This window comes from Lepeophtheirus salmonis, chromosome 1, assembly GCF_016086655.4.
Source record: "Lepeophtheirus salmonis chromosome 1, UVic_Lsal_1.4, whole genome shotgun sequence".
Classification (NCBI taxonomy): Eukaryota; Metazoa; Arthropoda; class Copepoda; order Siphonostomatoida; family Caligidae; genus Lepeophtheirus; species Lepeophtheirus salmonis.
In genome coordinates, this window is record NC_052131.2 from 53,262,140 (window position 1) to 53,334,228 (window position 72,089).

Below are 72,089 nucleotides of genomic sequence, written 5' to 3' on the forward strand. Positions count from 1 at the left end.
TGATTTATTTAATCTCATAAAATATAACTATATTTTGGCACAGAGTTAAGATTGAGATGAAATTATAATGATATATATTCCCTGTAATTTCGAATTAAATACTTATCATCTTTTCGTTATTCAATCGCTTGCTTTATGTACAGAGTCCTTCAAGTCCCTACAATATACACATTTTTAAAATATTAAACGTGTAAAGTACTCCCGAACATCTCATTTATGTTTGTGAGAAAATATATATATCTAGTGAAATGGAAGTACTTTATGAAAAAATTAATCAACAATTAGATTATAGATATTAAAAAATGATGGACCTAAGATAATGTATTATAAATAAACGATTAGACGTATAAAAATCCCTAATTATAATTATTTTGGCACTATTTTCTCAACATGTTGTATTAAATAGTCCGGATTTATCTAATCGATTGTATTTATTTCATACACAAAATGAATTGAAGATGCACACCTATGTGTCTTTTTAACAAGGTTGCCCACAGAGTTATATTATTATTTTTTTTTTTTTGGGGGCGTGGGGGGGGAGTGATTTTTTTTATAATAATATCAAAAAGTTAAAAATTTTTGCTAAAAATTTCCAAAATTAAATTTTAAATGTTTTTTTTGTAATTTTTTGAAAAAAAAAATCCACAGCCATTCACAAAAAATTCAATTTTTTGAATTTTTTTTTCTAAAATTCGTAGCTATTCCCAAATATTAAAAATTTAATTTAAAATATTACATTTTGAAAAAAAAATCCACAATTCCTCACAAAAAATAAAGTTTTAAGATAAAAAATTTAATTTTCATATATAATATTTAAAAGAAAAACTCAAATATTTTAATTTTTGGGAGAAAAATTTTAAAAATTCACAGAAAATTATTTTTTTTTACAAAAAAATCAGAAAAATATAATTAAATAAAATCAAATTTCAAATATTTGATTTTTATTTCAAATCAAATCCTTGCAGACGCATTGTCAAGGATAAGGCAAATGAAGATCTGATGAATCATTTATTCAAACACATATCATGTGTACATAATATTTTATTTAAACTAGAAAGAAGAAATAATTATTTAATATATTAATTGTTCATATTTTATGTGGTTGAATTATGCTATTAAAGGTTTTTCATATTGTTCAACTTGATATCTTTATAAATTCTACAAGATTGTATTTATGTATTAGGTAAGTCTAAGGACAAGACTTTTTTATTTTTGGGTCAATTACTCCAAGCTAATGCTTCTACCAGATAATTGAGAATGAAACTTTGGAAAGTTCCTTGACTAACTAAATAATTTATAATTTTTTTCCGCAATATAACCGTTAGAGCAATATATATAAGAAATTCTTATGAAACAAATTTATTCATTAGACCAAGGACAACTGAGGTGGAGGCCAATATAAATCGTGTATCAGCACTCCTTGACGCAGGAATAAGCCATGAAAAGATCTTTTGCATCGTCCCCTGCTCCAAGGGTCTCATAACTAAGATAAACAAGTTAAAGAACGTCAACAAAAGCCTTGAGATAAAGACCACATGGTAAAAAAACTCAAAAGTGTTGTGAAAACGATATAGCGAATTGTTGGCTCTGGTCAATGCAATCTCCGTCCTCACTCGACTACAAATATCTCAACTATGGTATCTGGGGTGCTATCAAGAGGAGAGACTTTTGCCACATCACATGTGAATGGGGATGGCCTTAAGGGTGCCATGATGAAGAAATGGTCTGACATGTTGGAGGAAACGTGAAGAAGACTTTCAAGGCTTAGGATCTAGGCCATAGTGGAGGCCACTTTGATATTTAATTGCATGAACAATTAGTTACAAGACAAGAACAAACCTGAGCTCTCTTGGCTTACGTACAAGTAGATAAAATGACACTTGAACGTCATCAATGAATTTCCATTCGTGCACTCAAAGCAGTTGGCGTCTCCTGGACCACTATTTACACCGTTTGCAAGTTCGAAACTTTAGAGAGGAAGAAAGGCTCTGTCAAAAAGGCCAAACTGGACCCAGATGAGTGAAAGAAAACATCCCAGACCAATTCTCACAAACCCATGAGGGCCCATGCAAGAGATCTCGGGATTTCACACGAGACTATCCAGAGAACTATTAAAAAGTAGGTAGAAAGAGCCTTGTGAGGGGGGAGAGGCCATTTTGGACACCAGCAATGAAAGAAACTGCTACGGATTTAGGCCTCGCATTGAGGCAATTATCAGAGCTGAGGACACAAATGTTGTTTAAAAGTTTTCCCAGCACTATTTTCACATGGTTTTGTTCAATAATTGTCCTCAAAAAACCTCTCGTTTAAATTTTACCCTTGAAATATTGAAAGTAATAAAATCCATGTATATTTTTATATGAGTCAATTAGTTGTATTACTCTAATGAATCAAATTGGTAAATGATAAAAAAACATTAATTTCCTTTGTTTTTATCACGCCATTATTTTTATTGTGGCACGCAACCTTTCTTCTAAAAAGAAACGGGGGGGAGGTGCAATATCAGTTGGTATTAGCTACCCAATTTCTCCCAACTTTGAAACTATTATTCAGTAATTAATGGGAATCGCTCCCATTTTATCAGCAACAGCTAATTATACAGGGTGACCCATAAATATTGGAACATTTTCAACAGCCCAGAAAGTACAGAAGTATTTCTTTCTCGTATTTTTACACTATTGTAATCAACGTAAAATTTCCTTCAGAATTAGTACCAGTTCATTCCGCATGGCCACCTTTGCAGAAACTACAGCTCTTGGACGCATTGGAACTACTTTACACGCTATACAAATGGTATCCTCCTATGTAGCCACCATAGTAGCCTTCAAGTTGACGACACTGCGGTAAAAGTCACACTAACTTCTCTCTCTAGAATGTACTATATATCGAAAAATCCAATACGTTGAGATCTCGGGAAAAGGGAGGCCACTTGTCCTTGTTCCAGTGTGGTTTAGTACAACTCTTCTACATACTTTAATGTATGTGTAGGTGCTCCGTCCTCCTAGAAGTAGTAAGACTCTTCCCAGTATTTTTTCTGGATTCAGGGAAGTTCTCAGTACTGTACTTGTCCATATAGACACCTTGATTTACCTTCGCACTATTGGGAATGAAGATCAAGGATGTGTTTATCCTGCAGGAGGTGATGCCCGTCCAGAATATCACCTAGGCCGTATTTTGGCCACTTATCAGCTCCTCTTGTTCAGAGGAACGTCCTCTATGCTCCAACCCGGCACTGGGGTGTAGTAGCTAGTTTAAGATTGCTCCACGGTGAAGATCTTCTCGTCAGTCCAAATGATTGAAACGTGCATTCAAGAGTTGATGAATTTCGGAAGCACCTTTGCTCGGGTCCGCCCATTGCGGCCTTGCTGAGAAGTTTTTAGGCGATACGGCTTCATCCTCAGATCCTCCCTGACTACCCTACGCATGATTTCTCGAGTGACACCATCTTTCTCATGGATCACTTCTTTTTGCGGTTGATCTTCGACCTCCTTGCGTTATCGAAATGAGTATCCTCATGGACCTCGGGTGACCACTCCTGGGTTTGCCATCAACATTCCCTGTCTCCTTGTACCGCTTAACCGTATAGTGGGCCGATGATTGGGACACATTGAGGCCTTTTATACCCTTGGTAATGGCACTACAGCTCTTTTCTTCCAAATGTAGCGAAATGAGGGTCCACTTCGGGTTCATTATGTCGATGTTAGATGCTCAAGAACAGGTTTAAAAAAAAGTTTATTTAACAACAAACAATGATGGAGGTCACTTGAATCATATGCAATAAACAGAAGTAAATAAAACTGTCTAGGAGAAATGTTACGTTGATGTTGCTGTCCTAAAACTTATGGGTCTCCCCGTAATTCAACCAATTAACGTTGAGCATACTGATATGGGGTAAAGAAGGAGATACATTGACATCTTACTACAAAATACACTCTTGTTTTATTGAGGTAACGTCGTGATAGAGAGAAAGAAATAAATGTATACAAATTTGTAGAGTGAGCACATCTGTCATTTTTGCAAGTACAATTGAAAGTTATTTCTTTAAAAAAAAAACATAAGACATCCCTTCAAGATCCAAGTATAAAATATGAAATTTTATCTGTAGTGTAACCGAACCGAACTGATATTATGTCCTTGGGAAAATTACATATTTATATTCATATATTCCAAAGCGTAAATTAATGGACATTTTTATTATTATAATTTGATTGTATGTGGCCATTAATCTATAGCCTTGCCAAGAGCATGGTCAACCATTGGTACAACTCAGCTAATGGGAAACAGCGTCGAGAAGGACATTCGATCAATGCCTTTGATATATATATATTTATGACCAATTTCTAATTTAATAATACATGAAGGCTTTAAGAAGTTACAATTCACATAGCAATCATCTTCATTAAAAAGAATAAGAAAAAAAGGACCAAGAACATTTTCCACTGCTGTTAGAGTATTATCTATTTAAAATGTGGGGATACTTAAAGCTTAAAATTTTTTGAAGATCGCGCACTTTTTGTAAATACTAAATTACTTTATTATTAATATACCAAAGTTTGGGGTGTTACATTTTATTGGAAAATTTTTATTAATGCATACTAAGACAAACTCGCTAATCCTCTTCATAATTCCCTTTCTTAATTTGCCATATGCACGCCCTTTTTGGTTTTTAAATTATTTTGGTGCTTTTTATAAACTACAACCCATACCTTCAAAAAACATTGAGGCACAAGGAATTGATATAATCAACTTCGCAGCAAAAAAACAAACTTGAACTCCAGAGCCCAGAGATCTCGTCTGATCAGAATGAAACATGTCCTTAAGTACGTAACTCAGAATTATGAACATTTTTTATTTTATATCTAAAGTCTATATCTGCCTCCATTTGTGAAATAAATATCATCTATTTTTTTAGGTTGGGGCAGCTTGGGGGTACATTCCAGTGGAGATACTGTAATCACGGATCCATAGTGATGAAAATCGTGTCTATTTTGGGTATGTTAGAATAAAATAAATCGAGAATCAAGATGGTAACCCTGACAATTTGAAGAATATTTTAGTGGAGAGCAGCTTAGCTGTTATGATCAGCTGTGATAAGGGAGATAAATGAATAAACAATGTCATAGGCAAGATTTATTCCGATATCGATTGATCCCCAATTCACCCTGAGTTTAAAAAGGATCTACAATCCGTTTGAGTATATTATTAAATTGAATAATACAAATATAACTACGCAATAAATTCAATCCCGTTTCGTATGTATCAATGATATGTTGCATGTAGTAAAAAAGAAAGTTCACTCTTCAGATTACCAATTACAAAAAATGGGGGAGGTAAACAATACACCCGATTCTCGTCACAACTGATCCATATTAAATAAAAGAGTCCTGGGCAAACCAATATGATATGGAGATGGTTGATTCTTAAATAATTTTCTTAATATTAGTTAGTCATCCATTTATGAACAAAATATGCTTTCCGTACATCTACCTACTTGGATCCAAGAAGTTATCATTGAAATATATCTATATAATATAATTATTCTCATAGTAACAGCTGTTGTAAAAATTTATAATTTGTAGGTGCTTAGTATATATAATATGTACGTTATTTAAAACTCCCTGATGTATTTTACACCTGGCTAGGAATTGAAAGAGTAATTACATGAAATCCAATTATTCTAAAATAACAGTTGACAACAGAGCAGAGTATACTTCCACAGAAGTCGGAATCGAGTCATACTTAATCTATATATTAAATGTGAATGTCTGGCTCTATGTGGATGTATGTTTGTTTCTCTTTCAATCACAGCCAAACAAATGGATAAATCTTCCTGAAATTTTTGAATATTGTGAATTGTCAATCACTTGTAATTTAGGATTAGTCGATCCAGTTACACTAATTTTGATGCCAAAGGTGCCAATCGTCATGTGAGCACTGTTTTTATCGCAAAGGAGAGGAATATTAATGGGGGAAATCCATTAAAAGTCATTAATGTCTCTTTCAAGCCCCTTATATTACTTCAAAATCGACAGCACGCTCGGGAGAAGTAATTTTCTTGAATTCAATATATGTACGTTCACCCCTAGGTGATTCTCAGAGAAAGAAATATACTCTATCTATATGGATTTCACCAACTTAATCAGTGCAACTCCATCTAACCAATAAAGGAACATTAAAAAATTGAAATTAAAGAAATTCTTTTTTTTTTTTGTTAAAAATACGAAAAAAAAAAAAAATGATATTTTATTCCTAATTTCAAAATACTTTCTAAGCCAAAGGTCCTCTTTTCGGGAAATCAAACTATGGTCTACACCAAGGTTAATAGAAATAGAAATACAAGGTTAGACAAATATGTAATCGGGTTTGCTAGAATTTTCAATCTGTTGTATTGTACAGACTGCTGGGCAAGACAGGCAGATTTTGACACAACACGCAACCACTCATAGTCTATGACGTCACTATTGTTGGAATTTGCAATTTACTGTATAGCAAGAAAAACAGATTTTAACTAAACACACAACCACACATATACTATGACGTTAATTTAATGTATCTTACCGACTTTTGGGCAGGAAAAAACAGATTTTGACAAGCACGCAACCACTCATCTACTATGACGTCAATATTAATTGCGTGGTAGAAGTCAAACTTCAGTCGTACATGCGTTATAGTATAACCTTGTATTTCTATTAAACTTTGTCTACAGACAGAATATTCTTGAGTCTAGATCAAAAACCCCAACTGAACCTCCTTAATGCATTGTAAGGGCTCAGCAAAGTTATCTAGAAGTACTTTTTCAAAAAATAACTCAACAATAATTCCCAAGAAAAGGTAATAAAAAAGTCTTAAGCAAAAAATTATAGACTCAAGTATTTGGCTAAAATTAGACGTTGTCTAAAAATACCACATAGGGCATTGCAGGTATGAAAAGGTTGGGAACTCCTGCCCTAGACAGACAATTAATACGAAGTTAATTACACCTCGAGTTTCATTAACCTTCATACTCAATTCAGAGTAATCAAATTGAAAAGTAACTTGACTTGACATGGGCTCGAATTGAAGATACGAAACATGTCTCAAACTCGTAAAAAATGTATCGTATTTTCATTGAGTGGGGCCTGGGGGGAAAGATAAACGTGAGGGATCTTTTTTTATTGAATTTGGGTTGTTTTTTTGAGAAAATAATATTGTCAATGATGTTTTTCATTTGTATATTTTATTTGTCATATAAAGTTGTACTGATTCAGTATAAATAAACATTATAGTATAAAAGTTACTTCATTTTACCTAGGAACCGTCTTTGGAGTTCCTTCTCTAGAAATGACTCCATGTGCGTTGTATATGGATTTTCTTTGTTCCATTGATGACATTTGTTAGGAAACTTAAGATCTTCTTTTATAATATAAATATTTCCCCCTTGTACCCTTCTTTTGTAATCAAGCACGAAGCCAGGGCAAAGAGCTTTTCGAATTATTTTATTAAATCATTACTATAATTGTTTTTTGACAAGTTGTATACCAAATGATATCGATATATATTAAAAAAGAAAACATCAAAAATTCCTTGAGGACTCTTCACGCTCTGAGGTAACTTTTTCAATCAAATTCTACAACATGTTACGAAGAAAATATAAAAATCCATAAAGGGCATTAAAAGGAATAATTATATTCTAAATTATTATTATTTTTTTGGAATTAAATTATTGCCTTTAAAAGCCAATGTGACATTGATCCATATGTATCATGCTGTGTGTAAGAAATTCAATGTTACTTTACATACATTCAGAAATATCATTTAATTGAGGCTATTATGATACCGGGTGGAAACTTGAATTTTACATACTCAAATGATTCAAAATTCTCTAGATTTTAATTTATTTAAAAATATTATATACTTTATTTGTTTTTTAATAGTAATTAAGGATTATAATAATGAGTTATAAGAGATGTAAAACTTCGCAGTTGTCATCAATATTTAATTCCTGAGTAGTCAACAACATCCTTTCATAAATAGATTCAATTCTATTAAATACTCTGGCGTGATGATAAAAGACGGAGCGTAATCCTGAGGATTTATTGCTGAGTTGTAATTGTAAGTCCCTCTTGGATTCAGAGGAGAATTGAAGATCGGCATGGGATTAATTCTTCCAAATGTCCTCGTTTATTACCTTCTCCCCTCATCCCTTGTGACAGCTGTTTTTAGCTGATATCCTCCAAGACATTCCTCAACTTGTCAGGCTTACCTTTTTGATTTTCGGTTTCTTTTTTTATTTCATGCGCCTTACACACAGGATTTTCATCACTGATCTCACCACGAAATAAATATATCTTCATCAGTCATAGGACTTTGTGGCATCAAATGGGATTGTGGAATCTAAATGACTACATTGAAGTCCTTCAAGATTAATGGTTTCCTTGGGTAGGCTACAAAATTCCCTGGAGGTAATATAGTCTTTCAGCAGGCTGGAGCACTTCCAAAGACAGACAAAATTACGTAATCATTCTGGGGTTAAAAAAATCAATTTCTTGGAGAAAACAAAGTGGCCATCAGATGCAAACCCTCTTGAATATTCATTCTGTACGCATGTTGACACAAAGGCATGTGTGAAGCGAGATGAGAGTGTGGTGCCCATGAAGACAGCTCTAAATATGGAATGGATTGTAATGAATCCCGACTACAGACAAAAATATATACCAGGAATCCTTTGGAATAATTTGTTAGTAAATATTTTTTGAAAATTCATAGTAAACTCTGTCAATTTCGAGTTTTCACCTAGTATACTACGTTTAAATATCATATGACATGAAGGTATAATATTTTAATTGTACATTAAATATATATCGATTGAAATTCTGTCAAGGGAACATAATTTTAATGATAGAGGAGGAAAATCCCTGAGGCTTTTTCATCTCCTTTCTCTTTTGAATACTACCAATGTTGGAAGAGGATTACTTCCTCCCTATATCGGTTCCTAAAATTGTACTTAATTCACTTATAATTCCGATTTCCAATCTGATCCAATACCTTAAAGAACATTAGGTACCGACTACCGATGCTAGTTCATTACTGAGTCTTGGGAATAGTCAATGTCATCAGAGTAAAGAGTAACCTTCCAGTGAGAGGTTGTGTGTATTGTTGTTCCTCGGTTACGAGTGCATAAATTATGTGCAGAAACTTATGAACTACCTATTAGCAATAGATAGATTTATATCCAATTCATTAGGTGTTCATCTTGTTCAATATCTTACATTCCAAATGTACGATATACTTGGCACAATTTTTTACTACATATAACTAATAACTATCTATAGCTATGAATTAAATCTATATTTATAGTCTTTAGACTCGAATGACTCAATAGAACTTATATAGGGTATAAAATATATTATTAATTTTTTGTGTGTTGAAGTGGGAGTCGGTGATATTCAACATACAAGAGTCAGCGTTGAGAATTTTATTAACCGACTATATAGCCCTGTATAAAAGTCAAAAATCAGCTTTAATAGTCAAAAATCAACTAGACCTAGTCGGAGTACAGCTAGCCTGGCATTATTGCAAGTGGAGACAAATTTACTCAAATAAATTTTTTTTGAGTTATCAATTTATCAATTAGATACCGGGTTGTTAATGTTAGCAAGATAATCGTTTAAAAAAACGATGGATTTTTATGGAAAACAAACTTGACAAACCTTGGTAATGAATAAATCTTATCTTGGATTTTTATCTACTGTAACGGCCAGGGAGGTAAACTTTATATGGCACTCTCTTTTAAAGAAGTACGAATATCGTTTGAAAAGTTCGTGAAAAGTCCGAGATATGGCACTACTGGTACGTATCGAAGTTATTTTTAGTTAGTAGCATCTCTTGGAAGAATGCACACCAACTTTCAGCCAGATCAGTCTATTTTTTTGTTTGGCATTTGTTTGAATTGAGGAATCAGCCGGAAATATTATGGGGTCTGTCTTTTGGATTTACAAGGAATAATTCTCATCGACTATCTGGAAAAAGGGTAGACCTATTACAAGTGCAAATGATTCATCATTATTGGACCGTTGGAAAATCGAGCTGCAAGAAAAATGGCGACGATTGGCTCACAAAAAAGTAGTTTTCCATTAATACAATGCACCAGCTTACATCTCAGCAGCTGTGGTCGCAAAATTAAAGGAAATAGGGCTCCTACTCGAGTTGCCCACAGGACTATCAATCTCACGCACCTTCACTGTTCTGTCATCCATCACCATATAATGGATTTTATCAATGATTTCTGAAGTAGTAATCTCAACAGGGCATCCAGAACGTTTAGCCATTTGTGCCTACATGGCCACTCCGAAAATGGTGAAACCCCTTATAAACGGTTCAAATCGAAGGTGCAGAGTCCCCATAATGTTTATCAAGCTATTTTTAGTATCCTGATACCTTCTGTCTTTCATAAAGTAATGTTTAATCAAGATACAAAGTTATTTTGTCCATTTATGGAAAATCACTCCACTTCCTCATTTCAAACGAATGCCAGACTCATCTGGCTGAAAGTTGGTGTGCATTCTTCCAAGAGGTGATACTAACTAAACATTACCTCAATACGTGATTATTATACGTGTAATTATCATTCCCATTCATGTGTCTCCTATTTTAAAAGATAAACTATTTAATTATTTGCACGAACTGTAATATTTAACTATTCATTAATTCATAATTGATTCATTTCGTTATAAGGATACTTCAAAAGTTGGCTCCAACTGCTTTTGTAAGCTTGATTTTATCTAGTGGTACACATGGTATTATTTGCAATTTTTCAAGAGTAAAATTTAAACGAGAGGCTTTTGTGGGTACATTTATTTAATAAAATCATCGGAAAAAAGTGCTTGGCACAACTTCTATTCAATATTTGAGCAATCAGCTCAAATAATTGCCTCAATACAAGGCCCAAATCCCTTCCAGGCCTGGACTATGTAATCAGACTTTACCTTGGTACACTCCTTCATGATGGAAGCCTCAACAGACAGGCCACACCCCTGAGGAATAGAACACACCATCTTCTACAAACACGCTTAGAAAGAGTAGTCCAATGTGTTCGCGTCTGGAGAGGAGGGAGGCCCCATGTCGAGGTTCTAAAAGTCTGGAAAGTTGTCTCTCAGGAAGTCCTGGGTCTAAGTAGTGTGATGTTCCGTCTTGAGTGAAACATAGTTGTTCCCCAACTTTGATCTGGCCCAATGTAGCACTTTATTAACCATGTAAGCATTTGCATGAAGCTCTCCACAAAAATGGGATGACAGACTTCGTCTGTGCTATTAACTGGATTTTTTGTTCTAAAGACATATCCCACTGAAGCTGAGACATTATCTGGTTTTTCAGTTGTGATCTCGCGGCTGTTTCGCTTATTTACTGTGTTATTCATTACTTCCAATCCAGAATGACATTTTTTCATCAGGAAAGAGCAAAACTTTGTCCAAATTTTTGTTAGCCTAGAAAACTTTCTTTGCTCTTTCCACCTATCCCAGCTTGCTTTCTTGATAGATAAGAGGTCATTTTGTGCTCCTCCGTGAGATGCACCAATGCCATTTCGGATTGAAAATAATAAAATAATGTGTACCACTAGAAAAGATCCACCCTGTATATTAATAAAGCAAAGTTTCTTTTTTTTAATGTTCCTTTAATTGGTTAGATGGAGTTGATCTGATTAAGTATAATTAAACATTATAGTATTACAATTACTCCATCTAACCTAGTAATCCTTTTGTGAAATCCATATACATATATAAAGTATTATGTATTTCTTTCTCTATGAATCACCTGGGATCGAACACACATTGAGTTCAAGAGAATAATATCGCCCGAGTGCGTTGTCAGTGAGCTGTGACAATTCGATAAAGCAAAGTTTGTCTGTATTTTAGTATGTAGGAATGCTCTTTTCTGATGGTAAACAAATTCACCGTTGATGCCACTGTGAATAAGCAAAACAGCCGCTACATCACAACCGAACATTCAGACAATGCCTCAGCCTTATTGAGACATGTGTTCAGAACAAATAATCCAGTGTCCAGCATAGGCAAAGTCTGTCCTCCCATTTTTGTGGAGAGGAAGGAGCGGTTTAATATTAAGATGTTTACATCGAACTTCCGCATAACAAAGTGCTATCTTGGCCGGAGAAAAGTTCGAGGACAACTTTGTTGGACTAATCGTCGGCTGAAAGACAAAATTTTGCGTTAATAATAAAGAACACATAAACGTATAAAAACAGATGGTTGTGTAGATTCAGAGTTCAGTATATTGTAAATTATAATCAGAGTTATAAAAACAGTAACTCTATGGATAAAATAATAATATAAATATCAGCTGACAATTTGCTTGTTCCAATGCAATGTATTTAATATATATATCCAATATATCTCCATGACAAAATTATTTAATCCTTTAAAAAATAATTAGTGCTGTAGTTGAAGCCCTTAAAAAATCTTGTTAGCTGATTCTCGGAAATAATCCAATTAAGCCATACCAAGCCCTTACATGTTATATAAGATCCTTTAAAGTTTTCTCCAAGTATGACAACACTTTTAATTCTTAATATGAAAACGACTTTGTGACAGCCGATTGTCTACAGCCGGCTATTGCATTTAAATATATCATTCCTTCATACAAAGACGACACTCTTTGAATATTTTAAAATCTCTTAATGATTTAATATTGTTTATCTCATTTCTTCGTATGTTAATCATTAATTAAACTTAATTTATTTTACATATTACGTAGATATTAATGGGATGCAATGGAGACAAACTCTTGGAGAGTATTGTTGGACCCTTAAAACGGGCAAGTTCAGATGTCATTTATATTATAATATTACCCGGCATTGCCTTGAGTTTTTTTAGGTGTCGACAAACATACAAATTTTGGTTTAATACACCCCAAGAAATCTTTAATGTTACTTTCCATAATCTCCATAATGAAGATCAAAGAGATATACTAAGATTATCTTGCTAATCCTTCCTTAATTTAACTAATTCTTTTTTTTCATTCGTATCTAATGTACGTTTTTCCTTTTTCCGTTAGTACAATTATAGTTGATAATATTGTAGAGAAAAACGCGTGCGAGGAGGAGGGGGGAAAAAGACATATGGTATCATTGTTTAAAATACTGATGTGATTATCATCTGCCTGCTTTATTATGATTTTTGAGGGTATAACTAATATATTTATTAGCAAAATGTTTAATGAAGATATACTACGTATAATTGACTTCGACGTTTTTTATCCGTTACAGTAGATTTGAAAACGTCACACTCCATGAAATTGTAATTCATTATGAACCTTATTCTCAGAATAATAGCTAATGAAACGACAAAGTAGAGTATTTGAAATATATTTGAAGCTCAAAGTTTAAAAAAATCAAGGCTTTAATTAAATATAATCTACATACTAAAAAATAAACCATTAAACATTTAAGTTAAATATACAAAATTAAACAATTAAAATCATATAACTATTAATAATAATAAATTATAAATACAGAATATTGAAATAATAGATTGATCCAAATAATATTTTCTTGTTCTGACATCGGAATTCAGTTAAATATGTCATAACTTTAGGTTGCAATACACAAGCGAGACGTGGAGTTTAATCAAAAGATAATCACCCCTCTTCTTCATGTGGAAGTTGCTATATACAATTGTGCACAGGATAGATATATCTCTACCGATGTGATCTAACTAATTATTAATAATAAAGTAAATGTCAAAATCATAAAATTAGACAATAAATATACTAATAAAAAATTTTTATAAATAAATTCATCGTAAAGATTTAGAGCAAAAGCTAATTATGTAGTAATGTCCGGCGATATTACTCCCTATTAAGAGCATCAAAAAGATTTCCCCCGTTATTTAGGTATGCTTATATAACAACATACTATTATCATGATGGATATACACAATTGTTAATTATAATGCAACACCCAATGTAACTACCCTCGTTGTTGTGACCATTTAAACAGTTGTTTATGCCTTTTATGAGTTTTCTGAACACCATTTCTTGGAGCCCATCAACCATAGCTAAGCCTTTAGTGATAAAAAAGTAATATTTATTGACTATGTAATATTGGAAAACCTAATTATCATACCCAAGTCTTAAAGCGAAGTAAGTAGTCTCAGACAAACTAGTTGCAAACCATCCAAAGCTACTACCCCCGTTGTTGTGACCATTTAAGCAGTTGTTTTTGCCCTTTACTGAGTTGTGTATCATAATTCTTGATATGTTTAGCTAAAATAGAATCATATTTTATGGTTAGATTTAAAAAAAAAAATTGAATACTTACTGTGAGATAGTACAAAATTCAGAGTTCCATTTCGATATTCGTAAATACTTTTACTGTTAACTTGATCATCATTTGGTGTGGATGACTCAAAACATTTTTATATGTATTTCTATATATGACATCAGTACCAACATCCTCCATTAATTTAATGATGGTTCCTCGGGAAGGGATAGGTTTACCCGTGTATTTCTCCATAAATTTTTTGAACGTAGATGATTAGCAATGGATAAGATTATATTACATGCAATAAGCATCGTTGTGAGATCAGAGTTAAAGTCTGACTTGATGTATTCATCGTCAAATTGATTTTATAGATGAATATCCATACTCTTGTTATGAGATGAGGATAATGAGTGGCGTGTAATTCTAGACAGGGGACTAAAGGCACATTTATATCGACAAATCCGACAAATCATCGGTTTCTCATCCGGTAAGTATTTTCCAAATTCCTGGGCCTCCATTTTCATAAATCCAGACAGAAGGCGACGTCATTTTGGGGATTTTATTCAGTTCTCTATCGACTATCACCATTTCATATTATATTAATATTGAATAATAAAGGCAGGAATGATAACGTTCATGATTGATAGAAGAAGATGTATATCATTTAATCAATGATGCCATAAGTAATTCTTCTTTTCTCCTCGCACGCTTTTCTATTCTTACCAAAATTATCACCCTTAAGTACAATATTTCGTTTATTGGATTTTTTTGTGTGCATTTTCGAATCGAAGACGCATACCTTAAAAAAACTTTGAGACACGGGGAATCGATTTTGTTTTGTGAAAAAAATCAACTTATTTGCAAAAAAAAAAAAAAAAAAAAAAAAAAAAAATACTAATGTCTCATGTCAGTAACATGTTTTAGAAAACGTAAGCGGCTTTTTCTAGTTGTTTTTTCGTGTGCTCATGAAAGGCAGAGTAACAATGAGGGTTTGCTACTATTAGTGTTGGGTTCCGGTCTAGAAATCCAAGACCGGTCTGAGACCGTTATATTTTTTGTTTGACCGAATTAGTTCGGTCCAACAAAAAGCTCGATCTGTACACGTCTCATATAAAAATTCGGTCTATTTCGGTCCCAAAAAATCGGTCTATACCGATTTTACAGATAAATTGTTTATAATATGAGTTTAAAGAGAGATAGCTCGGATTAATTTTGATCCCGCCGTCTCTTGTATGTATACAGTATTTGTTCTAGAACTTATCGTGTACTTTTGAGATTTTTGGAAAAAAATAAATGACTGTTGATCTAGAAAAAAATATTGTCTCTCATAATATATGAGACCGAAAAAAATCAGTTCATAAATTGAGGGCGAAAAAAAAACCGCTCCATAAAGTGAGACCGGATCAAAATTGGTCTACAATAAATCACTTAAGACTGAATCAAAAAAAGTTCGGTGCTAGACCGAGTCTCAACACTATTTGCTACGGAGTTGGATTTGTGTCTAGTTTCTTTCTCTCACCCCTGCTTGCAGCTGATCTAATAAAATTTCTTGATAGCTAAGCTGTTTTCCTCCCATATATTCATTTTCGGGTTCTTTTATTTTTACATACCGGCATATTTAATGCATCACTCTGGATGATGCTCTTATGAACAATTTCTTCCTATTTGGAAAAAAAGTACCGGGAATTGTTAAATAAAACACAAATTTCGCATTTAATCATTAAAATTTATTTTGTCGCCTTCAAAGTGATCTCCGTTGGATGTAATACACATCCGTATGCCAACGTTTTTTCCAGGTCTCGAAACATTTTTTATATCCACTTTTTAGCATGACCTTTAGCTCCTTCCACGAATTTTGTTTTATGGATTCAACAGACTCAAAACGGGCTCTACGGAGTGACAATTTAAGTTTGGGGAATTTGCTCACAATTGTGGCTCTGTGCGATGGCGCGTTATCGTTGTGTCAAATCCAGGAGTTGTTCTTTCATAATTTTGTGTCGTTTTTGACGGATTTTCTCATGCAAACGCCGTAGGTACGCCGAAATAGTACTCCATGTTGACCGTTTTCCCCTTTGGAACGAATTCATGCTGCACCAGACCACAGATATCAAAGAGAACAATGAGCATTGTAAAAATCGTGAAACACTTGTGAGGTGGACTGACTTATTCTGCTGTTGCAAGCAAATTGTTAAACAGATTGCGCTCAAACTTGGCATCATAACGAAAGACAGTGCTGCCAACCTAGAATTTCTTAATTTTTTTCAGTGTGGGCAATTTAAATTAACAATTCCTGGTAGTTTATTGTGATTCCTGTCATCGAAGGTATGTCGTCTGTCTATGGTACCCTATTTTTATACCATATTCTCATCCTAACAGTGGACATTCGTCACAGTGTTACCTCGCTAATACAAAAATATACTGAGTACTTTGTTGTCAGCTGTCGATGTTTCTCCTTCGCTTCTCCTAATCAGCGTCCTGAACGTTGATGGGTTAAATTATCGCTTGCTGCTAAGATGGAAGCAATTTGCAAATATTATTAAATAATAATTTCCAAAATGGGAGGAATGGGCAAACTAATATCAATTGATATTCGGCCTTTTTCTCGTGTTTCTTTTCTGAAAAAAGGTTGTGTGATACAATAAAGTAACGACCGGAGGATAACAATACAATTTGATACTTTTTGATTGTACAAATTTGATTAATTAGAGTAATATAATTAATTGAATCAATATTTACTTATGTAACAATATATAACAATAGTACTTATTTTATTAATACACATTTTGTCAAATCAAATATTGACTCAATTCATTTATTATATTGACATTCCTTGTATTGATCAAGTATGTTTATGAAGGTATTATCATTTTATTTGAATGATCCGTAGATATATTTAAATTCTGAATATTTGCGTACGGTAAATATCCGTGATGCTAATTGTGAGCATTTTGGGCGTGTTAAAAAAAGATAGCGAAAATCAACACGGTAACCCTGACAATTTGAAGAATATTTTGAAGGAGAGTAGCTTAGCTGTCATGACTTTTCATTAGATCAGCTACAAACACCTGTTGCGAGAGGAAGTAGGAAATAAACAAGAATAAATGCGATAATTACTCTAATGCCGATCCTCAATTCGACACTAGGTAATTCTGCCTTAAACCATTTCGCCTTAGGAAATTTTGCCTAACGCCATTTTGCCTCAAGGATATTTCGCCTATATGAAAAAGAGATTCATACGTCGTTGTTGTTATTTTTGGTTAAAATTGATTTCCCTTGGAATGTTTTAATCAAAATATGTAATGTGGATTAATATGAAGCGCATCAAAGGGTCGTTTCCTATAGAAAAATGATGAAATCAATCCCAAAATTCCAATACATACAGTTTAGGAAAACAAAATTCCTTCCTTAGTTTGCAAACTCTAATTGCCGCACTTTTTAGCCTTGACTCAGTTCAGGACCGGTTTTAGAGAGATAACTAGTAATGGGTGTCTGTCTGAAAATCCTAGAGCGGGTTGAGACTGATAATTATGGTTTTTACTTGCCCCACTCTTGACTGGGGTTCCTTGCCGGATATACATTTTAAAGAATTGAAACTGAGAATCTAAGCTGAGAATAAACTTTTCACGAATCTAAACTGAAAATAAATTTTTAAATAATCTAAACTGATTTTTTTTTTTTTTTAAATAATAAATTAATTTTATTGGTCTTCCAGAAAAAAGGTGGTTTTATTTTTTTGTCGATATATAATAGAATATTTTTTATTTCGAAGATTTATATAAAACTTGTTATTTCGTATTTTATAGGAAAAAGATTATGCTTTTGTTTTGGACATGCATAAATCTTGAAATGTTTTGGCTCCCTTTCCATTGCACGTCTCATAATTTGGAATAAGTCGTACGCATTAGGGAATCCATGTGTCCAATTCTTTGTTAGGAACTAAATCAATCATAGCAACTTCATTCATAGAATTGTATGCCGCCACCCAAACGATGTCAGCAATGATCATATTTTTGGTACCTGCAGCAAATCTCTTTTACCATATCATTGGCCAAACTTCTTTGAGTTTGCCGCACTTTTTTGAAGGAACATCACCATTGGCAAACATTTTTGGGTACACAGACTCTTCAAAACCCTCATAAAAAAACTCCATATCGAAGTATAATTATTGATTAACTTGAGCATGGATCATCTGAAAGGTTGGGTAAAGTTAAAAACTCTCATTTATTACAAAACTCTTATACTTAAGTACTGGGGCGTTGTGTTAAGGATTCATTTCAGAAATGCTGGTGTCATGTTACCTCAATAAAAGATATTGACATCCTTCAAGTCGTCAGAAGAGGCTCCAACAACTTCAGCAGTCATTTTGGGATCGATCCTATGAGGAGCTGATACATCCAAATTTCAACGCTCATCTTGGAAATAATTTATGATACAAGAGAGCTTCTTTGAGGAGTTGTTGACAGGGGAGGGGGACTACACCCCCTTTATTCCCCCTTCCCCCCCAATCGAGAAATTTAAAAAATCATTAATATGGTGAAAAAAAAAATTAGATCCTCCAAATCAATTTAAGGATTTCTTTTAAAAAAAAGCACCCCCCCCAAAAAAAATATATAATACTACAGCCCCTAATTAATATATTCGGAAGAAAAGAGAAAGAGGTTATCCTATAACGTGTGGTCCATTGAAATCTGAATACTTACTCATTCAATAATTAATCAAGGTTGAGTGATTGAAATTGATTCATATTTCGATATCTTCAAGCAAAAACAATTAGTTACAAAACAAAACAAATCGGAGCTCTCTAGCTTACCTACAAGTCGAAAAAATGGCACTTGAACGTCATCGACGAATTTCCATTCACGGACTCCAAGTCGTTGGGTGTCTCCAGGACCACCGTCTAGGCCGTCAGCAATTCCGAAACGTTTGAAAAGAAGAAGGGCTCTGTCAAAAAGGTCAAACTGGACCCGGAGGAGTTAAAGAAAACAGCCAAGGGCATCCCCTCAAGTCCTTGAGGGTCCATGCATGAAATCTTAGTTTCAGAGGTCCAAATAAAAAAAAAAAAAACCCAAAGCCTATATATACAAGAATTATAGGCATTTTTATAATTTAACCAATTTTTCATTTCATAAATAATTAATTAAAAAATCAACTTTTGAAGCAAATATATAGTTTCAAAGTGTATTTATTTCAGGTAGATTATATTCTCTATTTTGTTTGCAAATTCGATAAAAGATATATAAAACTTTCATTCTTACAAAAAATTGTACTATATTTGAAAATACAATGCAATTTTGGGAGTTATTTTTAGTCCCCATTTAAAAAATATCTCTTGAACTTTTGCAAAATGAGACTCTGGATTAGACGAGAAATCTTTACTAAAGGAATCTTTTCTGACCTTATTAAAGCCATAAAGAGCCTGAGAAAAGACTCTCCCAATACAAGTAGCTGTATTTACTGCCATGAGAGCCAATATCTGCGCAAAAATTGGCTAACTTCATGTCAGTTGCACAGATAAATTCAACTTTTTCTGTGCCTATGAGTTCCAACATTTTTTTGAAGTTCTCATAGGGTTCATGTATGTCTTTGACAATGCCAATAATCATCCATTTTTTTACTCCACTTGCTTGATATTTTGTGGCAAATGCAAAATTTCTTTTTTACAATGTTTCAGAAACCCACCAACCCCATCTAAGCCTAGCTTAACCTTGTAATCACTAGAATTCTGTCTTGTTTGATTGACCAACTGGATGAATGACAACATTGCTGAGGAAATGAGGCTTACCAGTGTTGGGTTTAGATCTGGAAATCTTAGAACAGTCTGAGACCGTTACCTTTTTTGTTGGAAAAAATTAGTTCGGTCCAACAAAAAAGCTCTGTCTGGACCGGTCTCATATAAAAATTCGGTCTAGATCGGCCCAAAGGAAAAAATTAAGTCTATTTCGGGCCCCCCAAAAAAATCGATCTAGACCGATTGTACAGATAAATTGTTTATCTGTACATCATATGTTTTTTCAAGTACAATAATGTTATCCAACATTTAAACAGAGATAGCTCAGATTAATTTTGATATCCCGTCTCTTATACAGTATTTCCTCTAGAACTTATCCTGTACTTTTGAGTTTTTTAGAAAAAATAAAAGACACTTGATCTAGGAAAAATCACTCAAGACCGAACCGAAAAAAAAATTCGGTGTTGTAGCGAGTCTCAAGACTAAGTCTTACATTGAAATAGGGAATAATTAATTTACCTTTATCTCTCATAGCTGAAACCAGATTAGGTGCAAATGCTTGCCGGCTTAATTCAACCCCTTCTCTGATGAGATGATTAATTTTAATCGTTTGCATTCTTGCAATCGTGTTATGCGACAGAGGATTGGAAAATATCTTCCGTTTGACAGATTGAAAACTAACGGCTAATCTTATAGGGTGTCTTTCAGTGCTTTTTGTTAAAAAATAAATAATAATAACATTAGACTGATTGAACTTTTGTTTGATTAGAGAGCTAAATAATCTAAATTCATTATTTTTGGCTAACTTCTTTCGATATAGGGTTACGATTTTAATTTTTTTATTTCTGCAACGCTGAGACTATGTAGATTAAACAAATACAAACAGATTGTATCTAGATTTTTTTCCCCAATCTAATCCTGTTTTAAATGCATCGTGAATATTAACTTACTTTGGAGCATCCCCATATCCTATTTGATTGATATAATTTATATTATATTCGGCAATCCAACTATTAAATGATAAAAAAAATTCACCACTGCTGCTTCCCCTTCTAATATCCAAAGCAGTTCAACTCCACCGATGCCGCGTTTAATTCCTTGGGGTCCAGTTGTTCCCTGCACAACCTGTGGGCCGAGGTATACTATATAGCATATTAGAAAGGATCGTTGATGCTTAGAAACGCGGCGACAGTGTAGTTTAACTGCCTTGGGGCTCAGCAATTCACCTTTATAATCTGAGGGCATTTTTGGATATTAGAAGGGGTTAATGATTCTCAGGGAAGTAACTGCAGTGGATTTTTTTGATCATTCAATAGTTGGATTGCCGACTATTATATAATTGCTATGAAATTGCACACAATAATATTGTCTTGCAATGAAAGCCATTTGATAAGTTTAATAAAGATCTATTGCAAATGTATGCATTTTATGTAGTCAAAATACAAAGTATGAACCCTTAAGATGGCGTTGCCTTCCATTATAACGTCACTGAAAACCCTGGACTCATCTCACACATAAGGACAAGGTAAAAGGGTGCAATAACCTGAGGAAAGTCGGGAACAACTCAAGTATGTTCAAGTCATAGCCATACTGTCCTATAATATGTAAATGGGAGTATTCTTTCGAAATAACTTTTCAAAATGACGTGTCAGTAACACATGACGTATGTTCGAATCTATTCCACACAAAAACATTTGTATAATTACAAAACTTCTGATGCTTTGGTGTGTGTTCCGACCATACTTTTATTTAATATTTGCTTAAGCGCGCATGAATGAAAAGAGAAATTATCTTACTTCAATATTTTTTATTTTGATATTACAATACCTATTTTTTTCTTTTTTCAAATAATAATCTATGAATAATTATATAATTAAAATGTAAAATGAACGGGAGAGTGAAGGGGAAAAAATGTCCTTATTTTTGTGTCAATGTTAAAAAAATATAATAATATATAATATAATATATTAATATAATTAATTATCAACAGTGATTGAGGAAGTACAAAAATTTGTTTTAAATTCAAAATAACACATGATAAATATTAATATTATTAAATATCCTAATTGACGAGTTAACGAAAACCACGAGGGTACAAAATCTATTTAGAATGTGACGAAGATGGCGTAGGTGAAGGAGAGGAGGAGGAAGAAGGATCCCCAGATTTGAGAGATCGCCTTGAACGACTACCATTGGTAATAATAGACTCTGATAAAAGGGGACGACTAATTTTATTATTTTTATGGATCTCTTCGACAGGTACATCAATTTTGGAGGAGATTTCGGGAGGGTTAGTAGCATTCCCGTTCGTGATGATTGAACCAGATGATGTTGTGTCGTTAGCATTTTCTGTCTTAATATCCGGGGCGGTTTTATGACCTTCGTTATATTTCGGATCCTCGATTGGAAAGCGTAGATAATAGTTTTTTAAAAATTTTTGAATTGTGGACTGACTATAATGGCAGTTTTCACTCCCACAATGACATGTAAAGTACTTGTGTTTAATTACCCAGAATTTCTCTCCATAATCGAATCTGTAAAATACCAAATGAATAAAGGATTAGCACGAATATATAAAAATGAAAGAAAGCAGGACAATGATTTTAAAATGTAGAAAAATAATTCAGTTGAGTTCATAATTTTATCACATAAAAATATATATCATTCTAATTTCTTCGAGATTCAATCAAGGATATGTGAACTATTATCCAACACATTAATCCACTTGAGAAACTTCTAAAAGAAATCAGGAATTAAATATTATTATTATCATCTTCGCCTTATACACATCATTAATTAAATTACTAGGTAGATCATCTTAAGTCATTACCCTAATTCTGCTCCTTTGGGAATATCTCGATTAGCAAAGAGTGCAATATGAGGAAATCTCAGATCTTGATGCTCAGCAAAAACTTTAACAGGAGTAAGATTTGGATCACAGGAGTGATTGATGAAACGAGCAATGTTTCCAAAACGATTCGCATCAATACAGTAAGTCTCTCCTTCCTAAAATTATATCAATAAAGTAACCAATATATATATAATAGATATATAAAAACATACCCGATAGTCAAGATCGAAAAGATAGGAGTCTTCCCGTGTATCTGCCTCTGAATCCGAAATTATTTCTCCGACATATTCACAAACAAAGGTGCCCTTTGCTATGTCCTTCAGAGCTCGGACGCCCCAGCCCATATTTTCTGTTCGAAAAACAATCATACGAGATGTGATTCCGTGCTGAACAACGCGATTGTGACAGGTTGATACGTTGCATTGACACAAATCATTGCATTCAAAAATCATATGTGGCTCTTTATAATCGAAGCTAGACTTGAGCTTTCCTTCCAAATCGTACCAAGACTTGACACTTAGTTTGGAGCAATTGCAGGAGTCCTCAGAGGAACAGGCGTTTTCACACTTACAGTGCTGTATAGAATAGAGGGGAAAATTTAAGTCAACACAAAAGCAAGCTAGAATGATTTTTCTCAAAATTGACTGGGGACTACATGATTTGTAGTTTAAACAAATGATCGTTAATTTTTATAAACAATTTATTCCTATTAACTCTTTAGGAGCGCCGCAAATTGCATTTAAAGCAGGGCTGCGGAGTTGGAGTCAAAAAATTTATAGACTCCGGTTACAAAAATTATTATAATTTATGTAAATAAAACTTATTTATAATCTAAGGCTTATATTGAGTGTTTGTAAAGTTTTTCCCTTAATGGCTATAAATTATAGGTATTAAGTACTATTAATTTATAAAAAATGAAAGTTCACTACTTTATAAGTTCACTTCACAAATTTTAAAAAGGCTCTAATACATAATCACTAGCCATGCTAGTTCATTACTGAGTCTTCTGAATAGTCAATGTCATCAGAGTAAAGAGTAATGTTGCAGTGAGAGGTTGTGGTATTGTCGTTCCTCGGTTACGAGAGCATAAATTACGTTCATAAACTTATGAACTACGTATTAGCAATAGATAGATTTTGATCCGTTTCATCTTGTTTTTCTTATTACTGGAACAATTATTTACTACATACATATAAATAATAAATACATATAGCTGCAATTTAAATCTATATTTATAGGCTCTAGACTCAAATGACTCAATAGTAAATATAATAAATTTTGTGTTAGTCAGAGTCGGGAATTTTATTTTCCGGACTACGCAGCCCTATTTTAAAGTAGCCAAAACTGATCGTTAAAATTATAAAATTGTTAGATTTTAATTGAAAGGCCGTATATAATAGGACCAATATAAGTATCTTAAATCAAATCAAGGTTCTAAACAGTAGCTAAAATTATTGAGTCTCTTAGCTCATTCCACAAATTTGAGTACAAAGCCTATAATTGACTCAAATGTGTCTATGAAATATTGAGCAGTATGAATATATGAAATATAAAATTAAATTAGGATTTTCTCATGTTCTTGATTTTTGTTTTAGGATTGTTTTTATCTTGCAGCACCTCGTATATAAAATCAACTCACCTGAAGAGATGCATGATCTCGATCAATAGGAATTGATGATGTAACGCAATTATTTCTCACATAAACATAATTCCCTGGAGGGCCCTCGTTATCAAGAGCATTAATGCACTGTATGGGACAATTTTCCTTTCCTTTGCTCACGTCATTTGTGACTATTTTTTCATGAGTATGAACCTTATTATTCTTCATCATAGCATTCAATTTGGTACTTAGTTGCATAATAGTCCCACATTTTGCATCTTTGGCCATGCAGCCAACGGGAAGTTGGCCGTTTTTGTTCATCAAATTCGTATTCGCTCCTCTCATTAGGAGCAATACGGCACATTCATAATGATCTTGACGAAGGGCAATGTGACTATATATATATATAAATAATTAAACCAAAGGATGTCATTAAAAAATAGAAACATTCCGAGCCGTAACCTTAGAGGAGTGGTGTGGAGCTTTTTGACAAATAATTGACAACAATGGGGAACAATTATAGGGGGTGGAGATTTTGCACAAATGAATTGAAGACAATAATCGAATTTATCTATGAGCGCAGAATCCAAAGGGGATCTCAGTCATTTGAAATATCGGGAATTAGAGCAATAAGAGACTTACTTTTATCGTTCAGATTAATTTTTAAACTTAAAACAATCCTCAAATTAAAAGTAGGATTAATAAGTGTCTTTATTAACTCTGCATCTTGCTCTGAACTCGATGTATTTCCATTTTTAGGCTGAAAATGATAAAAAACGACACTTATAACTTATTCATAATACATATTGATGATGAATATCATAATTCATAGCCTATATTATAGAAAAATATTTAATGTATAACATAAAAAAATTATCTATCAAAAAATATGCATCTCCAAGGATTTTTGTTCCATTTTGTATGGGGTGTACTAGAAAATAGTCAACATTATTATCATATTTTCCCCGATTTCAATGCCAATTTCATCACGTCATGCATCGTAAAAGGAAGAAAGAGGCAATGGAAGGAAGATACTTTTAACTTGATCATCCATCTCAAGAGATATTCGAATTTGGATTCCAAATTCCACGATGACGACAGGTGGAGAATTCATCCAGGAAAACTGCCATACCTAATAAGGGAGAAGAGTGGACTCCTTACTTGGGAATGAAATACAAGGATTGAAACAATAAAGTGATCCATTCACAATTTTGTAGAGAATTTTAATATTTCAAAATGGAAGAAAAATCCTTGGAGATGCATATTTTTTAAATAAATCGTTTTTAAATTATACATTTACTATTTTTCTATAATATAAGCTATGATATTCCTGATCACTATTTATTATGAATAAGTTATAAGGGTCTAAAGTAGAGTGTCTTTGTTCATAATTTTTCCGCCTAAAAATGGAAATATATTGAGTTCAGAGCAAGGTACAGAATCAATAAAACACTACCTATATAATCATAAAAACACATTTACATAAAGAATAAATTGTATACCTACGTTTATTTATTACCTATTACTTAACTACTTAAAATAGGTAAATTATTATATTAATCAAACTTTTAATTTGGGGATTGTTGTAAGGGTGACATATGACTGAACGATGATAGTCCCAAATTACTATAATCCCAGATATTTCAGAATTTAGATGACTGAGAGAAAAACTAAGATCAGTTTTGGATTCTGCCCTCAAAGACAAATTCGATTATTGTCTTCAATGCATTTGTACAAAAGGAGTGTTCTCCTATGTTGTTTTTTTCTGTTTTTTAATAAATGTCAAATTTAAGGAAAACTATTTTTCAACGAAGAGACATGTGTTTTCCTTGAAAATGAGTTGAAATTTTAAGGAGGAGACAAAATTTGACGACGAACTCATATTGTAAATCAAAGAATTTTTTTTTTTTTTGGATTTTGCCTGATAAATGCTTTTAGTCAAGACTTTTTGGAACATTTGGACAAAAAATTTAATATAGAAAATTCTTAATTTCAAAGTAATAAAGGCAATAATTGAAAAATAACTTTTTCTTTTCAACAAATTTGATAAGTTTTTAGTCGGAAAGAGACCCCTCCCCCCGTAGTCACGGGTATGGAAATATTAACTTACATTGGAGCATCCCCATTCATATTCCTGGCATTAACGTCACATCCATAATTCATAAGGACCTCACACGTGGTCTTTGAACCTGACAGAGACGCCCAATGAAGAGCAATGTTACCTTCTGCATCAACGATGAGAGGATTCGAGCCCCTCATTAATAAATACTTGATAATCTTTTCGTGTCTGTTTTCACAAGCCCAGACGAGTGGTGTCCAACCCCGTCATCCTGAAGATTAAGAAAATTCCTAGGTAAATTGTGTTGAGCTAGAATTATTTTAACGGTTTCCAAGTGACCATTTTGAGCTGCTAGATGCAAACAAGTCATCCCATCTTCTCCACGACTTTCAATACTTGCACCAGCTTGTAGTAAGTACCTTGCAACTTCGGTGCGTCCTTTCATAGATGCTAAGTGTATAGGTGCATTCCCGGAATCATCAAAAGAATTTAATTCTGTTCCAGCTTGAGCAAATATGTGACAATTTAGAACATGACCTTCAGCTGCTGATAAGTGAAGAGGAGATCCATTCTTAAATTCAATAAATTTCTGATTCGGGGAATAACCTTGTGAGAGAAGCTGTAAAATTTTGACAGCATCACCGGACTTTGTTGGGAAGTACATATTCCTTGTCAAATGTCTACAGAAGATAAATTATATTAAAAATGCAGGTTGACTCAAGGGATTTAACATACTTTGGAGCATGCTTATCCTCAAGCTCACTTAAAACTTTTTGCAGAATTGAGTTATCTAATCCAAGAGGAAGACCTTGCGAGGAAATGACCTTACCATTCGCCATTTTATAGGTTATTATATCCTCTTCAACATCATCAGATGGCCTTCCCTTCTTACCATTAGCAAATGACATTTTCGAGACAGTGCGAAGAAGTTGAATAGGAGCACGATCCATTTTTAGAGTCATTTGGACGACCGCAGGAGTATCCCGAGAACCACAGTGGCAACATGCCCTACTCTTTGCTTTGTTATAGCAACTCTTGTGAAATACATGAGGAGCGTACCTCTTGTTTGGCCGACAAAGATAGAACATTCCCTATGGGTATATTATACAAATTAATCCCCTGGATATAGAAGGAAACTTCAAAACTTACGTGAGAACAAAATTCCCCACAAAAGCCGCACACCTGATGTGCTCTTAGTCTTTCTGTATGAATTTCGCAGAAAACTTTTCTTGGAAGTCTAGCATCCGCCCGGAGTTGATTGAAACTTTGAATTTGATTCTTACATCCAACTCGACTTCCTCCAACGGACTCTATGGCACGACAAATCGTACCACTGTTCCTTCTTGAAAGAAGGTCATCTATCGTTTTCTCACATTCGCATATGTAAGTTGCCTGTAAATTAGGATCCAAAGTTCCCTTTACAGCTCTAGTGACTCTTTTTTCATTAGTAATACAATTAGAACCTTCACCAGAGATATTTTCCTCCACCTATAAGATACAGCAAACTCAGTTTCTCAAGCTATTTCATACCAATGAAATTAGAAGAACAAAAACGAGAAGGAAACAGAGAGAGTGGTCATTAGAAATAAGTAAAATACATTATATCGTGAGCTTGGAGTAATAGAGTAACAAGTCAGTTTGTTTGTTTTTGTCAAGGGGAATATTTGTAGCTTATATTACCCATTGACAAAGGAATATTCAATAAAACTTGTGAGATATCTACATACAGAGTCGATAAAAAAAAATCTGGACAAATTATTACTTTATCATAAACTTAATCTAGAGCAAGTAGCACGAATTTATCCCTTTGAAAGTATGAGATTATGTGTTTTGGAACATATTTGTGTTCTCATATCAACTAAATAATAATCAGTACAAAGACTGCCTTTGTATAATCAAGACCTTGATGGGTTACTTCGCCCCTCATAGAGTACTGTTTATGATATCAAAAATCGGTGAAAGAAGGATACCAAGGATGTTATGAGAGTCCACAAGCCAAGGTGTGAGGACTCCCATTATTGTCACTGACGTAAAAATGTATATCCTGACCAAAAAAAAAAAAAGTCTTCTGAGCCCTCAATTCGGAATTACAGATGAAGTATTACAATCAATACATCGTGCAAAAAATTTAAAAAAATAAGTTACTCAGGGTAACAAATAGTTATAAATTGTCCCATAAAGGAAGTTCAATGAAGGAAGAATCCAGTTCTTTCAGCGAACAGATGGATTGGACATATGTTCATAATGATATCTAAAGTGGTAGGCAATGTCTCTCATATATTCAAAACTAAATTTCCAGCCTTCGTTATGACCTTAGCTATCACTGGAAGCAATTGCAGTGAGCTGTTATTTTTGCCTATTTTACTTCTTATTGATTTGCTGTCGAAGATGCTCATATTGAATAAATGTATAATTATAATTTTGTTGTATTTTTTGCTCTACACCTTGTTTTAAAAACGTGTTTAAAATAGTCTGGATTTATCTTATCGGTCTGTATGTACTCTGAATATCTAAACTTGACAAAATCTTAATTGCCGAATTATATCTTACACTACTACATGTTACACTGTTGCTCCAGAATACTCAAGATATGCAGTAGTTGTCTTACTTTCTTTGGGGATTAGAGTTGACTGTATCATTCATGATATATTCATAAAAAATATTCGAAAAACCGTCTTACCTTACACATGATGTCTTCATCCTCATACTCCTTAGGAGATTGAGGTCCATCTTCATCAGATGCACTGACAGATGTAGAGGCACTGATGGATGATGACGTACTGCCACTTGTAGGTATTGTAGAATTATTATTATTCGTAGTATAAGTCGTGGAGTTCGTACTAATAGTTGGTACGGAGGGAAGAGGGAAAAATTGTCCAACTTTGGGAGAGTAAGTTTTTTTTCGTTTTACTATTCTGTTAGTTAAAACATCCCCAAGGGGTCGTTTCCTATAGAAGTAAAAGATGCTAAATGAGACTCTTTGCATAAATAAAGTTACAATCCTTACTTTGAAGAAGGAGGAGAAAGAACTGTGCCACTACTACCGCCAAAACTTTTTCTAGCCTTGGGTCCTACAACGATCTTTTCCTTCGATTCATCAATTATAGAACTCTTTGAGTCGGTAGAATCCTTTCTTTGAATACCTAAATAGGATAAAACGTCCTGTTCATTTCCTATTTCTCGATCAGATCGAATGGAGGATGTGTCATCATCATCTTTAATTAAATAGATAATTAATCAATATCAAATTAAGGCAATATAGTAGGTAATTATATTTACCTTTATACGCACTAGGATTTAAATAGGTTTTTTTCTTTTTTTTAATACTCCCATCAAAACGATAATTAATCCCCTTGAACGGTTTCTTTTTCTTCTTTCGAATCCCTTTCAAAACTGAAGATGAATAAGTTTTACGAACATTGTGCGAAACGGATCCAGATTTGACAGAAGAATTTGAGGAACTTTTTACACTCTTTTTGACAAATCCTTTGCCATCGGCTCTTCGGACGAACCGAAATTTTGTAGCACCTTTATCCTCATCCTGATCAACCTTTTCATCAGGGACGGGATTATCTGGTTTAGCAGTTTCTTTTTCCTTCTTTGCACCACCAGTTTCATCATCCACTGACTTTTTTCTATTTTCCAGGGAGTTTTGTAGTTTTGATTTTTTCCTTTTACTTGGGTCAAGATTAAAAGATATTTCGGGATCACTTGGCTCTTTATCATCATCTTCTATTTTAGCACTGTCATTTTTTGCGACTTTTGTAGAATCATTTTTTTCTGGCTCAGATGGAGCATTTAAAGATTCATTTTGCACGGAATGATCACTAATATTCTCCGTAGATTCCCCTCCTTTAACATTGAAATTATCTTCATCTTTTTTAGCTGCAATAATAGCTCCATTTTCTTCCCCAACTTTAGGCTCTCCTTCTCTGGGTGAAGGATACACTATTGTCTCTCTTTTAATGAGTGGAGGCCTTCCTCTCACTCGAACATTAACAGGCCTAAAGCCAGGACGAATCATCGGAGGTGGACGATACGAATTGGCCACTGGAGATACATTTTTAATACCTGGTACTCCAAGATGGTGGAATCCTGGTTGAGGTGAAGAGCGAGGTATTTGTTGCTGTTGCTTACACCTTGGAGAAGGTCCACGACTTCCACGAGAAGAAAAGCGAGGAGTATTACCCGCCTTTTTAGCAACATTCATCATACCAAGGATGGGATTATTACTATGGACATTGTTGGATGGACGGTTTACAGGTCGTATATTTGTGGGAATTCCTGCATATTGGAGTCTGGGAGGTGGAGGAATACCTGGGATTCCACCACCCCTAAATAGAGGAGGAGGTCGAATTTGAACAGGTCGTAGTCCTTTTGGTACAATTCCAGCTAGATCACTTCTTGGAGAAGATGGAAAGGGGTTTCCTCGAGGAGGAGGAGGAGGAGGAAATGCCCCAGATACTTGAGTAGAGACTGGAGGGTTGATTTTGGTGATGGAGATTTGAGCGGGTATATCTCCTCCACCATTACCATTATAAAATGAACGTGTGTCATTGTTGAGAAAGACCTCACCAGGTTCTTCGCGCATGGTAACAGAAGGTTCCAGGATCATGGGTGAACCTCCATCTATTGAAGACGACATCTTTTTTATCACGAATCCTGGACGACGACTTCAAAGTGTAGCTACTAATTATTTATCCGTACATATTTGGCATGTCCTATAAATAAAAGCAAAGAATATATGAATGAAACACTTTTTAGCGAGATGTACTGGACAAAAAATACACACTTAATTAATTTAATTTATGATATGGAACTACTAAGTGGTTGGTTGTAAGATCTCCTAAGGCATTAAATCAAGTGAAATAATATGTTTATAGAATTGGCAGAGGCAGTTATAGAAAGCAAAACATTCTATTGTTTTATTTATTTAGTGTGTTATAATTAAACATAGTATCAAAGCTTAGTAGTGTAAGGCTAGCTCGAATGACTAACTAAAAAAAAAGACAAAAATATATTGTGTTTGATTGGAAAAAGCAAACCAAAGTGTTTATAAATAATTTGAGACTTTTATGAATATAATAAAAAGTTTCAGTACTACAAAAAAAAAAAAACTGTTTATAGCTAGCTAGAGGATGAATCAATAAAACTTTTGACATTAAATCTTTTTTTAGGCTAGAAAGAAAAATTTATTTTTCTTGTTAAAAAATGTTTTGAATAAAAAAAAATGTTAGACTTAATATAATTGACTAAACTAAATGTATGTTAATTAGTGTAAAACGAGTTATAAATGACTGTATTATATGATGATTATAAATTTAAAATATTTGCTTTACCCAAATGAAGATTTTTAAATGTATTCATGAAAAAATATATATATATATTTGGTATTATATATAGCTTAATACAATAAATAAATAATAACAGCAATGCTCCAAAAACAGCTGCGTGGATATAACGCACTTGCATTCCAAACACGTTTTTATTCCAAATATACTATTTAGTAAAATACCTGCAAAGTGTTGAATGTTACTGGCTTTTATACTTTGCTAAAAATAATCGATTTTTAAGTGAAGTGTTCAAAATTCAAGTCTTTACCCTTAATTTAGAATTGTATTACTAAAAGAGTCTTGTAATGAAAATTCGTATCAAATATAACGAAACACAGAATAATGAATTTTGAACAAATTGAATATGAATGTATATTAAATATGTAGAATGATCCATGAATTTATGATAACAAATGTGTCCTCAGAGATCAAAGTATTTAAATGAGAAACTGAAAATACTTTTAAGACATTATTTGCATGCAAAAATTCTGTTTGTAGGATGAATCAATAAAGATCTTTGTAAAAATATTTATTTTTTCTTGTTAAAAAATTTATTCAAAGAAAGAAATGTATATTTTTTATTGTTAAAAAGTGAATTGAGCTTGACACTTTAGTATGTAATTGGACCCACAGTGTTCGAGGCTGTCAGTCATAGAAACTAACATTTTCATTGTTTTCATTAGTAAACTACATAAATGGTGGATTTGAATGTGAAAAGGAGCCTTGTAATAGAAAATTGTAGCCCATATAATGAAACTTGGACTAATGGAATTCGAAATAATAAGCGAACAAGTTACAAAGCAAAAAAATGAAATTTGTCATTTTAGATGAAGAATTTACGATGTAATTGAGAAAAGTGTCATTTAATGATTGGACTTTTAAAGGATGTACCATATGTTTAAGGGTCTAATTTTTGAGTTTTCTTGCGGTTAGCATTAGTACTAATAAATATATTACTAATTGATGGGTATTCTGTGGCAACTAGTCATTATATATCTAGATTTCATAGAGAGGGACTCAAAAAATCTATTGCAAATGACATGTCAGGACTGAATCAGCAAAAGGGACTTTATTGTAAGGTAGAACTACAGAGAAGGCCCTCGACTTTAGGTACTTTTCCCCCCGTTTTTCTCAGACTCTTTTCAAAAGTTACAATTTTAGAAAGCAATGCCACTTTCATTCAAGTTTTTTGGCGCGGATATTCAAGGAACTCCCTGACAATAGCGTATTCGATAAGTTTCCGACACGGATATCAAAGAAGAACATTGATATTTACTAGCATAGGACTTCTTCAACAACGGCTTTCACTGAAGAAGAAGAATCAGAATTAAATAAAACTTACTCCGAAGTAAAAGGAGGGTCCGGAGGGTTTTCTCTTCTTGTCTGAGTATAGAACTACGTCCGGGATTTCCCACGAATCGGAGACACATTAATAACTATATAAATTGAATAAAGAACTTGGAAATCGTATATATAAAAAAAACTCGGTAAACAACAAGAGTAATGTTATTCAAAAATTCATGATCTCCGCTTGGGCATACACAAGAAGAGGTTTTTTTTCTTTTTCTCCCTTCTTCTTCTTCTTGATCAAAGTGTGTACGTGCACACTTCTTCCACACTTACAACAGGCGGGGAAGGATTCATCATTTCATTTCCCTTCCTTGGCACCACTACTTGTGCTACAACAATACTTCCCTTGCCTTCCCTGCCTACACCATTCATCCCTGCCAAACCCCCGAAAAGAAGAAAAAAAAAAGAAGAAAATGTGTGAACGTCCTCGCTAGCTGCTACACAAAAAAAAAAAAAAATTGAAAGGAAAAAAAGGAAGAATCTCCCCCACTATATTTATGCTATGATTACTTGTACATTTATGTTTGTATACCTCTGTCTATGCAACACAAAATATCAGTCAGAAATCCCGCTTTACCTGGTTGGATTGGAAAGATTATACACATTTTATTATACAATATGGTTTCTCTTTTTTTCCCTAGTTATTTATACAATTTATATAATTACACACTTTCTATTTTATTCCTTGCCTTAGCGAACTTATCTCTGTCTTTGCCATACCTAGTCAAAAAAGAAATAAAAAACAATCTCCAAACGGAACATATTTAGAAAGTTATGCCTATATCATGAAATAGAAAGGCCCTTGCATAGATGATTATGAGTATGACTCATTAGACGGATTACTGGTAGTTGGAGCTCGGAAATTTAGTATGCAACATGTCCTATAGATTGTCCCCCGTTTTCAGGTTATTTGTCGCCACAGTGAATAAAATTTTTCTGCTGGAGTCAATCAAAAAACTGACTCACAATGTTTGAGGCCTTTCAGGCCCTTTTTGGCGCAGTAGCGCCTATTCTAATTTGAAAAAATGGGGTGGGATTGTTTAGAAATTAGGCAACATTACAAAAGCATTAAAATCTGAACACTGACTGAATTTTAAACTTCAATAAGATATGATATATTAATTAACAATAAAATTAATACTATCAATAGATACAATGTGCCTGAGCTCTCTTAATCATTAATATAACTACAATTAGTGGCTATGATGGCTTCCAGAAGGCCTGGAACCCACTGTGGATGCAGTCATATATCATGGCGTGCCAGAGGAGGCTGACAGTGGCATTGGGGCCTCGGTGTTTTGGATGACGGACACTGCAGGCATTCCACTTGACATGCACCCAAAAGGTGTAGTCAAAGGGGTTAGCATCAGGGGTGTAGGGGGGCCAAAAGTGTCAAAAATGAGCTCAAAGACACATTTAAACTCATTCAAAAGAGTCAAGCAACGGAGGAGATGGGTTTCTTTCTTTCCTCCACCCTCACAAGGCAATTTCCACCGACTTTTTGATAGCTCTCTAGACAGTGGTGTGAAATCCCAAAATCTCTTGGATTAGCCCTCATGAACTGTTTTTTTTTAAACTCCTCTGGATCCAGTTTGGTCTTATTGACAGAGCCCTTTTTCCTCTCCAACGTTTCGGACTTGTTGACGGCGTAGACACCCAACTGCCTGGAGTGCGTGAAATAGAAATTCGTAAATGAATTTCATGTCTCATTTTCTCGACTTGTATGTAAGCTAGAGAGCTCAAGTTTGATTTATTTTGGAACTAATCATTAATGCTTTAATATATGGAAATATGAATAAGTATCTTTCGGATTTTGTCCTTAATAACTGAAGGGATTTAAGATGGTCAAAATGATATGAGGGATGTTGTGGCCGTCCTTATTTAGGACTGAAGACTCAGTTCAGTCTCAGTCCGGTCCAGTCTAAAAACTTATAAAGTTCGGTTGTTAATGACGTCACTCAACTTTATTTCTTCTTTGTTTAATCAGCTCTATTATTGACAGTCTTAAGAATCCGTCTCAAAGACAAATAGAACTGGCGACTTGATTAAATTGGACCGTATAAATAAGGAGGGACACAACACTAGATATGGGGTTTCCCTGTCGTATCAAAGATATTCATTAAAAAAAAAACCTTTTTTCAAATTAAAATGGCCTGAATATCAAAAAACTGACTCGCAATGTTTGAAGCCTATTCTCCCATTTTTGGTGTACTATCGGTTATATAGTTTATATCTTTGTAAGCAAATATGAAAAGTTTCCGACCTAACAAAGATACAAGACATTTTTTCTGAATTTTGTATTTTATTTTTCAACCTAATCTCCTTGTAATTCCGCAGAGTTCCCATCTCTGTAACCCGTCCAAATATTACTCGGCGTTTTTCACTGCAAAATAATTGTTTACGAGCATGTTCCCGATATATTTTATTAGTTTATGGTAGACTAGGATCCGTTTACACTTTTTCCCTTGATTTTCTTAAATGTTTCTGTTCGTCATTCATTCCTTACCTTTTTTCGGTTCATTCTTTTATTTTTGAATTGTGGAAAAAACCCCGCGAAGAAGAACATTTTGTGGGAACAGTAAAAATGAATGTTCTCACCACAACAAATCCAGTAAATTCGAGCTTGTCAATATAAATGTATAGTATTAAAAATTTTCCATTAAAAAATAAGAGGGGGAGGGGTTCAATTCTTAATACAGGACCCACTCTATAGCTGGGAGGGGGGGATGGCTCCTCCATTCTTCAAATAAAAGTAACTAATATTTAAAAGAAATCATTTTTATAACTTTTATTATAAAGTGTTTTTATCGATGTCATAAATTGAATCTTAATTGAAGGAGATGCCATTCATTTTGGAGGCTAAAAAGTGATATTTTTAGTACATAAACTAGACAAATTCAGGAGCGTCCACAGAATTATATATATATATACATAATTTTTTTTTTTTTTTTTTTTTGGGGGGAGAGGTTTTTTTCTTTTGGGAATTTTTTTTTTCAAAAATCCACAGCTGCATAGAAAAAAATTCCAAAACTTGAAGTTCATATATTCAATTTTTTGGGAAAAAAAATTCTAAAACTCCAAAGCTTTTTAGAAATAATTTAGTTTTTGTTAAAAAATTGGAAAAATTAAATCAAATTTCAAATATTAAATTTTTTGAAAAAAATAATTCAAATATTATATTTTTGAAAAAATGATTCAAATATTTAATTTTCTAGTAAAAAACAAAAATTCCTTAATTTGGTTTGGCAGGAGGGGACAATAGGGCCTCCATCCCACCCCTGCGGACGTTCCTGAAATTTATTATAAATCTTGATGAAACTCCATCAAATAGCTTTAAAAAAATTGAATTAAATCAAAGTAATATGGGCTGAAAATTTGACAATAATTATTAAATCTTGTGAAACTTTTGGCAAGTCATTGTTTTGAATGTGAATTTTAGACTCTTGACTTGTTTTTTTTTTTAAATGGTTGATTATTTATACTCGTTTTACTCATCATATTCAATTTTTTTTATTTTTCTCCATCTGATCATGATTTATGAATTGTCAGAATTTTTTTATTGCTGTGTATCGGCGCGTACTGAAAGGTTCTTCTGGGGGGGATTAATTCCACTTTTTACTATTTTATATAAGTGTTTATGAGCCTTAAAAAAAATATATATTATTAATTTTTATTTTTTGATTGATTAAGGGCGAAAAAAGTAGAGTAACCAAAGAAAATATCTCATCTTTTGAAGTATAATAATTAATTTTTATATGTAACATGGAAATAGGATTGTTTATCGATTTAAAACATTTTAGCTTGAGAATGATAATAAAACTAGGGAATATATACATAATTTTTTGATAAACAAGTCCTTTTATTTGTTGGTTGTTTCTTTTGACATTTAATAGTTGATTATTTTCCTTAGTATTAATGAAAAAAAAGGATTTAAGGCCCATAAGAATTACGGATTTTTCTACTCTAACGCGGAAGTGTACCGGGGATTTGATACGCTACTACCCATGTGGTTCCTAAGATAATATGACGTTTCTTCACCGTCTAATACGCATCCACAGACAATTTAAAAAGTTTAGTACATCCAACGTTTAATCGTTGTTCGTTTTGTCTATGATTTTAATAAGTTTTATTTATTTCTTTTCTACCAGATCATTTAACTCATTTTATTGAAGATTTTTATTTCTACTATAGATTATTTTATTTATAATTTGATTCTCCCATGATAATAAACTGTTGTATTGACTTTTGTTTAGGGATTGAATTGTAAATAAAATATTTTTTTATATATGTAATAGTAATGGGATGATTAAAAAAAAAAAAAAAAAAAAATAAGCCGCAGTCGATTCCAATGCAATTCTAGTAAAAATTACCGATCCTGATGCTTTAAAATTTTGCTATGAAGGTGTCCAAAGGATTATATTTTAGGAGGAAGAGGGGTTGGTTTTTGGAATTTTTTTTTCAAAAAACTTGAAAAATTAAATTTTTTTTTTTCCAAAAATTGAAAAATTAAATTTTTGAAATAAAAAATAAAATCTAATATACTATCTAATTTTAAAATTTTTTCAAAAAATTTACAAAATACTTCAGAAACCCATGGCTATTCTCAAAAAATTAAATTTATTGGAGAAAAATTTTCAAAATCCACAACTATTTACTAAAAAAAAATTTTTTTTTATTGTTTTAAAAATTCCCAGCTTTTCTCAAATAAGAAAAAAAAATCAAAGATAAAATTTAAAAAAATAATCAAATATTAAAAAAAATAACATAATTATTTAATGGAAAGTTGCATTTTTTGGAGAAAAGTTAAATTAAATTTCAAATATTCAATTTTCTTGTAAAAAACAAAAATCCCTTAATTTTGGAGTTTTTTTTTTTCATAACCTAGAAAAGTAATAAATATTTAAATACCAGTAATGAATAAGTTTCAGAATTGCAAATTTAACATTATTTTCCCAATGCGGATTCCAATAAAAATACCCTATTCTTGATTCCGATTAATCGTCCCATCACTAATATGTAACTTTTCTAAAGGAATGAAGTCTTTATGTGGAAAAATAAAAAGGGTTTTCATTGTTATAAAACTTGTTTTTTTTCGTCCCCTAAAACGGCCAACATCAACAATGATGACGTCACGTGAAAACAACTACAGAAATACACCATAACTTACAAATTGATGTGTGCTAAGACTTCTGTTTCCGTATAATCCCCGAAAACAATAATTTGTGCTGGATTAAGATCTTGTTAAAATTAGTTATTTAAATATTTTATTTATTCCAATATAAAATATATAAATAAAATAAAATATGGATTATAAAAAGTAAATTAGCCGTAATCAATAAGGCAATCTTCCGAGTTCTTAACAAAATTATTATCACACCAAATTTGAATGACAACCTATTTGGAAGCATTCTAGATAGCTACGTAGAATTAAGAATCTCGGTTGGATGGTGTATTGTGTCATTTGTATCTATTACCTGGTCAACTGATTGATATTTTCTTAAGGACATTTCCCATAAAAGATCTTAAACGATTTTATCAACTTATTGATTCCTTGGTGCTATAATTGCTCCTTCTAATAATCATCTAATTTCATTGTGTTCTGACAAACTTTTTTTAAATTTCTACTAAAGAAAAACATTTATTTCCATAATATGGATTTTTTTGTAGACTAAATTTGTCTTTGAGACCAGTTCAGACCGGCTAAGGATTTCCAGACAGAAACCCAACACTAATATATGATTTTTTTTTTGAGTATTTATATATTAATAATGCGTACAAGTAAAGGCTTTGTACAAGATGCAACTAAAAGTTGAGATGAATAATTTTAAATGAAGGATTTACAGTACTGGGATGTGGATAATTAAATTAATTATCAATGGTGTAATCTTTGACTATTTTAATACAAATAATGAATAAGAAGTATGTACTTTATTTCATATTAATGAATAAAGGGCGCTCTTATTTACAAAAAAGCAAACATAAAAGAATAAACTTTTTGTTAGATCGGTAAAATTGAATATTCCCACGACCACATGGCAACAAATCCAGTAAAGTCAGAGCTTGTTTTAAAAACACATGCTTGGTGCTAATGTCACATTCATTTTTTTTTAATATATATACTATTAGACTCGTCAAATTAAATGCAAGCTAGAGGGAGGGACTAAAGAAGTGATTTGATCTCTATTTTGAATCCAGGGAGATGTTTCTTGCGTCCATCTATCTGCTCGAATTCAAAGTAGAGTTCTTGGAAGAACATGAGCTCCGGGCTCAAAGATATCTAACTGAAGATCTCAGAGCAAGGGATGATTCAGAATCTGTGTCCAACCAAACAGTGCAGACGGAAACAGCTTTCTGTAGCTTTTATATCGAAAGACCTAGTAGAACTGACACTGTTGAGCAAGAAGTCAGCCGATACTTGTCTGATGAATCAAGTGACATTTATTCTATACTTTCGTACAGGAGAATTAAGAAAGTCTTCCTTAAGATTAATACAATCCTCCCGACAAATGCCTCAAGTGAGAGGTTCTTTTCCAAAGCTAATTTAGTGCTTCAGCCAAACAGACAGAAAATGCCTGATAAATATTGCAAGATTAAGCTACTTTTAATATTCACTAAATTGAGTGTTGATTACATTTGTATATTTTGGCAAATTATTGTCAATTTCCATCAAAAAATTATTATTGTTAACCCTTTGAGTGTGTCGCAAATTGGACTTAAATTAGCAGAAAATTTATTGTCATAATAAAAATTGACGGATTTTATTTGTAAGACCACTATTGGGACCAATATATATATCTTAAATTAAATAAAATAACCCCATAGCAAAAATTATGAGGTATCTTAGTCCATCCCACAAATTGGAATACATATTGGGTTGTATGCATATTTGAGGTGAATAAATAAATTGGGATTTCCCCCTTTTCTTTATTTTTGTTCAAGATTGTTTTTAGGTTGAGACACCACAAAGCTACTTATCTTTTTTTTTTTTAAATATGAAGCTCTGAGCTGCAGCTACACATGTTTGTCAAAAATAAGTCCTTCAAAGGCAAAGAGACGAACAAACTTTGCTAGATTTTAATATAAGTAGTATTAAGATTAAAGATAGAACCCATATAATTGGTTTTCTCTAAAAATATATATGGGCACTCTGGGCCTCTGTTGGTTGAGGGCCCTGTTCATAATGAGTAATACTTAGTAGTTCCAACTTAAATGGTATGTTTGCTGAAATGCTATCAATCTCCCTGACGAGAGGGCACATCTGTACATAATTATAATTACTAAAGGGGAGACTTTGGCGGTGCCTCAACTATTGAACTAATTCGGCCTCCATATAGACACAAACTATTAAATAAAGGAATCCAGGAGGACCGAGATAAATGAGGAGAGAAGAGACGTGGAGGAATAAGGCAGCAATGTAATTTAATGGGAACACGTATATATTCTTATTAATACATAATCATTACACCTCTGACAAACAGACACAATTCACGGCTGTTTTATAAGAATAATAATGAGGGTAGTACTTTATACATATATTAAATAATAGCAATAACTAAAAGATGGGAAGGTAGAAAAGGAGTCATAACAATTTTCATCACAAATAATAATACTTCTCCATTCATGGCCAGGGGAGAGCCTTTTTAGTCTTTCTCTCCTGGATATCTTAATATTGTACATAATTCAATAACACTACATATATTACGTGTTAAATAATATGTATTTCAAAAAGAATGTTTATTCCATTATTATTGGCTATTAATTGTGCATGCTAACTATCAAGGTCCGTTCTTTTTTTTTTGTAGACAATTTTTTTATTATGGTTATTAAAAGTGTTAAACTAAAATCTTAACATTTTCTGAAAATACACATGAATTATAATCATATACCTAATAGATCAAAGAAAAACAGAAACAGTTCTCCTTGCATAAATGCACACGCCTGCAATATTTCATTTATACGACTACATTATTATTTTTAAAATCAAAAATATGTATATGAAATACATCAGGGATCACATTATCCAGAGCGCCCTGTATACACGTTCGTTGCTATATGCACACGCCTGCAATATTTCATTAATACGACTACATTGTTATTTCTTATTTAAAAAATGATATACGTCATGGAGATCTATATATAGTGTACCCGGTGATCCTTTATATATGTTCAGACAGACTTTACTTTATTAATATAGATTGTGAGATGTGTATGTTCGGAAAAGAAGCAATTCATAAAAGAGTACATTCGTTAAAGAGTTTATTCGGTAAGCTGGTTATCCCACAAAAGGTCCATTGGGTAAAATGTCCAAGTACAAATTAATCCATATAATACCAGGACCTGTAAACGTAGGCCATTGACGCCGGTATGTATTTGTAAGTGCGTGGAGGGGGAACCGCAAGATTTTTTTAAGTTTTTGAACTTTTTTTTAAAGGACAAATTTAATAAAGAACTTTTTATAAGGATTTGAGGGGTAAAAGAACAGAAAAATCACTCGAGTAACACCATAACATGAGTTTAGAAAGCCATTTTTTAACCATTTGCCATATTTTAATGTAAAAAAAGTATTTATTTGATTCAAATATATACCTATATAAAAAAATAAATCTGTGAAAGTCATAAATCAAAGTTCCTAATTTTTTTTTAATAAGGACTTTGAAGACGACCTATGGGATATCCTGCCGTTCTACACGTCACTTTTTTAAGGCCATAGCCTATTAAAATAAATCAAATTAAAAAAAGCTATATACCCATCAATCTTTGTACCACAAAAAACACTCCTTAATCTTGCAAAAGGTAAACTACGAATTGGGCATCTTCTGAAGCATGACACAGTAAATCATTGGTACTTTTAAATGAAGAAATAGACGCGTTTCACTCCTCAAATCAACTCAACAATTTGTCAAATATCCAATTAAGGTTGTTTTTAGAGCAATAACTTACTTTTTATCCTTATCAAATCAGAAGAAGCTTCCAGTCACAAAGTTTGTGTACATATATTGTGAGGTCAAATAAAGTTTAGGTTTGTCGATGCAATTCATAAAGTCATAGATTATTTGAAAGTTATTCTTGGATAGGAAAACTTTCATGTGGAGCCAAAAAAGATGATAAAAAAAAATTGAAGAATTCATTTCTTCTTATATCTTATATACCTATAAGTTAAAATTTGCAAATTTTGCTCTCTTTATAATCAATAAGGATAGAGGAAGACTAATAAATACAACGGACCTTGTTTATAAGTACTATAAAAAATTATATAAGGATTTTCAAATTGATTGAATTAATAGTTTATAAGACGTCCAATTTCATAGTTAAATGCTACGGTTCCTCAACTAATGTATAAGAAAATAGGAAACGGAAGATACATAGTCTCGAGCAAATAAAAGAGTGAATAAACAGTCAAATTTATCTTGAACTCATTATATGTGTTTAAATTCAATAAATATTATATTTAATATTATAATTGTATCTATAACATTGAAGCAATCATTTCATTTCTGCATTCTGGGTGAAATATTATTTGTATTGCGCTAAACCTTTTTCTGTGAGGGCATTTAAAAAAAATCATATGATTTTTTTAACGGGAGTCTTGAATGTATTACTGTTGATTTTCATCGGGTTATGTAATGTTAATAAATTATTTTCTTTAACTATACCTGTAGTCAGAAACAGTTGCAATACCTAAAAAAATATCAAGTTAGACTTAGAACTCAAGAAAGTTATTATTACGTAATATTTTTGAAGAGTAAATAAGTATACTTTACAAGTTGCCGAAGGATTAATTTTCAATGTACTCCAGTAGATTACGATATGATGATAAGATTTATATTATATATCAGTAATCCATATTATTGATCCGAATAATTCATTCTCAAAATCCTCTTAAGGACCCTGCCCCGGCTAAAAACTTACTTGACGTGAAGTGTAATTATCTATATTAGTAAAGCGAAGTTTATCTGTAATATGTATCAATCTTTGAACCAGATGAAGGTATATTTCATCTACTGGGTGGTCCATTGAAATCTGAATTTATTCAAATTAACCCATATTTTGATATGTTAAAAAGCATAAGCAATTAGTTACAAAACAAAGCTTAGACCTCTAGCTTACGTACAAGTCAAGAAAATGACAAATGAACGTGATTGACAAAGTTCTATTCGCATATTCCAACTTGTAGGGTATCTCCAGGGCCACCATCTACGACCTCAGTAAGTCTGAAACGTTGGAGAAGAAGAAGGCCTCTGTCAAAAAGACCAAACTGGACCCAGATGAGTCAAAGAAAAGAGCCTTCGGCAATCCCTTCAAGTCCACGAGGGCTCATGCAAGAGATCTCGGGATTTCAGACCAGACTGTTCAGAGAGCTATTAAAAAAGCCAGGGGAAAGAGCCTTGTGAAGTGGAGAACCCACTTTTGACACCAAGATCCTTCTCCTCCGAGTGAAAACTCTTTTGAATGAGTATTTTTTTTTAAAACTCTTTTTTGACAATTTTTCCCTCCCTACAGCCCTGCTGCAAATCCCCTTGACATGCATCCAAAAGGTGTAGTCGACGGGGCCTTCTGTTTGCCAGACCTTGCTCTACCTCCTGGAAGCTCTCGTTGCCGCTAAGGGTGGCTACATTAATGATTAAGAGAGCTCAGACACACATCTACTTATAATATTAATTTTGTTGAAAATTGCCCTCTTATGTATGCCATAATTTATATGAATTTACACTTTACAGTATATGTTAAGATTTGAATAAAATATATACGCTGATCTGTAAAAATAAATTAACTCTTACAGGCGTTTTGTATGAACGTATTGAACGTGTATATATGAAAAACTTTTTTTTTAGTGATCACTCGAAATACTAAAATAATCATCAGTTTTAACATCATATTATTTTTTTTTCCTTCTACTCTTATTAAACTCAATGTTTATATCGATTCATCTGACGTGGTTAGGGTGTGCTCATGAAAAACGAAGAAAAACTGAGGTTGTCTATGTGAATTATCTTCTAGATTACCATTAGAGCTAAATTTGTGTTTGCTATAAGCCTAAATACTCCAGGCAATGTCGGACGCTAATATTTTTAAAATCTAAATTTATTCACGTAAAATACACCTTACAAAAACAATACTTAAATCATTCAACAATACTTCAACTACTAATAAAAATGTTTATAGGATCATTAATTAAAAAAAAAAAAAAAAATTAAAACACTATATCGAAACAAAAAATAAGTTGAATTCACAAATTTCAACACTTTACTTCTTAATATATATTTAACCAATATTTCATTCTCATTAAAACTCTCCATCATTGATATTGATCTCTTGACCATCTTCTCCATGGCTTGAGGTATTGCCTTTTTATTGGTCATTGCCGTGTACATAATTGTCTGTATTATTGGAATCAAGGCTTCTATTTTGAACTTTTCTGGCCAACTTGACGCCGTTGACACTGGCCAAACACCCTTCGTGATTCTGCAGTTCCTTTTTTTTTGTACTTTCTCTTCCATCCTATTAATTAAGAAGAAGAGGTGCTTTGAATTTTCAATTACCAAGGCACAGAAAGTGCAGTATTTATTCCCCACTTCTGATTGTTCTGAAATTCTTATTATCTTATCATTCTTCAGGAGAGAACACGTTATATGAATCAATATAAGTATTGATTAGTTACGTCTGAGCGTGGTTTTGAAAAATGTAGAAAAACTGAGGATTTCTTTGGGAGTTATATTCTATATTAGTAAAGGAAAATTTGTCTTTTAGTCGACGCCTAATTACTCTAGGCAATGCCGGACGTTACTACTAATAATTAAAGAAGAAAAAAAATGCAAGGGCAGTTGCAACACATGATGCAACTGTACTTTTTGTACAAAGTGTCTACAATAACACATGGGCTGAAAAGTCAGTTTGAGTATATCATCCGATTTCATAAATTTTAATATACAGCACATAATTGACCTGAATAAGTCTTTGAAATATTGGATCCGTATATGAAGTTAAAAAAATATGTAAATTGAGACTATTTTTGGCCATTTATTAATAATAATTTTTTTCTTTGTAGAACAGTATTTGAACATAATACAACGTCTATTCAACACAAACTTCAATCATATTAATTACACGTGTTAACAAACAGGGAGTTCTCGTACTTTTTAATTTATATAAAATATGCTGTATTTTGCTTACATTAAAATTAATTTTTTCCAACCCAAGACCAAAATAAATAAAACAGACATCTTTTGGTCTTAAAATCAAGATGAGTTTAAAAGAAATTCCTGGGTTTAGTGGTCATAATATAACTCATTGTTTTATAAAAAAATGGTTGGGCGTCTCTATATTGTTCGTACAGAAGAAGCAAATCCTTTCTTCGATAGATCTTGCCTCTGAGTACTACCAAAAGGGGAGAGTGCACGTAATAACTCGATATTTTACCAATATAAGGAAAAATCAGACCCTACATTTCGGAGAGCCCTCAACACATCTAATGGATTAGATTCTAATTGTATTCGTTCGATCTTTCAGACTTATCAGTGACTTATAGTGTTTCGTATCTGTCTGAATATCCTAGACCGGTCTGAGACAGTTATGATTTTTAGTGGGCCTAACCAATTCGATCCTTTTAATCAAGTTGGTTCTATAGCGGCCTTAAAGAAAAAATTGGTCTGGGTTAGGTGTGTCCGGATGCATAGAAATCGGCCTTATTTGAAGTATTGGAATCGGCTCAATAATGCCAATTCCACGGATACCTGTGCTTACTTAATAATTTTAAAAAAACCCTCAAATTTTATTATTTCAAATGGTCGACCAATAAAGGAAGTGAAGGTCATAGTATAGACCAGAGTTGGGAACCTTTTTGGCTGAGGGAATCATGAATTTTTATTTAAAAAATAATTCCGTGAGAGCCATACAATATGCTTAGCACTAAATACAAGTAAATGTGTACACTTTTAAAGTACAATAAATCTCTGAATTCTCATCAATAAAATGTATAACATCCATAGTTTTCAAAATAAAATAATTTTTTTACTCTCCGGCAATATTTGCCTACTCACAATTTTTCAGTTTATTTTTTTTCTTTTTGCCAAATAATATCAAAAATTCAATGCCACGCTGAAGATAGCAGTTATGAGTACAATAATTTTAACGCTATCCTTTTTTATGAAAGATTTGTCTGCGAGCCTGATGTAGACATATCTGGCTCGCAAGCCATGGGTTCCCCACCTCTAGTATAGACTGACTTATGTTTAAGAATAGAGGCTCCTATCTGTAAGGCCCCGGATAAATTTATTATATATTTTATTTAAAAAAATAATAAGAGCAATAATAAAAGACCAGGATGACGAAATTCAGGTTCATCCATTGAAAATGAAAGACTATTTATTAGTGCAGACAATATATATGATCTCATCTGGAATAAATGGAGTCCTGAGCACAGAAATGAGCTAACTTTTTGTAATAATTTTAGTTTCAAACTATTTACAAACCATTAACTATAATCATAATTATGATTGATATACAATTATAATAATTGATATATAATCAAAAGTCATTTTTTTAGTTTTGTATGTAATTTACAAATTACGAACCTAGAATTACGTCATATGAAGTTAAATGTGCCCTATAAATTATATTTGTACAACTCATAAATCAGGAAGTGGTTGAAAATTGGTCAAAATATTCAGACCGAAATAAATCGGTTCATATATTGTGACTGAACAAATAAGGTCCACTATTTGGAAACGATCATATTTTCGTCTATCATTTAAGATGAAACCGAATAAAAATCGATCTTGGGCAGAGTCTCAACACTAATATATATGTATATACATTGGCAAAAAGAAAATCGTCAGCAAAATAGTATATTATCAAAAATTAAAGCATTTCCTTTAGTATTTCATCGTGGAACAAAATATTGTATAGGATATGTTATGAATGTAATGAATAAAGTTTTTTAATCAAGGAAGATTGAAGGTAAAATTTATCTTCTCTGTCTGTACACTTATATATAATAATTTTTTATGATCATATTAAATTACTGTTCTTGAAAGAGTTGCGTCAATCCACATCAAATCATCTATAGGTGTTCACAAGAGTTTATCTCCCGAAATCCCATTTTACAAGGAACGATTGCTTTTTTTAAACCAACGGGAAGCTTCTAGGGAAATATTTCCCAACCCCCTGGAAATCTATCTGTCTCTATGTTTATATGAAAATGAGTCAATGAGTGCACTATACAGGGTTACCCATAAATCCTGGGACAACTTCAAGAGCAAAAAAGCACACAAATATTTATATCTCGAAAGATCTTTGTACACTATTGCAATCAGCAATAGTGTTTCCTGGAAAATGAGCGCCAGCTCATTCCGTATGACCACCATTTGTGGCAACTACAGCAACTATGTCAGCCTTCAAGTCGTCAACCCTGCTATAGAAAGTCACACTAACCCCCTTTCCAGAATTGACGATGTGGAGAAGTCCATTAGGTTGATATCTGGAGAAGAAGGGGACCACATGTCCTTGCACCAAAAGTGCTCAAAAGTGGTTTGGAACCACTTTTGCATAGACTTTGGAGTATGTGAAGGTCCTCTATCCTTCTTGAGGGTGTAAGACCCTCCCACATGCTGTTCCTTGATCATAGGAAGTACTTCGGACTGTAACATGTCCAGAGAGACGTTTACACGACACAAGAACACGTTTTGTGAAAAAAGTTTGTTTAACAGCAAACAAAGATAAAAGTTGCATGAATTATTTATAACAAATATAATTTAAAAATATATCTATATACATCCATTTAGGAGAAATATTTAGGTGAAGTTACTATCCTAAGACTTATGGGCCACCCTCTATACAGTGCTCCCTGATGTATATAATATACATATTTTTGACCTGAGAAATAATAATGTACTCGCGTTGAGGAAATATTGCAGGCTTGTGCCTGTATACACATTCCATGCTATTTGAAATAGCATGGAATGTGTATAAAGGGTACACTAGTGAAAAAAGTGGTCCTTTATGTAAATCATATAAATATTTTTTATATTAGAAGTAATAATGTTGTGTTATTAATGAAATATTACAGGCGTGTGCTTGTGCACACAGAGCACTGTTTTCTGTTTATTTTTGTTATTTGGTCTATTAAGTAAATCACAATTCATGTACGTTTTTAGTATATATATATTAAGATTTGATTGAATATAAACACTGGTATTTAGTGTTGGATCGTTTTAAAAAAACTAAAAAGACTGCGGTCCTATCAGTCTGTTCCTAATAAAATGTGTCAGTCCTAGGACCGGTCCTTATGGGTCTGTTATGAAAATAAAACAGGTTAATTTACGTAGTTACTACTAACTACGACATTTGAGTCGCTCAAGTTTCATCATAATTTATAACATCTTTCAAAGAGACAAGATACCTGAAGTTAAAAGAAGGAAGTGTATGACTAGCACAGATTATTAACCGTTCTATCTATCTCTCATTATTTTCTTACTTCTTATATTCTTCAATACTAGCTTGGAGTAAAGAAAATAAGAATACAGGTAGGACTGAAAGACCAATGTACTTTCACCCTTAGGACAGTAGAACACATATGAATTGATATAAATATTGAGTAGTCACGACTGATTGTGGTCATAAAAACAGAGAGTAACACTCAAGATTTCTTGGGGATTTATATTCTATACTTCAAAACTTTTAGGCTAATTACTCCGAGCTCTAGTACCAACACTAAGAATATCCTAACCTTAATTTAATTATATGTCATTCATTAAATTAAACGTTGAATGCAAAAGTTGTGCTGGGTACAGGTTAAGCGGTTCTATGGGTCCCTGTTCTTTTATTTTAACCGTATAGATTCTTTTTTATAAAGGCTCAGTTTGGAAATAAGTACTTTCAAACAAGGAGCCTCACTAGAAAATTCGAGTCCAGGAAATGATATTAGATACGAACAGGACTGTAGCTACCTTATACGCAGAGTGCGTAGTGCCCCAAGTTCCAGTAAGGTTCCCGAAAGCTAAGGTTGCTTAAGACAATGGTTTTCAATGTGAGGCCTGTGAGGGGAGGCTAGGGGTGCAGGAAGATGTAGAATTGAGGATTGCTTTCAGTTACCACATATATAGTACATATGTTTTGTATAAAGGGTTGTAGTTTGAGAAACCCTGGGTTAAGCCTATATAGACCAGTTTTTTTTTTCATTTTTTGCTGGAGTTGAATTTAGACATGTGAATAGTCTTTTGAGTTTTGGCTCTAAGTTGTACTGGAAACTACATTTTTATACCAAATTATGCTTTTAATTGTGATTTAGTATCTTTTGTGCAAGTTTACAAAGATAAATAATAATTAAACAATAAATATGAGTTATATGAACAATTTTGTGGGCATACTTCTGAAAGGACAATGGTCCATATGAGAAATAATATTGTTATTATATTATAAGGCCCCAAAAAGCTTAGTATTGGACCTGGATCCATAAGCAAACCCACCCCCATTTATTTACACCGTCTGGTGCCTATAACCACTTTTCCATATCTATAAGAAGCTCTTACTTTTTTGGTACTCAGATACAGCTGTATCACTCTGAAAACGTACAAAAATAATTGGACCACGCTGCATTTGTACAAAAAAAAACCAAAAAAAACCAAACCTAGAAAATAAAGTTATTGATTAAAGCTAATCATTTCTATATAAAAAATAATGTATTTTCTTTGTAAATTATATAGAGGAACAAAAGTACAAAAACCGAGACTGATAAGCAATATATTGCGGTCTTGGTTTGACTTTGTCAGTTCTGGTTCTAGCGGTTTCAAGAACCGGAACTGCTTGATCTGAAAGACAGAGAAAAGCACAACCTTGTTGAAAGCAGATTACTATTAACTAGAATGGACACTTAGTAAAGTGATAAACTCTTCTTTACATCTTTTTTCCTAAAAATACCAATTAAATTAAGTTATTTATCTCAATTTGCTCAAGAGTTATGGCCAATTATGTGTTTTTAATTTGCCCTTGTATTTGTATTTGACGAATACATCTCAAAATTTAATATGATTGGTGTATTTCCATTTGTTCAAAAGTTATGGTCAATTTTGCGTTTTTAAATATCCGCATGACCTTGAACTTTGACTTTGGTCTGTAAATTTTTTATGGTTTCTTATTGTTAACATATATAACGCTTTCCATAATACGGCTTATAAAAAGAAAAACAAACAAACTGAAGCGAAAAAAAACAACTTCCGTTCAACTTCCTAGTGATGGTACATTAGACTTTTAGCCCATAGGCGAGGTTGACTGTTTTTTAAGTATACAACCCTCAGCTCCACAAAAAAATCAGCTCGTTCATCATTTGCTATATAAGTTTATTTTTTGCGGGTAAAAACCAATGGCCCACTATTCATGATAATGATACCGGGTGGTCCATTGAAAATCTGAACACTTACTAATTCAATAATTAAAGAAGGTTGAGTGATTTAAATTAATTCATATTTCGATATATTAGAGTATAAGGAATTAGTTACAAAAGATACTTGAGCTCTCCAGCTTACCTACAAGTCGAGATAATGACGCTTGAACATCATCGACGAGTTTCCATTCGTGCACTCCAGCCAATTGGGTTTCCCCACGACCACTGTCTACGCCGTCAGCGAGTCCGAAAGGTTGGAGAAGAAGAAGGGCTTTGTTAAAAATGCCAAACTGGAGCCGGAGGAGTTAAAGAAAACATCCCAAGTCAATCCAATCAAGTCTATGAGGGCCCATGCACGAGATCTCGGGATTTTTCACCAGACTGTTCAGAGAGCTATCAAAAAAGGGGATGGAAAAAGCCTTGTGAGGGGGAAAAGCCACATTTGACAACAGGGATTTCGTTCCAAGACTCTATTGAAATAGTTCTTTTCAACTCCTTTTTTACAACTTTGGCCCCCTTACAGGCCTGCCAACAACCCATCGACTACACCTTTTGGATGGCTGTCAAGGGGAAGGCCTCCAGTGACTGTCATCCAAACACTGATACCCTTTCAGCCACTGCCAGCCAACCAAGTAGAGGGTGCCAAACCTTCCACTGCCGCCTTGAGCCATAAGTGCCCATGAGGGGCTACTTGAATGATTAAAAAGCATCTCTTGATAGCATTCACTTTGTTCAAATTCTATTCATGAGTAATAAATTATATCTTCGTGAAGTTTAAAATTCAAAGTGTTCAAATATTATTGGACCACTCAATATAGCAAGAAATATCTAAGAACTGACGAAATTTATAGTCATTTATTTGCTTGAATGTAATCTATATTTTGTTATTTGGTTGCGTGTTAAAGTCAATTTAAGACTTTTATAAGGTAGGTTCATATGCCTTTATACAAACGTACCCTCCTCAATTTAGCATGTTTGAAGGACTTAAAGTGATATAGGGGCTTTTAAGGTATATATTTTATATTTATGTGAATCAATATTTGTCCTTTTATTTATCATAAGGGATTCTAATAGATAGTTTTTGTTTTTTTCATAAATATGCGTATATGAGTTTTTTTCCCAGATTAATATCAACTTTTCTAAGGAACTTATTCATTTTAGGGTATAATAAGGACTTCATGTAAAAGTGTTGATTCAATTATAACTATTATCACCTCACAGAGCTCCGTGTCATCACCCCAATAAGACCCAGGCCTTCCTGAGAGACAAGTTTCCAGATTTTTGGGACCTCAACATGTGGCCGCCCTCCTCTCCAGACGCAAACCCTTTCGAATACTCTATCTAGGTGCATCTGGAGGTGAGGATTTTTACTACTCCACACAGGAGTCTTCAGTCTCTAGCGACTTCCATCATGAAGGAGTGGACCAAGCTCGAGTGTGACTACCTAATCAAAGTCTGTAAGGGATTTAGGTCTCGCATTGAGGCAATAATTAGAGTTGAGGGCTCACATATTGAATACAAGTTTTGCCAAGCACTATTTTCAGATGATTTTGTTAAGCAAATGTCCTGTCAAAACCTTTTGTTTAAATTTTGCTCTTGAAAATTGAAAAAAAAAAGTGTACTACTAGATACGACCAACCCTGTACAATAGTTCATGTTATATTGCAATATAATGAGAACCTGAATGTTTTTCTCAAGATATGTGCAATGTTCTAATACATATACCATATATATATAATTTGATTTAATAAACCATGGACATTTTTAGTAAACATTCCAAGGAATACAAGTTAAGAAGCGATAGGACCACTCCTAAGACTGGAATTGACTGAAAGAATAAAGAACGACATAATATTAGGGGTTACTCGATTTTCAACTTCAAAAATTCCGAGTCGACTTCATCAGTTCAAAGTCACACGAAAAGTTAAAAACTCAAAATTAAGCATAACTTTTGAAAAAAATTAGATTCATAACTCAAATGAAATTTTAACCTCTTTTATGGATATCAAATAATGGTCAGCTCCTAGCTTTAGTCTACAGCAGTAATTTTCAAACTGTGCACTTCAAACAATAGTCTGATAATCTGGATTAAAGTTTCATCTTTCTATTTTTTTTTCTTTTTTGCAAAGTCCCTCTCGAGAACTTATAAAACTTTTAAGTCCGTCCTCTTTACCTTTTTAATGGTAAATTAAAAAAAACTTGGAGTTTATTATCATGCCACAAGAACAGCAAAAGAGAAAGATTAGAACCTTTTTGCTACCGAAATGTACTCAAAAGGGGTTATTTCACCCAAATATGGCTCAAAGAAAACTGTCAATAGGATTATATATATATTTTTTTTTGGAAAACATTTGAAAATTAAATGTTTCTAAGAAAAAAATAATTCAACAATTAAATTTTTGGGAAAAAACTTCATATACTTATAGCTTTCTTCAAAAAATTAATTTTTTATAAATTTTTTTTTCAAACATTGAGTTTTATTTGGAAAAAAATTTAAATATTTAATTTTTTGGAGAAAAATTTCAATAATTAATCAATAGCTATTCACAGAAAATTGAACTTAAAAAAATGAAAAAAAAACATCAAAATATTAACTATTTTGTAAAAAAAATCATAAATTAAGTTTTATTGTAAAAGGCAACAATTCATTTATTCATGCCAATAAATGCTTAATACTATTTTTTTTTTTGCAAAATTCCATGAAAGTTTTTTTTGATTTTCTTTGCGAATTTTGATGTGGCAATTTTTTGACAATGATAAAAGATGGACTTCTCATCTTAAATTGTTTTCATCCAAATATGCTTGTGTTCTTGTGTTTTATTTGAGTTTTTAACACAATTTTATAAATATTCATAATAATACATAAATTATAAGACTCGCCTGCACAGAAGGGGTAAACATTCAAAAGAAATAATATTGACCATTGTCAATTTAATTTCCCACTTCCTTCTTGGCCCGAACAACCCCGGGTAACACTTTGCTAGTAAATTATATATGTAAAATGTGTGGGGGTATTCGTTGTTTAATTCGTTTATTTTAGTCTCAAACCTTTGTTGTACTTTGTCTCTGATAAGGTCGTCGCTTGTAAATATGAATACTAGTACAATGATTACTCCTCTCTACCGCATAAATACTTAAAATAGAGCATCCTTTGTTAAGGGCTTCTATCGTTTCTCTAAAAAGAGAATATTAAATTGAAAATTGTTAAAAAGCCATTTATCACAAAAATACACTTTCTTTTAGTATCCATACATGGGTTTTTAAACTACTAAGAGAATGTTCATACAAAATAAAGGAAATTAAATTTTAAAGAAAGGTTATAAGTGACATTTGTCGTGAGTCAACACAAAAACAATATTGAAAAAAAAAATCAAGATAAGGACAAATCCTTAAATTTCCTAGAATACAACTCAATATTTCATAAGCATATTTCGAACTGTTTTAAAATTTAAGATTCAAATTTTTAAGTAGAGTTTTGATAATCAAGAATCAGGGGCGCCTATTGATTTTTTTTTTGGGGGTGGTCCTTGGTTTTTGGATTTTTTTGGAAAAAAAATTGAAAAATTATCAATTTTTTGTCTTGTGAATTTCTTGTTAACAAAAAATTTCTAAAATTAAAATTGAATTATAAAATTTTTTGAAAAAAAATGTCAACTATTAAATTATTTTGAGAAAAATTTACAAATCCTTAGCTATTCGCAGAAAATTAAATTGTTTAGAAAAAATTACACAAATTCACTGCTATTGACAAAAAAATTCACAAATCCATAGCTATTTTCAAAAAATTTCAGAAATTTTTGAATACATTTTAATATTTGAAATATTATTTTTTTAAAGAAAAAAATATCACAAATTTACAAAATATCAAACTTTTTGGAAACAATTTTAATGTGATTTATTATTCAAACCAACAAAAAAAAATTATTGGAAAAAAATTTCAAAAATTAAATTTCAATTATAAATTTTTTGGAAAAAAAAACTGAACTATTGAGTCATTTTGAAAAAAAAATTCAAAAAATAGAAATAGAAAGGGGACCTTTCAACCATATCCGGGGTGTTACATTATTATATTTACATTTTGATGGGGGGGCTTGTGTTTTGAAATTAAAAAAAAAAAAAAAAATTTTTTTTGAAAGAAAAATTGAGAAATTAAATTTCTATAAAACCCATAGTTATTCACAGAAAAATAATTTTTTTGGAAAAAAAATTCAAAAATCCATAGCTATTCCAAAAAAATCCATGGCTGTTACTGAAACTAATCCCTCAACTACATCTTTGGGGTTCATGTCGAGGGGAAAGCCTACCGTGTCTGTTATACAAATACCAAGGCCCTCAAAGCCACAGTCAGTCAACACTGGGAGGCCATGACAGAGGACTACATCGACAGTGGGTAACAACCTTCTACTGTCGTCTGGAAGTCATCATCGCCACTAAGAACGGCTGCATGAATTATTAAGAGAGCTCATATATTAATTTTTTTAAATTTTGTTGGAATTCTATTGTTAATTAATAACTTATATCAAATTTCATGTTTAAAATTATAAGCCTTCAGATTTTAATAAACCATTCGGTTTAAATAAATTAATGAAGTGTCATTGTCTTGTTCCATACCCTTTTTGAGTATCTTTATAATGTTGAGCTTGGAGAAATTCGTTCACGATTCGCCGGGACACGCTGTAGATTGTCTATCAATGTTTCAGCTTCTTTTCTCCTGATCATTGTTGATCTGAACGTTGATTAATTGAATTAGAATGGTTCTTTTTTAGATGTAAACACTTCTCAATAATGAGTAAATGATAATTCCGTTTATGCGAAGAATTGGGTAACTAAAAAATGGTTTTTGGGCCTCTTTCTGTTTATTTCTTTTTTTGGGTATCCTATACAAGTTTGCTCATAAATAGAAAAAGTTGAGATTATTCCTCAGTGAATATTATTCGCTTCACTTTGGGTCCCTATGCTACGCTACTGAAGTTTTTTACTAATTAGTAAAAGGTTGCGAACATTGAATTCCAACTACCTTCTGTTGCCGTCTCTAATTTCGAGATAGAACCTTGTAGTAAAGTTTGTTTAATCCAATAAAGAAACCGACCTGCTGGGAGCAAAATAATTCATATTTAGGGAAAATAAGGAGTGATAAATTGAACTTCATCCTGAAATGCAAATAAAATTAAAGGCATAAATCCTGGGTACACTATATACGTTTGCTCACACGTCATACTTTTACTTTCTATGTCAAAATTGTAGACAGGGACAGCGGACAGTTCAAATTCAATTATAGCAATCTTTGAACAATAACTTTGTTAAGTGAAGCACGTCACGAAGAATATATATTGGTGGAGTAGAAGGACAGGTATTTAGACTTTTTTTTAGAAGGTGGTTGGAGTTTTTCTCTTATCAAGTCTATCTAATTCCACATGGAAAACTTATTCGAACAATTACAATCAATAAAATCATAACAAAACTAAGTGATACTTAATTATATATTCTACGTATACCAATAAAAAAAGAGTTTGTATCTGTCTGTGTGTCTTCTTTATGGGTATCCACACCGTTGAACTTTGCAAGGGGAAATTTTACATGGGTGACTCTTTTGAACCTGTCCAGGATAAGATTGGGATACTAATTTTTTTAGGGGTGGAGATTATATAAAGGGTTTTATTCTATAATCTATACCCAAAACACAAAAACCATTTTTGGAGATCAAGGAGACTAGGTGGGGGATTGAGTGATAAATCAAAAAGTGACTGGCAACCCCCAAAAAAAAAAAAAAGTTATGGGGAAAAAAAGAAATCATTGAAAATTGCAAAATCTTTTTTCAGGTGCAAACAAATTAACTTCCAATAAAATAGTGGTTTTGCAAATAAATAAAGTTTGTAGAAATGTGTTTAAAGATGTGTATGTATATAAATCTGCCACATAAATTTTTTTGTAGACTAAAATACTCGTATCTGTCATTTCATGAATAATTTTCTATATTTTCTAAATTTTTATCATTTTTTTTTGGCTATTTCTTCGCAAATTTCGATTTTTTATTTTTTGACAAAAATAAAAAATGGACGTCTCATTTTTGGATGTATATCCTCGGTATATTATCTGAAGTTTATAACACAAAAAATAATATATTTTCTTTTATTGGTGGTGTCAAAAGTGGCCTCTCCACACTCAAAAGGCTTTTTCCACCCACTTTCTTGAAATATCTGTGGACAGTCTGCTGTGAAAGCCCAAGATCTCTTACATGGACCCTCATGGACTTGAGGGGATTGAACTAGGCTGTTTTCTTTAACTCCTCCGAGTTCAGTTTTACCTATTTGACAGAGCCGTTCTTCTTCTCCAACTTTTCGGACTTGCTGACGGCGTAGACGGTGGTCCTGGAGACACTCAATAGCTTGGTGTGTGCGAATGGAAATTCATGGATCACGTTCTAGTGCCATATGCTTGACTTGTACTCAAGCTAGAGAGCTCAGGCTTGTTTGTTTTCTAACTATTTGTTTTTGCTTTAATATATTGCGATATTAATTTATTCTAATCTCTCAACCTTAATCAATTATTGAATTAGTAAGTGTTCAATGAACCGTTCAGTTGATATAAAACCTTTGGCGGCAAATCCAGGGAAACGGAATCTTAAGAGAGAAACACGTTTCCTGACTTTCTGGACCGTCCGGTTGCTGACTGAGAGCATGTTCATGATGTTGATATGACCGGCGTAGACTAGAACGGCAATATCCTTACTTTTGGGTTCCATTTAAGAGTATTTAATATGACCTAAACAGCAGACATCACTGCTAAAAATATCGTAGCACAAAGTTGGAACTGGATCTTTAAAAAAGTGTCTACAAAACCTCTTAAATTTTCATTTAAATAGGATCCCAAGATTTTCAAACACCCAGAGTTCTTCACTTCACTTAGTAAATTTATTTCCTCATTATTAAACGATTGCACTAATTGAATTTCAACTTTCCGCAAACGTATATAGTGTACCCAAATCCCTATCTCTCAAATACGCACGGTGCAGAAAATACATTTTTACAATTTATGCACACAAAATCTCTTGTAAGCCATAAATTATATGTTATATATACGTGGATAATATATATACCCATATCCCCATTACACAACTGCAAAATGAGGCAGGAACATCTCATTAACAGAGGCAAAGCAGCAGAAAGCTTATCTTTTGATTTTATATAAATCTTAAATATATATATTTTTTTGTCAAACAAGCAAAGATAAATAAATGAAATGTATATCAAATGGTTTCAGTGACGTCATAGATTGCATCATAATTTATTTTGACTATGAACTTTGATAATGGCTAGTGTGAAAAGTTGTGATATGGTATGCAAGTGACCTATGCAAAATTGCATTGTCCTATGAGGTCATCTTAACGTCACACCTATCGATCAAATTATGAAAAAATATATTAAACAAGTTACATACAAGGAGTTTTTACAATAGAAATTTACCAATTATAGTTTATAGTCAGTCGTTTTAGTTTAGAATTTTAATATAAATCAGCTAAATATAATATTTTTCAATTTTTCATAGGCTACTTTATAGATAGGGTGTTTGTGCTAGCCTACTATAATATTAAAGAAAACTTGTCTCATAGCCGACGCCTAATTACTGGAGACAATGTTGGGCACAAACGCTAGTAGTCGATATTTTTACTATTTCAAATCAACAAAATTCCAATAAATCTTATAACATAGTATGAAACGCCGGTATGTTAAAAACAAAAGAAACCGAAAATGAACTTGGTCACCCTGACAATTTGATGAATGCTTCGGAAGAGAGCAGCTTAGCTCTTATAACGTTTCATTAAATTATCTGCGAGGCGATGAAAGGAATGAACACAAAGCCCCATTCCGTATCCAACAAATGATATAGTCAGGAAATAAAAGCGATTTCGATCCTCAATTACACTCCGAGTCAAACAAGGACTTCCACTTATAACTCTCTAAAAATCCTCAGAGTTACTCTTCGTCTTCCAGACACTTGTGATCACTTTATAATGATTGTTATCTCTTCAAAAATAAGGATGATAGCCTTGGTAAAAAAAAAAAAAAAAATATTACACAAATTTCATATTTCTTTAACTAACTTGTATCCTCATTTTTAAATTAAATAAAAAAAAAAAATACTTTATGACCCGGCATTACTTTGATTTACTTCAAATATCACTGCTTATCAATGACATCAAGTAGTATTCAACAAAGGATTCAAGTCTTTTTAGATTTATAAAGCCATTTGATGAAGTTTCATAAAGATGTATATGGAATTTATTCATTTTATTTATTATAAAAATATCAACTATGAGCCCCTTAGATGGAATGTCCTTCAATATGAGAAAGAAACCTATTACTCCTTAATTTGAGTGTGTACATTATTTTTATACATATATGTAGATGAAGAGTTCTTGATAAAATATTATCATAATACATTAACTTCTATGTATTTATCGTACTAGAACGTCATCATGTACAGTATGACTCAAAATCTCTTCAACACTTCTTTAGTTTTCCATTTTTTAAGAACTAACTAATGGATCCAGCATGAACTAAGAAGCAGTAAAACCAATTGGGATTCAAATAAAAGAAACCCAAAATTAACAGTGTTATCCTAAGGATTTTAATAATGTTTGGAAGACGATCAGCTTAGATGTAATGACGTTTCATTAAATTATCTGTGAGCACCTATGTAAGAAATGAAATAAACACAAACCCCACTCCGTATCTCCCAATGATATAGGCAGGAATTACAAGGATGTCGTTGACCAATTACACTCCTAGTTCAAGAAGGACTTACTCTCATAGCACCCTAATAAACTCCTACTCAATCGGGATTAATTATTCTCTTGAAATCTATGTCCGTAGATTCTTTTCCCGGTCACTCCTAGAGAAAGATGTATGAATTAAATTTATGGACTTTAAAATTAAAGTCAACTCCTAGTTGAGATGAAGTAATTGTTATACTATAAAGTTAACTTAATCAGTGCAACTCCATCGGACAGATTAAAGAAACATTAAGAAAAAAATGAAGAATAATATACTTTTCTCCAATTAATTATCCTAATTTCAATCAATGCAAGAAAATTAATTGTAAAAATGGAGCCCTTTTATAGGATTTTTAATACATATTACTTTCATGAAATTCCAGTATCACTCTTTATCATAGGCCTCACGTAGTATGTTGATAGCTTAAAAAATCAATGTCAATCAACAGTGAACTTCCATATCTAAGGCCTACATCAAAAGCATCTGTGACAAATTCCAACTCCAACTGGAAGTCGTTATTCAAGGTTAATTATCTTTAATATCATAGTTATAAACTATATATATTAGTTAAATTGTTTTGAATATTAAATCTGTACAAAATTATACATCATTGTTTAATTCGTTTATTTTAGCCTTAACTTTGGCATAACTTTGACGTCATCACATCTCCATTTGTTCAAAATAAATAACTTTTATATAAACTTTTTTCGAGTGAGTTAATCCTTCTGCCCCATTGATTAAGTAGGTACCTTTGAGTAAAGATGAAAGCAAGTATACATACTTTTTTATACCTCTTCATGCAAGAAAATAAAGGCAATGTATCATAGTGGATATAATTTAAAGTGATGATGAACAATGAACACCCTAAAATCATCTCTAAAATGGGAAGGGATTATTTTGTATGAAGGGTTAAAACTCCTTTTTGGACTTTTTTTAAGCAACTATTTTGCCATAGTTGCTTAATAAGGACATGTAAAAATGGATTTATATGCAGAAAATGGTTGTATGTTTGTGCAATAAACATACATATAATATGTGCTCTTATTGAAAATCATTTGCAGCGTCTTTCATATCCAGTTATTCGAAGTGTGTGTGTTCAATTGACCCTCCAATGATAGTGCTTAATTTTTTTAGTCCTCTTTATCATGGAAGTTGCCCATCTCTGATATGGATGAAGAACTCTTGATTGCATGATGACGTCATGACGTACAGTATGTTTCAAAATCCCTTGCACATTTCTTTAATCTTTTTTTTAAACCTCTGAGAATCACATCTAAAGAATACAAATGTAGTTTCATTAGACTCTCTTGATCTTTTTAAAGATATTGTATCATTATCTTCTTTAGGGGGTGGGCTAGACCGGGATGAAGCCTCTCTCCCAAAATATCTGAATTTCCCTAAAAAATAATATTTTGCGAATATCTATGGATTTTTGAATTTTATTTCAAAAAATTTAATTTTCTATAAATAATTATGGATTTTTAAATTTTTTTCCAAAAAAATTGACTATTTATGACTTAATTTTGGTTCGAACAAATTAAAATGTTTTTGACAGTAAAGTGCCAATTAAATCACTTTTTGTTAAAAAGTACATTTTGTATGAATATTTAAAGGTAGTTCAACGGTCCTAAAGTTTTGAAATTTTACATTTTATTGAAAAAAACGTGATTTTGTTTTAATATCATCCGTATACTACACATTACAGCTTGTTAATAAAATTAATAAATTTAGTAAAGTTAAACTTATATCAAAAGTTTTTTCTAAATTTTTCAATGTAGCCTTTTTGCCTATCTGTCTGTTCACCTGTGTATCACAGCCAATTTTTTATATACATAATATATATTTGTTAAAGTTTTCTTCTTTGAGTCAGAATACAATCTTCTATGGTTTTCAACTACTTATAGAAGAAATTGCAGCTGTGGTTCGTCATCCGTTAACAAGCCATTATTTTAGTCTATGAGAGCAACTCCCCTTTTGACAAGATCATTAATAACATTGATAGACCCAATTATTTATGACGCTTCCTTGAAATCATCATTATCATTCCATGATGCAGGATCAGCTTCTAAAAATCCACAAGGAAGCTCCTTAATTTTCATAAATGTTATTGTCTTACCTGTAACAAAGTCTTCTAATTATTTATGTATATTTTTTTCATAGAATTGTTCATGTTGCTCTCTATATTATTTACTTTTAAAGAGCTCAGAATCCGCCTTTTGAATGACAAACTTACTTGACCATCGAAAAAAGGGAGTAAACAAGTTCCTCCGACAAGTACCATGAATGTCTGCAATGATTGTATGACTTTGATTTGAACATTTGACTATTAATAGTTGATTATTCCGTTTTAACTTTAATTTTTAATAAGTAACTTCAAAGATCTACTTTATTCCTTCAATAACAATCTGAATGGATGTAACCATGGGAAGTTGCTCACTACTTTTGGATTTGCAGTCTACGCAGTCCTAAGATAGACTCTAAAATGACTGTACATTCTACATAGGCACATAGATACAGATAAACTTTGCTTTATTAATATAGATAGAACATTAGTAAAGGAATTATAGACCCAAGAGTTTTAATAATTTATATGAATAAATATTATAAAATGTAACCAAACAAGAAAGGTATATGAAAAGAAAAAAATATGCAGGTAAATTCGGGATGGAAAGAGGTGATAAAATATTATTTACTTTGGACCCTGCGGGCAATTCTTGAAGCACCATATAAATACCAAGGAACCTAGAGGAAATGGTACCAAGTGGAGGTGTATCGGACAAGAAAAAATCCAGGTTGGGGCTAAGTCAGGCTACGAGGTGTCCGTTTTTGGGCCATTAAGCGGGCTTTCGGTCTGAAATATGAAAATCTATACAATAAAGGCAAGGATAATAGGTTACAAGGTTAGACCCTCATGTAATCGCACTTGCTAGAATTTTCAATTTGATGTATCGTACCACTGCTGGACAAGACAGACAGATTTCTTCAGAACACAAAACTAATAATACTCTATGACATCACTTTTCTAGAATTTCCAATTTGCCGGATCGTACCGACTGCTTGGAAAGACAGACAGATTTTGTCGGAACACACAGCCAATAATATTCGATGACATCACTTTTCAACTCAAACATCAGTCGTAAAAGCGTTAGAATATAACCTTGTATTTCTATTAACCTTGTAATAAAGGTAATTCAATATATACTCATGAGATCTAAATATATTCAAAACATCAAAATTTAATGACTAATACATTAAGTCAAATATCACATAGTCAAATTTAATAAAAATACCTTAATTTTGAAGCTTTACATACTGATAAACTTATTTCATTGTGTTTATGACTTTTCGATCTTACAAAAACGCCTATCTTTTCCATTTTTAATAGTGGAGGTTGGTTGAGTAGACATTTTATGTGTCTAAAGTATGTCGGTACAAAATCATGCTTTAACCAACTAAACAATTTCTGACTTTTCTTGACCTAGTTGGCCTTGGCTTCTGTTAAATGTAGTTGCTGATGTCGTCGTATATAAGAAGTGTTCAACAAATCCTTCATATACATCCTCAGAGATTTTACCACACACACTGTATAAAGTGCACCCCGTTACTTGTTTTCATACAATCAGACAAATAAACTTTGCTTTATTAAAGTAGATCACAATGTGTTTAGAATTACAAGTAAAACACGTATTCACTTATTTCTCTACATAATAAAAGTAACCGAGCAATATTAAGACACACTGTATTTTTACAAGAAATTGCATAAATAATTATAAATATCCCTTGCAATCTACTGCCTCGACTAATTGCTACTATAAATATCTACATTGTTTTTATAGGCCCATAAGGGACCTCAAAGGCACAATGAGAAAGTCCTAAATGTCATGCAGTAGATTCTAGAAAGTGCTCATTACGTACTTATAACAAAAACTACACAATAGTTTAGTAAAAAACCAAACTGGGATATTATCATAGGGATGGAGAAACTGTAGATAAAAATTATAGTTTTAAGATTAAGAAATACATTATTTTTTGTTTATTCTTTAATAGATTTGTCTGAATGATGAATTTTCGCCTATTTTTGGTGTCAATTTTTTTAATTGAATAATAAAATAATTATATATACTAGTAACAGAACACTGCATTGCATGGAGTTGTTAGGCGTCGACGTACAGACATACTTTGTTTTAATAATATAGAGGGTAACTCCACAACAGATCCCTTTTGTTACTCAAGGTTCTACCCTGAATATATATCTTCTGAGATAGAGATATGCTGTCCCGGAAAAGCTACTAATAAATATTTAAAAGAATGGCCCATGATTTGTAGATATCCAAATTTTTCATTTTTAAATTTAATTATACATCAATAGTCCCAATATTGAGAATTAGAGTGGTATTGGTTTTCAAAACTTCAAGTCTTTTCCATTCCTATTCTTGGTTCAACTTTTTATAGTACCATTTACAAGGTATCATATTCAATCATATTTAATGTGGTATATTTGAAGTTGATAATTCTGTAGAGAAAAACGCTTGCAAGGAGAAGGGGGTGAAAAAGACTGATGTGATTATCAGCTGCCTGCTTTAGTATGATTTTTGAGGGTATAACGAAAGTATTTATTAGCTAAATGTTTAATGAAGATATACTACGTATACTAAGACGTACAGTAGATTTGAAAACGTCACACTCCATGAAATTGTAATTCATTATGAACCTTATTCTCAGAATAATAACTAATGAAACGACAAAGTAGAGTATTTCGAAATGTATTTGAAGTTCCAAGTTTAAAAAGAAGGCTTAAATTAAATATAATCTACATACTAAAAAATAAAACATCATACATTTATGTTAAATATACAATATTAAACAATTGTAATCATATAACTAATAATAACAATAAATTATAAATACAGATTATTGAAATAATAGATTGATCCAAATAATATTTTCTTGTTCTGACATGAATTCAGTTAAATATCTCATAACTTTAAGTTGCTAAACACAAGCCAGACGTGGAGGAGTTTAATCCAAAAGATCATCACCCTTTTTTCCTAATGTGGAAGTTGCTATTTACAATTGTGCACAGGATAGATATCGATGACATCTAAATAATTATTAATAATTAAGTAAATGTCAAAATCATAAAATTAGACAATAAATATACTAATAAAAAAATGTTAGAATTAAATCCTTTGTAAAAATTTAGTGCATAAGCTAATTATGTAGTAATGTCCGGCGATATTACTCCTTATTAAGGGAATCAAAAAAGATACCCCCCCCCCCTCCCCGTTATTTATGCTTGTATAATAGCATACTATTATCATGAAGGATACGCACAATTGCTAATTATAATGCTACAACCAATGTAACTACCCCCGTTGGTGTGACCATTTAAGCAGTTGTTTTTGCCTTTTATGAGTTTTCTGAACACCATTTCTTGGAGCTTATGAACCATAGCTAATCCTTAAGTGATAAAAAAGTAATATTTATTGACTATGTAATATTGGAAACCTAATGAGCATACCTAAGTCTTTAAGTGAAGAAACTAATGTCAGACAAACTAGTTGCGGACCATCCAAAGCTACTACCCCCGTTGTTGTGACCATTTAAGCACTTGTTTTTGCCATTTAATGAGTTGTCTATCATAATTTTTGATAATTTTAGCTAAAATATAATCATTGTCTGGAGCTACCTTGAGGAACACCCTAATACATTTCCCCACTCAATTAAGACAAGTCTGACGGCCGTCATCAAGAAGGACTTCGCAAACATACCCAGGGACCTTGTCGTCTAGGGCTTCTCTTGATTCAGAGGCCGTATAGAGGCTGTGCTTGTGGCTGAGGACAATTATATCGAGTAAACCTTATAAAACATTACCTAACAATAATTGACTGCTAAATAACTATTAATTAGTTCAAGGAAACTTCAAATCCGTCAAGTGCAAGCTTCTAGTACATACCTTGAAGCATGTTGAGTCCCAACATTCTTCCCCTTCTATCAAGAAAAAAAGAACAGCATGTGAAACGTGAATATATTTAATTTTTTTGGAAGGATGAAACTAAAAGTTTTTGTATATATTACCGGGTTGTCCATTGCAATATGAACACTTACTAATTCAATAATTAATTAAAGTTGATACTCCAAGCTGTTAATGTCTCCAGTATCACCTTCGACGCCGTCAGCAAGTAAAAAATATTCAAGAGGAAGAAGAACTCCCTCAAAAAGGTCAAACCAGCCCCCGAAGAATGAAAGAAAATAGACCATGCCAATCCTCTCAAGTACAAGGGGGCCCATGCAAGAGATTTTGGGATTCCACAACAGACTGTCCAGAGAGCTATAAAAAAGTGGGCGGAAATAGCCATGTGAGGGTGGTAACTTTTGCAACCAGCAAAGAAAGAAATCCGTCTTCTCCGTTACAAGACTCTTTTTGATGAGTCTTATAAACTATTTTTTGACATTTTCGAGTGCATGTCGAGGGAAAGGCCTGTAGTGTCCGTCATCCAAATACTTGGGCCCTCAATGTCATACCATCCAGCACTTGGACGCCATGATAGAGGACTACATCCGCAGTGGGTGACAGACCTTATATATTAATAAATTATATTTTGTCAAAGATTAAAATTCAAAGTCTTCAAATTTTAATGGACCACTCGGTAATTAGATTTTTTTTAGGAGAAAAAAAATGAAAAGTTTTTCTGCATATATTATATCTATGTATGGGAGAAGAGAAGAAATTAACTTACTTTGCAAAAAAATATTCACAAATGACATTGATTTTTTTATATAATATATATTTTTTTTACATTTTGTGAATACAATATGATTGTGTGTCATACTTTGCATAATATTTACAAAGTATGTAAGCAAGTGAAGAAAGGATTTTGTCCACGTCTGTGTTTTAAGGGGTCGTTATAAAATATGTGAAGGCCGGGAAGAGTTGCAAAACTTTTTTTGTTTTTGACTCAATTACTGACAAAAAGAACTTCTACATAAACGCAAAGGAAATGTAAGTTTTAATTTTTCGACTGGCTTTTGGATCAATTTTTCTCCGGTCTGCGACTGTTAGGATTTTGAGTGGACCCAAAAGATACAGTGCTTTATCGAAGATCAGTCGGGACAGATCATGAACTGGACTAGTCCGTTTCTACCGAGTGTTCCATTGACATCTGACCACTTACTGATTCAATAATTATGAAGGTTGAGTGGTGGAAATTAGTTCATATTTCAATATGCTACAAAATTAAGAATGAGTTATTTATGCTTTTTGAAAATCAAGAATAATAGAAAGTTAAATAGATGTACAAGATGAGGACTCAAAAATTAAAAAAATTTAAAAGCCTTTTTCTCTTATACATATTTCATTTAGTGCTATTTTTATGGAAAACTTTTCAGGCAAAAGTTATTAATTCAACTATTTTCTACATTTTATTCAATAATTCCCCCTCCATTCTGAATGATGGCTTCTATACGGGGACGAACAGTAGCGCAGCTGGCCTTGATGAAGTCCGAGAACAAGTTCTTCCACCCCTCCGAGATCACAGCCTTCAGGCGATCGACATTCGGGTAAGAAGTATTGTTCGTCTTGCCCTCCAGGACACTCCAAACTGCGAAGCCGAGAGGGTTAACGTCGGGTGAGGACGAAGGCAAGAAGTCTGGTTGCCAGAAGGCAGCCATGTTCTCCCTGCAGTGCCTGATAACCTTGTAGTAGACGCCTGCGTTGACTTTCTCGTTGGCCTTGAGGAAGTAGGGAGGTATCTTGCTACCGTCGGACGCCACGATGCCGTGGACTATGACCGGAGCTGGATGTTTGGTCCTGAATGTTCTCTCCATCTGAACTCTTGATTCAGCCAAAAAGAAATCATTTCTCCTGTTCAGAACAGCGACCACTTGTTGATTTGTGGGTGGAGGAGATTGCATAGTCATCCGTTTTGCTTACTGCTCAAACATTTTTGATCCCACAAAACAAAACAAACATCAAATTACAGCTATTTGTCAGTTACTTCGAGTGGTGTCAAGTACAAAATTGTCAGACTTTTAGAACTGAGGCGTGATGGCCTCAAAGTGTATTATCATTTTTGAGTCCTCAGCCTGAATGTTGGGGACAAGTTGGCATTTTGTACAAGTTGCAGTTTGTATAAGCAAATTCTACCAGAAAATAATAATCTTATATGAAGGATTTACAGTACCTGGGATCCTGCAAGGCTAATAAAAATACAAAGTTATACCATAACGTTTGTACGACTAATGTTTAACTTCCACCACGTTTTTAAAATTGACGTCATAGTGTATGTGGGGTTGTGTGTTTAGTTAAAATCTGTTTTTCTTGCTCAGCAATCGGTACGATACAGTAAATTGCAAATTCTAGTAAAAGTGACGTTATAGAGTATGAGAGGTTGCGTGTTTTGTCAAAATCTGCCTGTCTTGCCCAGCAGTTAATACAATACATCAGATTGAAAATTCTAGCCAGCCCGATTACATCATGGTCTAACCTCGTACTTGGGATGAGGATAATGTAGAAATAGAATATTCCATGGATGATCAACATATTAGTGGTTTAATTGTTGGATACTAATATATAAGTATTATATTGCCCATCCTAAAGTTTCAATGGGCAGAGTTATTTTATTCATAAATACATAATTACTATGTAATATATCCAAATGAAATGATAGTATCAATTAATTAGTTGGTAATTACAATGACCAATTTTGTACATAAATAATGGATTTTTTACTTGGTCCAAAATAAGTCAAAGTAACACACTCCATTGATTTGTCACCTAAAGAACGAACTATATTTTCCTTATATCTACTCTACTTCTTCACCTTTTTAAGAATAAGATGTTGCATGTACCCTTGACCTCCTTCTAAATAGTCATATAACAATACTTTATAAATATGCCATAATGAATCAGGTTAGTTGTTTATTTGGGCCAAATTGTCAAAATAATTATCCTCAAATAGCCGTATGCATCATGTTATTAAATTTGAACAGATATGTATAAAAGTAGTATTGGATCGATCAAGGACTGATTTCATAATCAATAGGTATGCAAATCGTTTGTAATTTGGGAATGTTAAAAAACACAACCGAAAATCAATATGGTAACCCTGACAATTTGAAGAATGTTTTGGAGGAGAGAAACTTTGCTTTCATGACGTTTTATTAGATCAATTGTGACAAGGGAGGGGGAGGGAGAGAAATAAATAAACTAGGACATTTCCAAGAATTACTTCAATGTCGATCCTCAATTCGACTCTGAGTCCAAGAAAGACTTATAATTATAGCTCCGCAACATATCGTGCAGGTCTTTTAACACGAATGTTTTATCAGGTCTTTAGTGTTATTGAAAAGAAATTTGATGAATAGAAAATTAATTCGTCAGATTACGAATTTAAAAAAATGGACCAAAAAAATCAAACGATTCAGGGGCGTCTGCAGGATTATATATAATTTTTTCAATGGGGGGTTGCTTAATTTTTGGATAACAAAATCCCCCAAAAAAAAATTTTCGACAAAAATTTTAAAAATTAAATTTTCTCGAAAAAAAATTTCTTTTTTTGGAAAGACATTAAATAAAATCCATAATTATTCTCAAAAAATAACAAAACTAAACGATTATTCAAAAAAATTCACAAATAAAATTTCAAACATAGAATTTGTTAGAAAATTTTTTCAAAAATGTACAGTTGTCCACAAAAAAAAAAAATGTGAAAAAAATTTGAAAAATTTAATTCAATTTCAAATATTAAATTTTTTGGGGAAGTTTTTTAAAAATCCATAGCTATTCCCAAAAATTTCAAAAAAAAATCACAGCTGTTCTAAAAATAAAAAATCACAAATTAAATTTAAAATATTAAAGTTTATGGAAAAAATAAAATTGAAGATGTAAAATTAAATTTAAAGTATAAACTTTTTTGGATAAAAATTCAAAAAATATATAGTTTTCTCTGAAAATATTTTTTTTTGAAAAATTAATTTAAATTTTTTTATTAAATTTTCTAGTTTAAAACAAAAAATCCTTAATTTGGGGGAGAGTGTGGGCTGGAGGGCTAGTTGACGTAATACAAATCACTCATCCCCTTTATTTATTTTTTAACCGGTTCGGTCTTTTTTACCAATCAATGGTCCTAAAGACTGAATTAATTATAGCTACTACGTATAATAACACGCTCTAGCCCAACAATCTCCTATTTTAATTTTCAGTTATCTTGTCTCTTTTAAAGAGGTTATGAATATGATATATTAAACTTCAACAGCTGAAAGAATGTTGTTGTAGTTATCATAAAGGATCGATAAGGACTGGTCCAAGGACTGACAAATTTTATCTGGATTATTAAAACCAATGATTTTTTTTATTTTGATGGATATTTTGTGTTAATAGGTCGGTCCATAAAATAAAAAGTATTGGAGAAGAATCGCACCTCTCTTTGGTTATAAAAAAAATAACAAAAGTATTCCATACTGGAACCACGTTTTAGTTTTGGATAGGATAACACCAATTATTCGTTTAATATAGGCTCTAAAATCCTTCCTATAAGGGCACAGGATTATAAATTTGTGGGATAGGGTATCAATAGCTTTGGCAAAATCAATTGCCGCAAGCTGTCCATTATTTTCAGATTTTAATAGTGTTTTTATGGTAAAAATGTTTGCTTTGAACGAAACCATACTGGGCAGTTTATACTAACTTTTTTTTTAAAGTACCGGGTGCACCGAAAAAATCTTTACATTTCCTTTTTCCTCATAAATCAAGGTTTTTGTGAATCCCGTAAAATTTTCCCCGTCAAATACTAAAGATAAACCTAAATCGAAATAAAACAAACAACTATATTTTCCTAAGTGTCTTAGAAGCCGAGAAAATGCCGTCTGAACGTGAGCAACGAATTTTGGTCCGAGCACTTTAGGAGACTGGCAAGAAACTAACAGAGATTGCCAGGTTACCATGGGTCTAAACCAACTACCACGGACGTGAATGTGATGTTCCAGTAGGATGTTGCTCCTTTACACACGTCCAAAAAGGTCCAGAAGTGGCAGGAGGACAACTGCCCTCTCTGGCCAAGGACAATGTGGCCACCAACTCATCAGATGCCAACCCATTGGACTTCATTTTTTGGGTGTATGTTGAATCCTAGGCTTGCACTGTCCGTCACCTTAAATATCAACAACGTCAAAGACACCGTCAACCAGCACTGGGATACAATGTCTGAGAACTTCATCTGCAATGGGTGCAAGGCCTTCCGTGGCCCCCTTGAAGCCATCATTGCTGACAAGGGGGTCTACATCGATGATTTGCGTAGCCAAGATTTCTTATTTTTATTTTATGGACATACCCTATACAACTGGTTGGTAAAATACATCTTGATAAAGTTCTATATTGAATGTATAAAGATTTTTTCACCACACCCGGTATACTAAAACTATTAGCAAGAATTATAAATTGCATTTTGTATTGTTAAAGAACCCAGGATATCTAAATATCTAGTCTTTATAGGGGTTTGGACTAAAAACACAATATTTCTTTCAGATCCATAACTAGAAAAATATCCAGTTGATATAACTTTTGCATAAAAACAAAGAAAAATTGGAGCCAATTGGCTTGAGATTTTTATAAAATTCAATAGTATATCCAGAGGGGATAGGTGCTTTATTTAACTTAGCATTATTGCTAATAGCTGTTTTTATTTCTTCAAGGCCCATATGACATTGTTGTCTTTTTCAAATACATTGAGGGGCCCATGTATTTCATTAATATAGTCGTAGCAAAAGTATCCATTGTACATTTCGATAAAAAAAAACACTTGAACGACGAATTTCCACGACAGGCCAAGTCTGGACTCAAGTACCATATCTCTGTTACATAGTCACAGCGTTGTCTCACTTATACTTTTGAAATGTATAATGTATTTTTCTGTCAGCTGTCTATTTTTCTACTTTCCCCCTCTTATCAGTAGTGCTGTGTTAGTCCTTATATATTTGGTTAAGTCCAGTCCTAGGACTGGTACTTTCAGTCCTTGGGACCTCTGCTTAATACCGTCAGTCCCTCAAACAGTACCACAACTGTTTTTATACATATATAGATATAAAGTTGAGTGACATCAAGGTTAATAGAAATACAAGGTTAGACCAGTATGTACTCAGGCTTGGCTAGAATTTTCATTTTGATGTATCGTACCGACTGCTGGGCAAGAAAAACAGATTTTGACAAAACACGCAACCACTCATAGTCTATGACGTCACTATTCCTAGAATTTTCAATATAAGGTATCTTACAGACTGCTGGGCAAGAAAAACAGATTTTGACAAAACACGCAACCACTCATACCCTATGACGTCAATATTAAAAAGTGTGGTGGAAGTCAAATATTAGTCGTACACGCGCTATGGTATAACCTTGTTTTTCTATTAACCTTGAGTGACTTCATCAAGGACAGTAATAATAAGTTTTTCGGGATTGATATGCAGGACTGAATTAAACAGTACCCGAGACTGAACAGGAGGGGACTGCAGTCTTCAGTCCTAAATAAGGACCAACACAACACAACTTATCAGTGCTCTTACTGTTAATTTGTATAATTAGGTATTTTTGTTAAGCTATGAACAATTCTCTATAATTATCATTAAAGAATAATTCCATATTTGGGAAGAACTGCATTTTTAGGAGGAAGGTTGTTAGATACAATAGCGGTAAGGGGGTTTTAAGCATATCCAGAGGAGTATAAAGTTTTCTCCTAGAAAGCAGGAGCGGATTTTCCTAGTTGGCAAT

The 72,089-nt window shown here is 32.6% G+C and overlaps 1 protein-coding gene, 2 long non-coding RNA genes and 1 pseudogene across 3 annotated transcripts; 1 reads left to right on the top strand and 3 right to left on the bottom strand.

Annotated features, from left to right (window-relative positions):
- Positions 1 to 13,297: 13,297 nt before the first annotated feature.
- LOC139907625 (uncharacterized) lies at positions 13,298 to 14,886 on the bottom strand. Its single transcript, XR_011784344.1, has 3 exons — positions 14,312 to 14,886; positions 14,117 to 14,256; positions 13,298 to 14,054 (listed from the first exon to the last, which is right to left on the bottom strand). It is a non-coding gene; the product is annotated as an uncharacterized lncRNA (long non-coding RNA).
- Positions 14,887 to 18,065: 3,179 nt separating this feature from the next.
- LOC121119326 (glutathione S-transferase 1-like) lies at positions 18,066 to 18,652 on the bottom strand (annotated as a pseudogene).
- Positions 18,653 to 21,927: 3,275 nt separating this feature from the next.
- G9a (histone-lysine N-methyltransferase G9a) lies at positions 21,928 to 33,514 on the bottom strand. The gene is given in 12 exon segments (XM_040727470.2): positions 21,928 to 22,516; positions 22,813 to 22,988; positions 23,046 to 23,408; positions 24,473 to 24,827; positions 26,544 to 26,757; positions 26,760 to 27,172; positions 27,228 to 27,583; positions 27,642 to 27,980; positions 29,173 to 29,440; positions 29,500 to 29,707; positions 29,772 to 31,213; positions 33,168 to 33,514. Coding segments are annotated over 11 exon segments (4,491 nt in total). The 5' UTR covers positions 31,138 to 31,213; positions 33,168 to 33,514; the 3' UTR covers positions 21,928 to 22,083.
- Positions 22,492 to 22,881, top strand: LOC139907626 (uncharacterized). The gene is made up of 2 exons (XR_011784345.1): positions 22,492 to 22,608; positions 22,791 to 22,881. It is a non-coding gene; the product is annotated as an uncharacterized lncRNA (long non-coding RNA).
- Positions 33,515 to 72,089: the final 38,575 nt, after the last annotated feature.